The sequence below is a fragment of the Podarcis melisellensis genome (assembly GCF_964234715.1).
Source record: "Podarcis melisellensis genome assembly, chromosome: 17".
In the NCBI taxonomy this organism is placed as follows: Eukaryota; Metazoa; Chordata; class Lepidosauria; order Squamata; family Lacertidae; genus Podarcis; species Podarcis melisellensis.
The window spans coordinates 26,865,031-26,925,409 of NC_138534.1; the positions used below are offsets into that span (position 1 = coordinate 26,865,031).

The window sequence follows — 60,379 nt, forward strand, 5'->3', positions numbered from 1 at the left end:
AAAATGTGGCCATCCTACTAAGGGCCTCTTTCACAAATGATCTTGTCTCCCCCCCCCCTTACCAGTCCCTACCCTTGTTCCGTTAACAGCAGCACAACCTGCAGAAATGAATTGATGGTGATGCTTGCCTGAATGCTACAGAAAACTTCACTGTTTTCTGTAGATCAAACTGCTCCCAAATGCGCAAGAGCAGGCCAGACACACACCCCACCCTTTCTTTCATGGTCAGACCCACAGGAAGGTGTCATCTGAATGAACTGGCACCTACAGTGGCAGGGACTGGTGGGATAAGTAAGAGTGCTGGGAGCCATCCGCCCAAGAGCCCAACAGGGAGGGCACAGAAGATGACTTAGATCCTAGGTCCTGGTGGTGGGACACTGAAGAGCAGTCTGTAGAAGGGACAAGCTGGGAGGTGCTGGAAGCAGAGGCTTGCAGCTATCAGAGGAGGGGTGGGCTAAGGAGGAGAGCCTTCTAGGACAGGGTTAGAGGCTGATAGTCAATGTGTGAGCACAGAATCAGACAGAGAGGAGTAAGAGGTTTTCCCTTCTACACTGCAGCAGGACAGTCCCAGTCCTGCTGGCTCGCCTCCCCCTCTGAAAGTTCTGCACATTGCTGAGCAACAGGCCAGACAGGCCCAGACGAGGAGCTCACCTTCTCAACATAGCCTTCTTCTTCTTGACCTCTCAAGATCAAGACTAGATCAAGTTCTGCACATTGCTGAGCAACAGGCCAGACAGGCCCAGACGAGGAGCTCACCTTCTCAACATAGCCTTCTTCTTCTTGACCTCTCAAGATCAAGACTAGATCAAGTTCTGCACATTGCTGAGCAACAGGCCAGACAGGCCCAGACGAGGAGCTCACCTTCTCAACATAGCCTTCTTCTTCTTGACCTCTCAAGATCAAGATTAGAGGAGGAAGGGCAGAGCTAGTGGTCAGTCTCAGCAATGTCTTAGCTGGATTGAGGTGAACCAGAGTATTGTTTTCTGTTAGTAAAGAGCTAATTTCATCCCATGCCTGCCTTGTGTATGCATGTCCTGTGGTTGACCTGGCTCCTTGACAGCTCCTTGACATACAGATAGGTGGTGTTTATGTGCCACGTCCAGCTGAAGACCAGCTCCAATGGTGCCTCCATGGTTCAGTGGCAGAGCACATGCATAGCATGTAATTAATAATAATAATAATAATAATAATAATAATAATAATACATTCTATTTATACCCCACCCTCCCCAGCCAAAACTGGGCTCAGAGCAGCTAACATCAAATATATAACATATTAACATAAAATCAGGAAATCAACTAAAATACATCCTAAAATCAATTCAGAATCAAAGTGAATTTCAATCAGATGGCAACCCACAGATTAGACCAGGCATAGGCAAACTTGGCCCTCCAGATGTTTTGGGACTACAACTCCCATCATATCTGACCACTGGCCCTGTTAGCTAGGGATGATGTGAGTTGTAGCCCCAAAACATCTGGAGGGCCGAGTTTACCTATGCCTAGATTAGACAGTCCCAGAATCCAGCTATGGAAAAGATCATGTAGCAGGTACATACAGACATTTCAGGTTGCGCGTTTTCAGGTTGCGCACTGCGCCGAACCCGGAAGTACCAGAATGGGTTACTTCCGGGTTTCGGCACTCGTGCATGAGCAGAAACACTAAATCATGCTATAAGCAGAAGCCCCAAATTGTGACCCGCGCATGCACAGATGCAGTGCTGCAGGTTGCAAACGCTGCGGGTTGTGAACGTGCCTCCCGCATGGATCATGTTCACAACCCGAGCATCCACTGTAATGGGGAAGGTCTCTGTCTGAGTTCCTGGAGGGCTGCTTCCAGTCATGGTAGAGCAGACAGCCCTGGGCTAGATGAGAGTGCAGGTAGGCGGCAAGCTATTTCTGCTGATGCCCAGTATTGAATCTGTTTCTTAACCACACCGCTGATCACAATTTGAAGGCAGCTGTTTTCCAAGAAAAAGTACGCTAAGGCTTCATGCAGGACTTACACATAATCATCTCTGGTTCTCTTGTATTTCAGGCATCAGGCATCTGGGTCATTTTGACCCGAGGCTCAATCAGAACATAGTAGAAAGAAGAAGCCCTCTCCCTTTCATCTGGCTGGGCTGGAGATGCTGAATCACTCAGCATTTCTGCCTCCTCCTCCTTGATCTCTGATTTAATTTGTCAAAAGACAGGTGGTGGGAAATCTGTGGCTCTTCAGATGTAGCTGGATGCCATACTCCTCATTCCCAGCCAGCATGGGATGATAGGTCATGGATGATAGGAGATGTTGTCCAATAGCATCTGAAGGGCCACAGGCTCACCAACTCTGCAATAGCTAGCAAGAAGTCAAGAGCTTTCCTACTTTCTGCCATTCAGTTAACTGGGAAGCAGGACTTGAATGACACACCAGTGAAGGTCCATGTTTTTGCAACAGTTGGCTGTAGATCAGTGTAGACAAACTTTGTCCAATTCACTTTCCCTTTTACCGGAACCTTAAAGTCTGCCAACAGAGACAGATGCAAAAGGCATCTCATAGAAGAAGTAAAACAAAACCCAACAAACCGCCTTGGAGCACATCATAAGCCAAAGAGCTTTTTTTTGGTATCAGGCTCACAGCCATTTCCCACCATAGTCAACTCCTGACTTCATTTCTGCAAGCTAATTTAGGTTGTGAAAGTCAATTTTGTTCTTTTGTGATTGAACAACAGGGAGTCGGAGACCCATTGCTGATCTGTTGCAAATTACCCAGAGAAAAGCAGGTAGCTCCTGATCTAATTTTGCCCATCACTACCCTCAACTCCCAGTGTCATTCTGTGTATTTGGTACAATAGTACCATGTTTTGCTTTCACTATAGTGTTGCATTTGAGCTGGTAATTCATAAGGAATCTTGCTCTTTCCCTCCTCTATTTTGATTTTTTTCTGATCGTCATTCACCTTTCTTTATTCTTCCTTCTTTGGCGATCACTCGTAGCCAAGTAAGATTGTCTTCCATGAATATGGTCTTAACAATGTGTCCGTAGGTGACTGTAGAGGTCGATTCTGGATCCACACATCCTTCCACAGTGGGGACATAGGTTTCCAGGGAGGAGCTGATCACGGTGAGGGTTTGCCAAACGTGCCTTCCTCTTATCACGTTTCTCCCTTTCATCCTGAAGTTCGTGCTTCTCCAAAGTCCATGACACTTGTTACGGGTATCAGGGGGTTGCTCGAGAGCAATCAGGCAAATGCCTTCCTGGTCTGTTGTAATGCCTTGTTATTGGTGCAAAAAAAGAGAGAGAAAACCCTTCACCATGCAGAGCGCCTCTATTTCATGTCTTGCTCATTCACTGGCAGAATCTGAGAGTGGGCGGTCCTTAAACCTTCCCCAGCAGAGTAGTTTCTTGATGCCCAGTCTGCGCCTCCCCTCTCTGCACAGACGTCTACTGCGCAAGGAAGGCGTGGGTAATGGGGGATCTCTCTCCTCCCCGCTTTGCTTAGGCAAGGTGTCCTGGCACCGCCTCACCTCCTCCGAGCCCTGAAGCTCCTCTCCACTAGAGGCGTGGCTATTCTCCTCCACTGAGGAGGTGCTGCTTCCCACGATCTTTGGGGGCTTTCTGTAATCCATCTGGCTTTTCCCCTCTCGCCCCTAAGCTGATGGCAGTTCCCTGACAATGCCTTTGGTCAAGGCAATTCTCCAATTGGAGCACTTGCCTTTTTTAGGACACTGCCAACAGAAGCAGCAAGTAAATCCTATTGGGGAAGCATTCCTAGCGCAGGCAGAAATTTGTCTTGCAGCACTCAGCTCTCCTAGGAGACTTTCATAAAGGATCTTCATTAGTCCAGATATTTGAGTTTTACAGGTGTGAGTAACTTCCTACCTCCATGCATACCAAATTACTTCTTTCATGTTCCCAACAGATGTTTGATTCAGTGGTTTTCAGGATAGCATGTGCTGACAAATAGTCACAGGTCTGTCTTTGTCTGTCTGTCTGTCTATGTAGATATCTATCTTGTCTATCTCAGTGTCCCAGTAAAAGCAGTGAGGGGTAACTTTGCCCCATTTCAGAGACAGGGAATTGAATTTCAGAGGGCTTGATCATGCGAGACAATTGAGCCCATTAGCAGTGATCCTGCCATGTCCTTAAACACATACTTAATTAAGTCCCTTTGATGGGATCCCTTTGTTATTAGATTATTTAAATGCAATACATTTATTCTCATTTAAAGTTAATCTAAAAGCAATGTAATCCAGATGCAGCCTATTTTAACCAAGGTTGTCTCGCTTAAATACAGCATCCAATTCGTGAGGTTGGGTTAAGCAGTTTTAGCTGACTGCAGAGTAACCATTAGAATGATTAGGATATATATGAATTGGTAACGTGTGATGTTTGTGTGTGTGTATTTTAATATAATCCGATGGAAACCCACACATTGAGCTTTCAAGTTTCAAGAAAGCCATCTGTTTGACTTGCTTGGTTCATGTTGTTCAGAGAAGTAGGCAAGGGAGACAGAAAGAAGCAAAAGCAACTCTGAAGAGGATTGACGTCTTCTTACTATACAGCCTAAAGCTGGAAAAATGACTATAAATGCTTAGAAGTAACTAGTGTTGAACTCAATGACACGTACTTCTGAGTCAGGTTGGGGCTATATCATGACATTTTGATTATAGTCCTCGTGTTTTGTAGTAACTTGGGACCTGTGTTTGAAATTAGCCAGGTGCTGGGCACATTTTGCACCTGACTTTCAATCATTTGTGACCAAGTGAAGATGCTGGGGCATCAGCATGGTGCCTGACATCTCCACCATTTGAAGATCGTTGGATCTGGATAGTTTCACACAAATGCCACACCCTGTAGAAATGTATCACTTACATCTTATCTGCACAGTCGGAATGAATTTCAGGAACCAAAAAATTGTTTTCTGTGCAGCCTGAGCAGGAGCAGGAGTCATCATTAAGAAAAAGAGGTTGGAATAGGCCAATAGATAGATAGGTAGATGGATAGATAGATGATAGATAGATGATAGATAGATAGATAGATGATAGATAGATAGATATGGACTGTCCCTGGATCAAGTGACTTTTCTTCTTTTAAGTTCTCAAAGCCCTTAACCCAGGCTACCTCAACTTCGGTCCTCCAGATGTTTTTGAGACTACAAGTCCCATCATCCCTTACCACTGGTCCTGCTAGCTAGGGATGATGGGAGTTGTAGGTCAAAAACATCTGGAGGGCCAAGGTTGAGGAATCCTGTCTTAAAGACCTAACCTCAAGGTTGTCATCTGAACTAGCCAGATGCTTAACTAGGAATCGACCACAGTCAGTCTATCATTTGAAAAATAAGTCTTGAGAGCTACCTTACCCAAAGATGGCAACTAGACATTCCGTTTTGGCAACTGCAACCTTTGTTTAAGGAGCTATTTGGGGTGCATCTTATATAGCTGAGTTTCTAACGCTGCTTGGGACTTATTTTCCATAGCTGTTCTTGTGTATATCCTTTGCCCTTGTTAGTTCCCCAGATCATTCCAGCCCATGTATATATGTATAGGTGCATGTCTGAACTTGTATTTGCAAATTTGCTTTACGCTCATCACCAAGGGCCCTTCCAGGTGTACCACTTATATATGGTGCTATAGCTGCTGGGGGGGAGGGTTTTCCATATTTTTCTGCATGCTTCCACATTGCATCATTATCATCCCATCACTGAAGTGCCTTATCAGGGTCTGAACCAAGTGCTGTGGCCAGTGCAATGTCTCAGTGTGGGTGGGCACAGCTAGCCCATCCCCATCTTATGCCTTTGTCTGGTCAACAGATCAGTAGATTCTAACAGATTGTGCTCCCGTTTCAGCTCCCAGATCCTGTTCTAGCTCTGGGTTTGTGTACGGCCACCCATATTCTTGACCTGGTTCCAAATCAAAGTTTGCTCAAGTGAAGGGACTGCTTGTGTACTCAGGCCCCAGAGCAGAGCAAAACGTTAACAAACCTTTCATAAATATGCATTGCAACTTTGAGGAGGAGGCATGTTATGGTTGTAGCAAAAATTGCTTGCTTAGTGACGCTGCTTAGCATTAATTTGTATTTCTGTCCATTGTGTTCCCTTATGGCAGGCAGCAGCAATGGTCACTCTGTGATCAAGGAGTAACTGAGGAGTTGAGCTTCAGCTTCTCCATTATTAGGGACGCGGGTGGCACTGTGGGTTAAACCACAGAGCCTAGGACTTGCTGATCAGAAGGTCGGCGGTTCAAATCCCTGTGACAGGGTGAGCTCCCGTTGCTCGGTCCCTGCTCCTGCCAACCTAGCAGTTCGAATGCACATCAAAGTGCAAGTAGATAAATAGGTACTGCTCTGACGGGAAGGTAAACAGCGTTTCCGTGCGCTGCTTTGATTCGCCAGAAGCAGCTTAGTCATGCTGGTCACATAAAGCAAGATGAGCGCCACAACCCCAGAGTCGTCCGCAACTGGACCTAATGGTCAGGGGTCCCCTTACCTTCTCCATTATTATGCCGTAGGGTAACTAAAACCCTTCTTTATCTGGGATAATATGTGATCTCTTTGGAAGCCACCTTACATTACAGACGTAATGAGTGAGTCACATGGAGCAGGAGCCTTTTTCTCAATCAACCCTGGTGTAAATCCAAAGTAGCAATTGCCGTCTCAAGATAGCTCATTTGTATTGGTACTAGTAAGAGAATACAGCAGCCCTGAGCAGCCAGTAGGTGTGCCAGCACTTGAAAGAAAGAAGGAATAATCAGTATTCTCAGCCGACTCTTCTGTGATCTGAGCAAGAGGACAAATGAAGAGCAATTTTTTTAATGTTTCCTGAGGTTTTGCGAGTGTCTGAAAGGGGGATGGTATTTGGAGTACTTATAGGATTAAGACAGTGTTTCTATTAACTGCCGGCTTCTTGAGTGGAACTCCGTGGTCGCATTTATGTGACAGACCTGAGCTGGGAGTCAAATCCGTAATTCTCCAAATGGTAGAGCAGATGGGCCCAGGGCTCTTTGTGCATGGGTCAACAGGCTACCAGCAGTGGTTCTCGAAGGCGACTCGGAATCATAGCCAGCTAATGAGCGACTGACTTTTGGGTCAGGGAGTGTGACAGACAGATGGGTAAACACGCTGTGTTTATCGATGACTCCCTCCTTCACACAGAGCTGGGAAGAACAAACTCTTCAGTTGCCTGAATAGATGCTGCATGCAGCCTCACCAAGAATGCCAGCCAGCATTTCAGAGATCTGACTAGTAAAAACTAGTGATGTGTTGAAGGGATCTCCCGCATTTTTCTCCACCTGTGAAAGGGGAGAAGACAATTCAGAGACATTATCACGGGTGGGGTACACAGCTGTTGCTGTCTTCAAGGGAGTTAAGAGGTGCTTGCGAATGCCCTTTCTCATTACCACGAATGCTTCCCACCTTGGCACTCTTCTAGTTTTCCCTCCTATTCCCATCTTTCAAACATGCATCAATTTCATTGGCATCATGTATTTATTGTGTGCTGCATTTTCTCTTTGTCCATGGGGCACTGAAACATGCTTTGTGGGGTTGGGGTGGTGGTAAAAGAATATTCAGATATGAATATTCTTAAAGTGAATAATATGGGCAATCATGCTGGGCTCTCCAACACTGTGCCTTTGGGCTCGAAACCATCTTATTTAGGTTTTTGCCTTGGTTTAGGGAGGTATTTTGGGAGGTGTCTGCTGCCTTTTTGACTAGGTATTACAGTGGTACCTCGGGTTACAGATGCTTCAAGTTACAGACGCTTCAGGTTACAGACTCCACCAACCCAGAAATAGTACCTCGGGTTAAGAACTTTGCTTCAGGATGAGAATAGAAATCGTGCTCTGGCAGTGGGAGGCCCCATTAGCTAAAGTGGTACCTCAGGTTAAGAACAGTTTCAGGTTAAGAACTGACCTCCAGAACGAATTAAGTTCTTAACCCGAGGTACCACTGTATTTGGGGAGGGCATTAGGTTGTTTGCCTGGTTGTACTGGGCAAGTCAAGTACATGACATTGAATATAATTATTGCCTACTCCTGCCTTCCCTAACCTGATGTACTCCAGAAGTTTGGACTACAACTCCCATCAGCCCCAGCCATCATCGTCAATGCTCAGGGGATGATGGGAGTTGTAGTCTAAAACATCTGGAGAGAACCAGCTTGCAGAAGGCTGGCTTACACCAACAATAGCTCTGTCTCCTGGTTTTCAGACAGGGCTTCCCCGCCCTCTCTGGAGATGATAGGGACTGAACTTATGACTTCTTAAATGCAAGGCATCTGTTCTGCCACTGTACCAGAATCCTTCCTTTTCTGTGCAATGGAACTGTTTCTAGACACTACCTGTATGTTTCCAACAATATCTCCTGAATTATGAGCGGATTAGATATTTTCCCTTGTTCAAAGGTATATAGTGAAAGTTTGAGCAGCCATGTTGTTTGTCTGGGGTGGGGTATAGAACCTGTCAGTGTCGAATTTACGTATAAGCTAAACAAGCTATAGCTTAGGGCCCCACCCTCTTGGGGGCCCCCAAAATTTTTTAAGGGAAAAACCCTGGATGTACATTTTCAATTGTATTTCAGTTCAACAACTACTTGGATAAAATAGATTGTTATGTGCAAATGGCTTTAGATACTTATCAGGTTAATAAATTAGCATATAGCATATATGCAACACAAAAAAAGCGATAATTTGTTGTTGACAAAGTACAGCTGGACATATAAAGCACTCCATTACCTTCAGTAGCTTAGGGCCTCATCAAACCTAAATCTGGCCCTGGAACCAGTAGATTAGTATACGCAGTGAACCTCCGCAAAATGTATGTGACGTACGTTTTATGCCGAATAAAACTACCCTAAAACATGTTCCGTACAAGCAACTGGCTATTGAACTGCTTGTTTAGGATTCGCGAGCCTAGTGAAATGCAAGCAAACGTTGCCTTGCCATTCATCATCCATCACTCAGTGCATCGCCATTTTGGAGGCTGGCTTTCTTTTTTCCTGTGGCCTCCTTCCTTTGCAGTTAGCAGAGCAGTGAAACAGTTTAACTGGTGCTCAGTGCCAGTGACCCGTTAGAGGAGAGAATACTCTGAACAGCCCAGAGAAGCTTCACCTACCCTGAGGCAGACCTTCTGTTCTGGGGGAAGCACTGCCAAATATTTGGTTTAGATAATGAACCTGCAGATGCCGCTTTTGTGGTTGCCATGCTTGGTGGGGCAGTGCTGGAAGGTGAGGGAGATGAAGAGTAATGTGGATTTTGTATCGTGCTGATAAATCCTTAGCACATAGCCTGGCTCATCAGTTTAACTTTAATAGGAGAGACTAGCTAGGTGCTGCTGAGAGAGGAACCCCTAGGGATAATGCAACAATTTGGTGGCGCTAAAGGAAACTGAAGGTGCTTCCTTTTAGAGGGAAGGAAAAAAGAAAGGAGAGGCTGCTTGCTTTTGTGGCCATCTTGCTCCCTGTGCCACTGTTGTTATATTTAATTGATATTGCACCATCAGTGCACATGATGCTTTACAACACTGATGGGAAACTTGTGGCTGTCCAGGTGCTTTTGAACACCAGCTCCCATCAACCCCGGCCTGCATTGCCTATTGTCACGGATAATGGGAGTTGTAGTCAAGTAACATTATGGAGGGACTCGGGTGGGAGAAAATGTCAGTGTTTCACTTTCTTTGTATCAGGCTGCTGTTAAGAGAGCAATAAACCTGCTGTCAAGAAGGTCTTCCACCTGTATTTTATTTTCGATTCATCCTGCCATTTGTGTCTGTATCTTGAGGGTCTCCCCCCCTTACAAATCAGCCTTTTATTGGGGAGCGCTGCTGTCACTCAGATACTGCAAATTGCCTTTGATGCAAAAATATCCCCGCGGCTAATTAGAAGTAGCCAATTTAGTACTTCCATTCTCCTTTTGTTGGAAAAAAACCTGCAGACATTGCTAATTGAAAGTGCATGGGCAGGAGCCAAGTGCAGTCTCCCCCTTCCATACAATAGGATGTATGAGTATTTTCATTAGACAATAAGTCAAAAATAATTTGTCCTTTTTTTCTTTTTCTCCTTTATACCTGACATATTTTTTGGAAAATATTTCCTTGGTGGATCCCAGCAATTTGGTTTTCAACTACAAAACACTCTTTATTCCCCTTTTTGATAGCCAGTTACAAGTTAATTGTTTCACCCATGTGTTTTTAAAAAAACTATTAAGATACTTTGGAACATTATCATTTTCAACAACACTGCCATGATTGTGCAAGGTAAAATATACCAGATAGAATTCAACAAGATGTGTTGCTAGTGTGTGAAAACAGTCGAGATTCAAGGATCCCAAGGCATGCACCTCCAGATGGTGGAGACATCAGAGGCCATCTTGGTGCCTGGCCATCTTCACTTGGTCGCAAGTGGCCGATAAAAGGTAAAGGTAAAGGGACCCCTGACCATTAGGTCCAGTTGTGGCCGACTCTGGGGTTGAGGTGCTCATCTCACTTTATTGGCCGCACAGCTTCCAGGTCATGTGGCCACCATGACTAAGCCACTTCTGGCGAACCAGAGCAGCACACAGAAACGCCGTTTACTTTCCCGCCGGAGCGGTACCTATTTATCTACTTGCACTTTGTGCTTTCAAACTGCTAGGTTGGCAGGAGCAGAGACCGAGCAACAGGAGCTCACCCCATCGTGGGGATTCAAACCGCCGACCTTCTGATCGGCAGGCCTTAGGCTCTGTGGTTTAACCCACAGCGCCACCTGTGTCTAGCCAGGTGCAAAATGTGCCTGACAAATTTTGCACTGTGCTTACAAGCACTTCGCTTCCTCACAAAGGCTCTCATACTGACATGCAGATAAGGTTACCAGGTTTGTTTCTTTTCCTTTCTTTTTGCAGTACTCCTTAGCACATGACTCTTTCCTCAACAGTTCACTTCCCTTTAGTGGTGGTGGGGACTTCACTTGCTACATTTATTTTTGTCAATCAGCTGCTAAAGGTACAGGAGCCCCACATTCCTCTTGGTCAGCCAGCTATTAAAGGTACAGTGGTACCTCGGGTTACACACGCTTCAGGTTACAGACTCCGCTAACCCAGAAATAGTACCTTGAGTTAAGAATTTTGCATCAAGATGAGAACAGAAATCACACGGTGGCGGCGCGGTGGCAGCTGAAGGCCCCATTAGCTAAAGTGGTATCTCAGGTTAAGAACAGTTTCAGGTTAAGAATGGACCTCCAGAACGAATTAAGTTCTTAACCTGAGGTAAGGGGGGGAGGCATAGCAAACTTAGCTCCTTTCGAAATTCAGCTTGTAGTGCCTTGAACTGTTTTACTCTGGTCTTTCAGAGGTTCCTGAAGTTAAGATCAGATAATATTTGCAGTGGCTCAGTTCTGTTTCCCCCCAGGAACACCAACCACTGAGTTGCTAGGCATAGTCAGCCCTATTCTCAGAATAGTAACATTAGACTGTCTTAGTTTGGTGAGGTGCTCCAGCTCTCTAAATAAGGGAATTCAGGTTGATAATGCAACGGCAGCGAATTCATTAGCATGAGCTAGCTCCCATCTTGCCTAATTTACCCTGCGTATGCCTCCTAAAAGCCCTTGAAGCAGAGAGCAAGGGGTGGAGGTAACCGTCGACACTCTCCTGGGAAAAGAGGCAGAGATGTGGAATTTGTACAACGTTGTGAATGGAAAATTAACTACAAAGGCAGTTAAGGAAGGAGAACCACGAAGCAAACTTCTTGCTCTGAAAAGCTTTTATTTCCTCCGGGAATAAGAGTAGGAGGAGGGATGGTGGTTACAAAGTCAAAGAGCAAAACAACAACAAAAGCATCTTCTAATAAGCAGAGATGTGGTGGAGGTTACTGCCCACATAGAGAATTTATTTGAAGCTGTGGGCCAGAATTAAGCATTAAGACCCACACTCATAATAGTTTAAGGTTGACATGTGCCCTACGTACAAAAGTCAGCCCTTTGTCTGAAGCCATTCCCTGCCCAAGTCCAATCTAGAGCCATAAATGCACCATAGATATAGAGGTAAAGTAAAAAAAGGTAAAGGATCCGTGGGCAGAAGGTCCGTGGTTTGAACCCCCGCGATGGGGTGAGCTCCCGTTGTTCTGTCCCAGCTCCTGCCAACCTAGCAGTTTGAAAGCACGCCAGCGCAAGTAGATAAATAGGTACCACTGTGACAGGAAGGTAAATGGCATTTCCGTGCTCTCTGGTTTCCATCACAGTGTCCCATTGCTCCAGAAGCAGTTTAGGTATGCTGGCCACATGACCCGGAAAGCTGTCTGTGGACAAACACCAGCTCCCTCGGCCTGAAAGCGAGATGAGCACCACAACCACAACCTTTGACTGGACTTAACAGTCCAGGGGTCCTTTACCTTATTCAAAGGCAGATTCATTTGTGCCTATCTGAAACCCTTGGTGCTTCTACATCTGTTTTCTGACCCGCTCATAATGCGCATAAATCTTCTGACAACGATCAGTGACCAGTCTCCAGCCTTTTAAGTGATCCAGGTTTTTCTTTTTCGTCAGCCTTGAACAACTCTGGACGCTCTGGCCTCGAGGGCTGTGAGAAGAAATGGCTTTGGGGAACAACACGCAGCGAAGTTACTCCATCATCCCATGCTTCATCTTCGTCGAGGTGAGTGCAGCTTTGGGGCTTCTGGGTCTAGCGGGATGATAAATGTTAATGTCATCATGCTGGTTAAATCTGGAAAGAAAATGCAGTGCATTTGTTGATGGGACCATGATCCCGAACACATTGACTTGTATGGCTAGCTCAGTTGGTTAGAGCACGGTGCTGATAATGCCAAGGTTGCAGGTTCAATCCCCGTATGGGAACAGCTGCATATTCCTGCATTGCAGGGAGTTGGACTAGATGATCCGCAGGGTCCAACTCCTATGACCTATCTAGGCATAGAGTCAGCTTGCAAGAGTGTATTGATTTGCTTGTTTTGACAGGGCTTAAGATGGCTAGGCCTATGAAAATATGATCATACTGTTTCCATTTTCGTGGCATGTCAAATTTATATTTTGAGTTACAAACCCTCATGCATACGATTTTTTAAAAAATACAATTGGTTCAAACTTGATTTTATCTCTTTGTCTGAAACTACCTAAACAGAGGCGATTACATGGTATAGAAGGTGGAGATTATTATGGAGGGTTAGACAGAGTGCTTTGATTGTCTGCAAGAGGAGATGATGATGATGATGATGATAAATTTTATTTGTATCCCACCCTCCCCGGCCAAGGCCGGTCTCAGAGCGGCTAACATCATAAAAACAGCACAATATGCATAAAAACAGACATTAATTAATTAAAATAAATCTTAAAATTAATTCTTAAAATTAATTCAGAGATGCATCTGATTCCGTGTTTGTGCTGAAGAGCAACGCTAATAATAATAATAATAATAATAATAATAATAATAATAATAATAATATCCTCCACATGGAAAACCAGCATGTCAGGGAGAAGGAACCTTCTTAACTTTGCCTTTTCCCTGACACATTATTTTTGTGTGTGTGGATAACTTCCTTTCATGTAGAAACATTTGACGGTGCCATCCCCCTTGTTCCAAATCCAAAGTGACACAGTCTAGGAATGAATTTGTTTCTTTATCTGCTGTTTGTGTGAACTGTGCCTCAGTCTCCAAGGAAACCCTGAGGGTGTTTTTCCTTCCTTTCACAAATCTAGGCAACAGGCAAGGGAATAAATCAATCTAACATTCCTTCACCCAATCAATATTTTTGTAGGGAGCAAAAGAGATACACCATGTCTCTGAAGTAAGATCTTTTAATTTATAGCCAGCCACAACTATCTCTGAAGACTTCTTTCTCTTTTTTGGCCCTCTAATGTGTGAATGATGAGTCTGTCTGAAAGTGCAGGTGAGAGAGCTATAAATTGGCCTTTCTGTAGTCAAGGCTGACATGAACATAAAAATAAATCAAGGAACAGCATTTGGGGGAAATGTGAGCATGGTTTGCTGTTCCGAATATCCTTCTGCTTGCTACAAATAAAGCCAGCATTCACAGTTGATTTAAGGAGCAAAATGAAAGTGTATGGCTTCTTTAAGCAAGTATGTACACACACACACACGCACATACACATACACATACTAGTAGTCTTGTTTATAGATTCTATTAAAAACACATTTCTACAATTTTGTTAAAATTACATCCATGGTAACGCCAGAAGCCACCTTATACCAGGTCAATGTGCTTCTAAACTGTTACTGCTTTATGAGAGGGATTGTGCAGTTAAATTGTGCTAAATTGCTCTGTGGCTCTAGCACATTAAATCCATTTAAAAAATATATTTGGAGTTTTTGTGGTTTAGAAGTGACGGAGAATGAACTGAAAGGTGTGGGATGAGTGAATGGTTAGCAGGAAGCGGTGTAAAGCACTCTGCAAGTGAATCAGGACGAATGCAGGATGAACGGTTATGGTCATATAGCTATCCTGCAAACAAATCAGCACAAATCCTCAGTAAAAACCAGATATAACCTCACATTCATAGCTTTCTGCAAGCTCAATGAACTGGTTGTCTGGAGGAACCCTTAGAACAGTGATGCAGTACTGTTCACCTACACATGATTGCCAGCAACTCTCGAGGGTTTTGGGGAGGGGTCTTTAACCCTACTTAGAGACACCATGGTTTGAACCTGGGACCTTTTCGCATGCAAAGCCTGCACTTTACAACTGAGCTACAGTCAGTATTTCCCTGTTGCTCTCTGCAAGGTTGTTGTTGTTAATAAGCAGCCGGGGGTTGATCTATGAAAAGAGCAGTCAGCTGCCCACCACATGATAGAAATGTATACTGGAAGTCTGACCATGAAGATGAGCTCTTGTTGAGAGCCAGCCCCAACTTCCCTTCCCTGTTTTCAGCTAATTTTGCCATTTGTGTCAAGGCTTCAGTGAATCCTCTCTCTCTCATTGTGGGATGTGAAGAAGTAGAAAAACCAGAAGAGTTCTTAACAAATACCGTACTTTTCGCTCTATAAGATGCATTTTCTCTCTCTTAAAAAGTAAGGGGTTCTAGCTTCTGGCTTAGCCGCGCAAAGCCTCCGCAGGGCACAGGGAGCCTTCATCCCGCTGCCCTGAGGAGGCTTTGTGCAGCTATCCCTGGCTTTTGCGGGAGGTGGGGGAAGGGACAGAGCATGCGGCTCTGTCCCTTCCCCCACCTCCCGGAAAGCCCACAAGAGCCGTGCTCCCTTTAAAGAGCTGCGCAGAGTATGTGTGCGGCTCCTGGGGGAAAGCCTGCAAGCACCACAGACACGCTCCTCGCAGCTCGTGAAAGGGAGCGCTGAGCAGAGCCTGGGATGCATACAGGCTCTGCTCAGCACTCCCTTTAAAGCTTTTTTTTTCTTGCATTCCCCCTTCAAAAACTAGGTGTGTCTTATGGTCAAGTGTGTCTTATGGAGTGAAAAATACGGTAGCTTATTCAATATTCACAGAGAGAGACGAAGGAATGCGGTCTCTTGTAGATAATGGCATTGCTCCAAGTAAAGTCCCAACCCCTTACCCCCTCCTATTCTATGTCACTCCTGAGCAGGCTGATGTGTGCTTTCTGCCTCTGAGCTTTCTGTTCTACTACCCTCAAGGCACGCCTGGTTCTGGGAGAGGGGGGGTTCAGGAATGCTTTCAAGAGACACTGAGCCTGTCAGCTGTCTCTCCCCTGGTGCTTCTTTTTCCTGCTGCTCCCCCAATATTTCCCAGCTTCTCCCCTCTACAGCCTCCCCTCTCACCTTCTGCAAACCACTGTTCTAAATCTATACTGTCCTCCTCTTCTCGGGAAGGTACAGAAAGGGAGGGCAGTTCCACTATTCCTCCTCAGTCCAGCCCCTGACATGCTGTCATGATCACCTACTGCGTGTTGCCTTTTCCTTATTGCTGTCTAGAGTGATAGGATGTGCAGGGCTTTCTCCCTCTCTCCCACGTAAAAGGCCAAACAAACTTACCTTCTCCTCTGCACCTACCCATGCCCATACCAGTAAGCAGTTCAGGAGGAAGAGGTGGGCAGAATCGCAGAAGTGCTCGTTGACCCCGGGACAGGATTACATAAATTGGTCTCCAATCTGAAAATGAAACAAATATGCAGCCGCATGACAAGACGCCTGATTAAAATATGACAGTATTAGTAAGAGATAATAATAATAATAATAATAATAATAATAATAATAATAATAATAATGCCTTTCTGTCTCAGTAATATGACAAGTTTTACATCCCAAGATCATTTGCATCTAACTTTCAGTTCTCGGGTTACATATTATTACATATTCTGACCTGGAGCTATGTGCTGTAAGAACTTGTGATGTACTACTGGCTTTAACAAATTCCTTTTTACGTCTGGATTGTGAACTTTTCAGTAATAGAGAGGATGCCTGAGACATATAATCTATAACAGCAGAAAGGTTAAATCAATGTTTCGGTCCTTAATTGGAAGAGCTGCTTCCTATTTAAACTGGACAAGAAGGTGAAGCAGAGGCTCATTAAAATAGTTCCCAAGCATTTATCAAACCAGTACCTAAGGAACTCAGAAAATGAAGATTTTTGAAGACGCTGCGATCAAAGAATTCTATTCAGCTGAAAATTGCCTTGTGGGATCGTACCGAAGGTTCATCTAAGCCACAGTCTTCTTTCCAACATTGACCAGACAGAGATCTCTGAAAAGTTCGTGGCATCTGTCAGTCAGAGGAATACTGCCGGTCCTCGCTAATTACCACTGTGAAACTTAATGTCTGTGTCCATACATGATGTTTAAAGCAGTGGTGAAGAATCTATGATCCCCCAGAAGGTGCTGGACTCCAACTCCCATGAGCCTCAGCCAGCACGGCCAGTGGTCAGGGAAGATGGGAGTTGTGGTTCAGCAACATCTGGAGGGCCACAGGTTCCCCATCCCTGAATTAAACCATGCTTTAGCGATACTTGCGCAATGCATGCCTCTTCCCACACAGTTGTGAGAAGAACTTCTGCAGCCTTTAGTTTCACATTCCCATCATTCTTGCTTTCTTTTACATATGAACCAGAGATCGTGGTTTAAAACGAACTTGTCAGTTTCAGAGCAAGCCAGCTTTAAACTAACAGCTTTCTGTATCCCTTGTGGCTACTATTTATAGATGGATAATGGTTACAGTAACACTCGCAGATCAGCCTTTTATTTAAGTGCTAGCCTGGTAACCATACGGTGACCGGGAATGGAATGCAGGCTAGTGATTGGGCTGGTGGAGGAGGAATAGAGTGCTTTGTTCTCCTCTGTCCATAGTATAGAAACCAGCAGAAAAGTACAGCTGTCTGTTGCCTCTCTGCCAGCCCTAGACTAGTAAAGCATTTCATGGGCTAGTAACTCTTATGACCTTATTTAGAAGGCTGCCATAGAAAGGCCCGCCATCATATTTTAAAAGCTATCACTGTACTTTGCAGCAATAACAGCAGTTGTGCATTTTATAAAAAGTACTGCCTTTTATTTCTTGGGAACTTAATTCAATTTTGTCACACAAAATTTTATAAATCTCTTATCATAAATCTCCCCTCCACACCACTTTAGGAATATTTCCCCCATAAACTAACCACCTCCCAATTTCTTAAGCCTTTCTTTGTGGGTACAATGCAAACTTTTGATTAATTTATTTTCCTTTTTTCTGTATTACTATCAACTTTATGATTCTAAATACATCTTTGATTTATAGAACCTCTATAGATAGATATCTCACCCTCAACAATTTTGAAAAGCTAGCTGAAGCCATGCTGATTCTTCCCTCACCGAGACTTGTTCTTCTGTATGCTTCATAAATGGTGTTTTCCTTTTGTTTACCTCGTACAGACATTAGTTTGACAGGTTTGGATTTTTTACATTTGTTTAATGGTGTTATATCAGTTCTCTTCCAGTCTTCATGTAAGAGGTGGACCTGACTGATAAGCATTTATTTGTTTATTTGTGTACTGCTTTTTGGCCCAAAGGCCTCCAAAGCAGCAAATGGCGTATTAAAACAAAATATACAGTAAAGTAATTAAATGCAGTCAGTCAATCGAAACAATATAAAATATGTTTGTTAATTGAAAAATAATGTCACATTTTGGTTCTTTAAGAGCTTTTGTGTGGAATGCTGTCTGGTTTTGATTAACTGTTAATTTTCATGCGTCCCTTTGTCTGGAGACATTATATCTTTGGCATGTGTACTTGACACAGCTCTTTGCTTATACAGTCGTACCTTGGTTGTCAATTGGAATCCATTCCGGAAGTCCGTTCAACGTCCGAAAATGTTGAAAAACCAAGGCGTGGCTTCCGATTGGCTGAAGGAGCTTCCTACACTCAATCAGAAGCCACGTCGGACATTCGGCTTCCAGAAAACCTTCACAAACCGGAACACTCACTTTTGGGTTTGCAGCATTCAGGAGCCAAAATGGACGAGTACCAAGGCGTTCGACAACCAAGGTACGACTGTAGCACAATGGTTCACACCCAATATCATCAACTCCAAAAGCCAATGAAATTTTTTAATGAATCCATTAAATACCCATTTCCAGGTGGAATCCTTTGCAATGGCTTACCAGTTGAGTGCACATAACCTGAAGCAGTTCTGAAATTATTCAGTAATCTTTAATATATTCAATTTTACCATAGGAGTGTTCCAGCATCAGTGTACTAGAAATGAGTCTCTATGACCAGACAAATCGCCAAGGCATGTGATTTGTGATGGTACTAATGGGATGGTACATATATTATCATTCTTTCCTCTGACGATGGAAGAAATTAGAAGGCGTGGGGCAGGGAAGACTGCCAAGGCTTAAAAGTTAAGCCATGCTGCAACTCTGCAGTTCAGAATACCTTACCTCATCAGATTGGCTCCTTTTTGAGATAGAGATATTGCCTGGAGAAGAGTATCGCAAGCTGGAAGGAAACCGTTCTTGACAACTCAATTTATAACACACTCGAGAGAAACTAGGAGATTTTGAAGGATAATTAAAACCGGAGTGACATACTGGGAAATGCATCAAAGTATGATGGTGTTGTCAAGCAAAGTGTCTGAAGCAAGCAGTTGCGCAGAATGTGCTGGATTTGAGTTGGTCCTTCTGGGATGTTTACCATGCTGCTTCATCAGAGGAAACCTGTCTTAAATGGCTTGGGTTTGTTTTTATTTGGACAGATTGGGTCATCATCAATGTCTGCTCCTTAAATGTCTTCTCAATCAACAGAGCTTCCCTTGGGTAAAGGCATTCCCTGGAATGTTCTGCCATAGCATGAATGAACAGCCTCCCCTATACATAAAGCCCATTCAAAAGGAAAACTATATACTGGGGTTAAGCTTATAGTTTAGCTTTCTCACTCACATGCTAGCAGTCAGGTGTATGTAGATCTTTTATTTTGGCCATTGGAGTTTGCGGGGAAAGTTGCTGAAAATTTATTTTCTCCCCTTCCACGGCCATCCTTAATTTACGAATGAGCAAAGAAAATGCATTTGAAAATTGTAAGATGGTTGTACAGTGGTACCTCGGGTTACAGACGCTTCAGGTTACAGACTCTGCTAACCCAGAAATAGTACCTCAGGTTAAGAACTTTGCTTCAGGATGAGAACAGAAATTGTACGGCAGCAGCAGGAGGCCCCGTTAGCTAAAGTGGTACCTCAGGTGTCAGGGAACTGCCAGCGGCTCAAAGGGGAGAGAGCAGAAGGCAGTTGTGTTACAGGGAGCCTCCGAAAACCTTGCGAAGCAGTTCCTCTTCCAGCAAGGAGGAAGGCCCCACTTCCAGCAGAGAAGAGGTGCAAGGACCAGAGGATGCTAGGAAGAGCCTTAACACTGAGCCTGAGCAAGCTGGAGAGGCGGGGAGCACGCCCTTGCCATCGCCCATCCTGTGCAGTAGTCTGAGGTGCAGGGAGGGACGGAAAAGGCTGGGGGTGATGAGACTTTTATGTTGGGGGAGGTACAAAAACAGAGCGCTCCCGGATTCTACTAGCAATTGAGCCAGGCATGAACTTATGACGCTCTTCACTGTAAATAGTTTGCGCCAAAATAAAGCCTGTAAAAGACAGGTCGGAGTCTTGCCTTGTTACTCGCGAGCAACCACAACAGCACCTGACATCAGGTTAAGAACAGTTTCAGGTTAAGAACGGACCTCCAGAATGAATTAAGTTCTTAACCCAAGGTACCACTGTATATGTAAAGCCATGGGCTGATTCACTTGCTTTTGTGTCATTCCACCAGTTTTTAATGGCAATGTTTCACCATAAGCTGTGTGCGGATTGCAGGGCAGAGGGGAGGTTGTGAAGCCAAAGCAAACTAGCCCCATTTGTTTTAATGACAGAGTTTCAAGGAGGCGGCTGCCAGAGAAGAATATTTGGCCACAGGGCTCAAACTGGCATGCACAGCAAAGGAACTCAGGCTTAAGCAGCCTGACCTGATTTCAGAGCCAAATGGAAAGGACAATTGCGAAGTTCATTGAATCACAGCTGTAAAGTAGGGTAGACTGCATCATTAAAGCATGCAAAATGCCTTAGATGGTAAAAAACCTTAAATACTGTTGTCAAGTGGCCTTACTCAACTACAAAGTTGGGTGGGTTGGGACCTTGCCACGCAATTCTTCTTGGGATTTTGGAAGTGCAAGCCTGCAACAGAAAGTTGCAATGTATCTGCAGCTCTGATCTCATCTTGTCCTTTGGTTGTTTTCTAGCTTCATTTAAAGCCATAAAGAAAGCCCTGCTAGATCAGACAGTGGCTCCATCTCCTCCAGCATTTTGCCTCCAATTGCAGCCAGCCAAATGTACCGGGAGGGATGCAGGTGGCGCTGTGGTCTAAACCACAGAGCCTAAGACTTGCTGATCAGAAGGTTGGTGGTTCGAATCCCTGTGACGGGATGAGCTCCCGTTGCTCGGTCCCTGTTCCTGCCAACCTAGCAGTTTGAAAGCACGTCAAAGTGCAAGTAGATAAACAGGTACCGCTCACACAGGAAGGTAAACGGCATTTCCGTGCACTGCTCTGGTTCGCGAGAAGCGGCTTAGTCATGCTGGCCACATGACCCAGAAGCTGTACGCTGGCTCCCTTGGCCAGTAAAGCGAGATGAGTGCTGCAACCCCAGAGTCGGTCACGACTGGACCTAACGGTCAGGGGTCCCTTTACCTTTACCTTTAAATGTACTGGGAAAGCCCACAACGAGTGCATAAATGCAACAACACACTCCTATTGTTTGTCTCCCAGCAGTTGACCATATGCCTGTCTTTAATCACCTTTTTAAACCATCAAAACCATTGACCTTACAGCAGTGATTGATCTTCAACCATTGATCTTACAGCAGTGAATTGCATGAGCTAATCCTGTGTTGAACCATGTTCTTTTGTCCTTCGCCATGGGACTCTTTATGTTCTGATGTTATGAAAGAAAGAGCAAGAAATAGGTTTTCTTCCCTCCAAAAAATCTCTATCCGCGTTCCCCATCTTTTTTGTCAACTGAGAAGCCCTAAACCAGGCATAGGCAAACTTGGCCCTCCAGATGTTTTGGGACTATGACTCCCATCATCCCTGACCATTGGTACTGTTAGCTAGGGATGATGGGAGTTGTAGTCCCAAAACATCTGAAGGGCTGAGTTTGCCTATATAGGCCTGCCCTAGACCTTTCAACTCAGGGTTGCAGAACCTGTTGCCTTCAATATATTAACTCCCATCATTGTTGACCACTGGTCATGCTGGCTGGAGCTGATGAGAACCCAACAACACAAGGGAGGGACAGAGCTTTGTCACCACTCCTGCTTTAACCTTTCCTTGTACCAATTTCTTGATAACCTCCCAGTTTCCAAACCTCTGAGATGGAACAACAAAAATTATACCCAGAATCCCAAATGTCATTATTCCTGCAAAAAATACACCCAACATTATTTTGTGCTGGGTTTTCCACATTTAAGCAATATAACAGAACAGTTTTTGAGGTCAGTGTGTGTGGGGTGGGGGGGTGTTCTCTTTTTCTTTTTCTTCTTTTTGAGGCTCATGAAAGTATGGTTTTAATTTAGAGTTTTAAATAAAAATACCTTGCGGAGACATTGCATGTAGACCTCCTTGCTAAAATATATCGCTTTAATTTTGAGAAGCTAGGCAGAGAAATATTTCTCCTTCCCAGAATGTTGCTGCTGTGAATATGTGATAAATTGATTCTCATTTAAGGGGAAAGCTTTGCAGAGAAATGCTGCAGTTGAGTTTTTTCTATACTTCATATTTTGCCGTCTTAAGGCGTGTCTGAAAGGATTTGCTGCTGAATTCCATGTAAAACAGAACCCAGGCAATAATGTGAGGTTCCATCTACATGGCTGCTTTATATCTGCTGCAAATTCATTTAGGAAGTGCTCCATTCTTTTTAGTGCTGTGACAGTGGTTTGTGCTGTGTTTTCTCAATATCTGGAACAAGCGTGTATGAAACAAAATGAACAAGACAGCACAGGGTTGAAATGAATGTGATAGCAAAGATGAAACCCATGATGCAGTTCAACTGTGAGTGAATGTCCACCCAGAAGATGCACAGTCTATACCAGGGGCAGGCAACCTAAGGCCCAGGGGCTGGATTTTTAATGAGATTGAAAAAAAGTGTGTTCTTTGTAATTTTGCAAAATATACCGTATTTGTTAACCACAGGAAAGGTACTCTCTGATGTTAATTTTTAATTTAACTTGCTAGTCTGAAGTTTCTGAGAGAGACTTTTCTGAGCCCTTGGGGTCAAAAGAAAGTAATTTAAAACAACTATTGTTGAGACATTTCATTCCGAATCTGCTAAACAGAGCCAGACAGTGGATGAAGACAGGTGGATGTTCTGCCCCACCCCCATAACAGAAATCCCGGCTATGCCCATGTTATTCCCTGTTCTGAATAAGGAAACTGTTTCCATTGCTTGCCTCTTCTCCTCAACTTAGTTTGCTTATTGTTTTTCTCAGTTTTGCTTCTGCCTTACTCCCATTGCCCCTGATTTGACAGGAGATAGTCTTAACTATTTACAGTGGTACCTCGGGTTAAGAACTTAATTCATCTGGAGATCCGTTCTTAACCTGAAACTGTTCTTAACCTGAGGTACCACTTTAGCTAATGGGGCCTCCCGCTGCCGCCGCTGCACAATTTCTTTTCTCATCCTGAAGCAAAGTTCTTAACCTGAGGTACTATTTCTGGGTTAGTGGAGTCTGTAACCTGAAGTGTCTGTAACCTGAGGTACCACTGTACAATATCTGAGTGGCTTTGGACTTTACAAAGGATTGGCATCAGAGAAAAGTGCCTGTGATCTATGATTCCTCTTTTCATGTTCCCTATGTAGCATGTAAAAAGGGACACAGGTGGCGCTGTGGGTTAAAGCCTCAGCGCCTAGGACTTGCTGATCAAAAGGTCGGCGGTTCGAATCCCTGCTGCGGGGTGTGCTCCCGCTGCTCGGTCCCAGCGCCTGCCAACCTAGCAGTTCGAAAGCACCTCAGGGTGCAAGTAGATAAATAGGGACCGCTTACCAGCGGGAAGGTAAACGGCGTTTCCGTGTGCAGCTCTGGCTCGCCAGAGCAGCGATGTCACGCTGGCCATGTGACCCGGAAGTGTCTCCGGACAGCGCTGGCCCCTGGCCTCTTGAGTGAGATGGGCGCACAACCCCAGAGTCTGTCAAGACTGGCCCGTACGGGCAGGGGTACCTTTACCTTTACCTATGTAGCATGTAAATTGAGAACCCACACATCCAGCTACATGAAAGGAAAAGCATGCATCAAACACTCTTCCTGGTTTTGCAACGTCTGAAGCCACCTCTGGCTCTCCATGCCATTTGCTGCCATTGCGTTTCATTCTTATTCACATGGAGGAACCTATTCATTTCGCTTTTTGTTCCCACCTCTTTAAATTCATCTCCTTTTGCAATATCTGTTCAAGCATTTCTCCTGCCCGTGCCAATCATGTCTCTGTTGTTGTTGTTGTTGTTGTTGTGTGAACCGAGGCTCGTTCTTCATTTTGTTCCAGTTCATCAAATAAATCATAAAACTGGATTATTTGCTTGACAAATAAACATCTAATCATGCACTGTGTGTGTGTGTTACTGAGCCAGGTAGCTCTAACGTTACCTGACAAAAAAGAAGCTCCTTCATTTTGGAGGATCATAATTGAAGAAGGCATTTGTTACATAACAGGCTGAAGCGAACAGAACTTTGCATCTGAAATCATCAGTGTCTTGTAAGCGATGACTGTGTCTTCCCAAAAGCTAGCACTAAATTAATAGCAGTTTTGTGTAAGAATGCTTGCATACAATCATAGATATGTAGAAGAGATCTGAATATAGACTGCAACTGTTTTTTCTGGAGGGCTGTTTTGAAATTGAGATTGGCCACTGGCCCTTTCTTACCTCTCCAAATGCCAATTAAAAAGTCTATGGCCTGTTAAAGCTGTGGGTGGGGTGAGAGACTGTTATTATGATTATTTTATTATTACGCTGGCTGTTTTGATGTTTTTTATTGTTTTTATTATTGATGCTCCGTAAAATGTGTTCTTAATGTTGAACAGTGCCCTGGGATCTTTTGATAAAGGGTGGCATATAAATCAAATTAATAAGAATTATAATCATCATCTTCATGAGCCGCTGCTATTATGGCATAAGCTTTCATGAACCACACTCTGCCTCATCCCATACCTTGCCCATCCATACCTTAAAATGTTGCTTCTGTACCAATGGTGGATCATTTAGACATGATGCCAGTCTGATTATCTCTGTCTTGGTGGTTTAAATGCTGCAATATGATATTGGCCTTCTCGCAGCACTAAAAGAAAAATCCACAACTCCCAGTCTTTAGATCAATCAACCGAGAACCTGATACACAAATGTGTTCTGTTTGAATAAATGAAATTTTCCTATCATTTAACACTGGGGGAAAATGAATGGAAGGTTCAGGGCCTTCCAGCATAAGACTTGATTAATCACAAAAGAAGTTGCTGATTTTCCTTTATTTGTTTTTGATTTACATTAGCCTTTGCCGATGCTGCATTTTTAATAGAATCATATTAAAGACAGATGTAATTGTATCCTGGAAATGGAATGTAGCATTTGCTAGTCTCTAGCTAATTTATGAATCCAATTACAATGGAGTGGAATAATCTTTCAAATAGATTGGATAAAGGATTACACTTTTATTATCCTAGTGATATAACTCACTTGGACTCTGCACCATTTAACATTAGAAGTGCAAGGAGGTTATACTTTGTGATCTGAACATGAAGAAAAATATAAATCCTCTTAAGATTAACTATGCAGTTTCTGAGACTCACGCAGTATATATGGCCTCGGTCCACTATACCTGAAGGATAGTCTCCACCCCCATTGTTCTGCCCAGACACTGAGGTCCAGCTCCGAGGGCCTTCTGGCAGTTCCCTCGTTGCAAGAAGCCAAGTTACATGGAACCAGGCAGAGGGCCTTCTCGGTGGTGGTACCCAGCCTGTGGAATGCCTTCCCACCAGATGTCAAAGAGAACAACAACTACCAGACTTTTAGAAGACATCTGAAGGCAGCCCTGTTTAGGGAAGCTTTTAATGTTTAATAGACTATTGTATTTTAATATTCTGTTGGAAGCCACCCAGAGTGGGGAAACCCAGCCAGATGGACAGAGTATACATAATAGGTAAAGGTACCCCTGCCCGTCAGAGCCAGTCGTGACCGACTCTAGGGTTGCACGCTCAACTCGCTCAAGAGGCCGGGAGCTGGCGCCGTCCGAAGACACTTCCGGGTCACGTGGCCAGTGTGACGAAGCTGCAACTGGTGAGCCAGCACCAGTGCCGCACACGGAAACGCCGTTTACCTTTCCGCTATAAGCGGTACCTATTTATCTACTTGCACTTAGGGGTGCTTTCGAACTGCTAGGTGGGCAGGAGCTGGGACCGAACGACAGGAGCTCACCCCGCCACTGGGATTTGAACTGCCGACCTTACGATCAGCAAGTCCTAGGCACTGAGGTTTTACCCACAGCGCCACCCGCGTCCCTATACATAATTCCCTTTATCCCAGAATTTGGTCCAAAGTAATTTAAGAGTATATAATAATAATAATAACAATTTATTATGTATAATAACAATTTATACATAATAAATTGTTATTATTATTATAATATACTCTTAAAGTTACTTTGGACCAAATTCTGGGATAAAGGGAATTAACATTTCCCCCATACCATTGTTTCATCGATTCATAGAATCATAGAATCATAGAGTTGGAAGAGACCACAAGGGCCATCAAGTCCAACCCCCTGCCAAGCAGGAAACACCATCAGAGCACTTCTGACATATGGTTGTCAAGCCTCTGCTTAAAGACCTCCAAAGAAGGAGACTCCACGACACCACTTGGCAGCAAATTCCACTGTCGAACAGCTCTTACTGTCAGGAAGTTCTTCCTAATATGATTCATATTAAAGTCAGCTGCTGCAGGGAGATGTATGCCAGTATCTCAGTGGCAATTATTCTGATACAGGGGCACCCATAGAATCATAGAACTGTAGAGTTGGGTGGGGCCCTGAGAGTTATCTAGTCCAACTCCCTGCAATGCAGGAATCTCACAATTGCCACCACTCAAGAAGCACAAGGCCTCTCCCCCCCAGTCCATTAATATTGCCAGCATCACCAATATCCTTCTCTACTCCGCCCCTCCATAGAGATTCCCCCACTCCCATGTCAGCATTGCCCTTGAGCCAGTGTCACCAACTGGACTCATCCACTTCAGCCCCGACTGGGCTAGGCAAGCTGGGTAGCACTTCCAGAGACCACCTTCTGCACAGGAACAGGTCAAAGTGCTGTGGACTCATAGCTCAGAGTTGTGAGCACCGGATTCACTCCCACAAGAAGACAGTCGTCGCACAGCAGAGTATAGCAGAGCATAAACGACTCGGAGAGCAGCTCTGTAGAATATCTTCTTTATTCTATCTACAACTATAATACAACTATATACAGAGCTTAATGAGGTCTAAGCATAAATGAATGCTGCACTACACTGAGTGTCTGCAGCTGCTCTTAGCAGCAACCTTATCTCTACACACGATCTGTAACACTCAGTCTCTCTCTCTCTGACACACTGACTGACTGACTGACTCTTTGATGTGGTGCTGGAGTGGAATAAGTAGAGAGCAGAATACTGCTCCTCCTCTCTGGAGAAACAGCAGACTCATCAGGAGATTCTTGGATATGGGAGGGGTGAAATCTCCTCATCCCAACCCCACCCCAATATCAACCCAGATAACACTAATTCATGGGTAGGCAAACTAAGGCCTGGGGACCGGATCCAGCCCAATCACCTTCTAAATCCGGCCCACGGATGGTCCGGGAATCAGTGTGTTTTTACATGAGTGCTTTTATTTAAAATGCATCTCTGGGTTATTTGTGGGGCATAGGAATTTGTTCTTTTTTTTCTCTTCAAAATATAGTCCGGCCCCCCACAAGTCTGAGGGACAGTGGACTGGCCCCCTGCTGAAAAAGTTTGCTGACCCCTGCACTAATTCATCCTCTCCACTCCCTGCTCCCCAATCACTCCAACAACCCACACTCTTAGCCCCACTCTCGAAGGTCTCTACCCATAGCACAAAAAGAACCACACAAACAAAAAATAGACACACACACCCCGCCAACCTCTCCATCTCCTCCCTTCACAACACAAAAGCAGCATACAAAACCAGCAGGTAAAAGGAAAGGAAAACAAAGAAAGAAACCCATACCAACTAAATCCATACCCCCAAGCTCAATAAAACAATAGACAAGCACACCCCTGGCATGTGATCTCAAGACATTTGGGGATGCAGCTGTTAGTCTGAAATTCCCCACCCCCTCCAAAAGATGCGGGAGAAAGAGGATATTGCCTGCAACATTGAAAGTTTGTTTGCAACATTTTTTGAAAGGGTTTGCAAGTGAAATCATAACTAAGCTGCAGTGAAAAATAGTGATTAAGGCAGTCTTACCCTCGGTAGATAATGAAGTAGGAAAACGGAACCATTGGTCATTTAAAAAGGCAGATTAAATATTCTCACAGATATAGAGGAGTTCTTCCCGCTCCCTAAGTTATCCAGCTAATTTCTTTTCACAGCAGGAAACAAAGAGGGGAGGGGAAAATGAGAGCTACTGTTGTGAAAATATAGAAGAACTCAGCAGTTGTGGGGGAATACGAAAGCACCTTTTGTGGCAATTGATAATATCATTAAAGTCTTTTACGAGAGGAGGAGAAGCAAAGCAATCATATAGCGAAAAGGATTTCAAGGAGCAGATTTTCTTTCTCACCCTACTGAAGAGAACTGTGCTTATAACTTATAACAGTGCTTATAACTGGGTGGAAAATTACATTTCTCTTCATTTCTAGGAGGCTGCTTAGTCCTGACAACACAACACTAAAGTCATAGAAAAGTAGGGTGGCCACATGTCCTATATTACAGAGGACAGTCCTCTTATTTGCAGGGCAGTCTGGTCCAAGGTCCAATGTTTTCAATCCCAGAGCAGGAACAAAGCAATGAAACTAAACAGAGAAAAACGATATGCGAAAATTATGAATTCATATAAACATCCAATAAACAGCAAACTCAACCATTCTATTATGAGGTAAACAAGCAAAACTACAATGGCAGAAATTATCATTTCCAATTTAGCCAAATACCTAGGGGAAAACAAGCACAAGACATTTAAGCAGATTGAAACAGATTAAGCAGCCACTGGTCTTAACCACGGTTCCCATCCTGTTATTCACTCTCACACAACCCTCCATATAGACAAGAGAGAGGCATCATCAGAGCCCATAGACACAGTCCAGGCAAAAGCACTTGGGGCCTGAAGCAGAGCCACTGCAGACGTGGCCAGTGGGAAGTTTCAAGTATTAGAGGTCCACATACACTTGGACTGCACAGATACTGGTTGGTTAGGTAGGACCTCTTTAAAACTGTTTAGAAGAGGAGGAGTTTGGATTTGATATCCCGCTTTATCAGTACCCGAAGGAGTCTCAAAGCAGCTAACATTCTCCTTTCCCTTCCTCCCCCACAACAAACACTCTGTGAGGTGAGTGGGGCTGAGAGACTTCAGAGAAGTGTGACTGGCCCAAGGTCACCCAGCAGCTGCATGTGGAGGAGCAGAGACCTGAACCCGGTTCACCAGATTACGAGTCCACTGCTCTTAACCACTACACTACACCAAACTAGTAGAGTTTATCTTCTTTCTCTCGCGGAAGTGATGAACAATGACAAACTTGTTGTTTTAAAGATGACTCACAAACTCTGTGAAGCCTCGGTCCAGAGATTTTATTCCCGGACTGGGTACCAACATTATGGTAGCAAAGATATTTTTGACTGTTAAAATAAACAGCAATTAATGGTACACTTTCAAACAAAAGTCTTTCTTCTTCTTTCTCTTTCTTTCTCTCTTTTTTTTAATTATAATTTTTTATTTCAAACATACAAAAAAATACATAGATTACAAATACATACTTTGGTACCTTCTATATAAATCAAATAATGTCAGACTTAAAAACCTTACTTCTCAACGTATATAAAAAGAAAAGGAAAAAGGAAACAAAAAACAAAGACAGTGACAAAAACAAAAACAAATTCAATATGTATCTTTTGTTAGATACTATTTAATATGATTCAGTCCTATAATAGCTTTTCTTGTATATGATACCTTTCCTTATGGATTGAATCTCTTGTAACGGTTCATTTTACTTTACTACATCCACCCCACCCCACCCCGTGTTTAATGTTTTCTCCTCATCTTGGTATGAGGAAGCGATGTATCTCTGTTTACGGAATTATTCCAAACACAACCAAATTTTAGATGTGGGGGCTTGTTTCATTAAATAATTACTGAAATCTTTCTTATCTGCCACATGTCGTAAATTGCAGAAAACAGTCCTTCAGCAGATTTTACAAGCAACACGCTTCGGACAGACGTTTGCTATCAGGCATCTGCAAAATACGAAGCTGGGTGATCTTCTTCTTATTGCCACTTCCAGCTGATGCTAAGTAAGCTTAGAGTGCCACTCCCATATATAATGGAAAAATCTCTGGAATCTTCTAGAAACTTCCTACTTGTTTCTGGCAGAATGATTCCCTAACATCAAGGGCCGTGTTGGGAAGACTGGGGGGCCACACTGATCCCCTGAGCATGAGGTTACCTACCCCTGATGTACCATTTGGTGCCTACCAGTAGTTTATATATCTGAATTTCTATCACAGGCTGCTGGTATACTGTGAATGGGAGAAGGGGGTAGCTAAAATTTCCTGTTCTTTCTCAAGCACCAAAATGTCTTCAGCCAACCTTGGCCACAGCAGGACTGGCTTGCCATATTTTGAAGCAAAGTGGTCTAAATGGTGGGTTGCGAGTGCAGGAGGGCCCATACACACATTATGAAGTGAAATACCACACATTATTAAGCTTTTTAAAGTCCAGAGCCTAAAATTGATCAGACCATTGAATGAAGTGGTCTCCAAAATGGGGCGGGTGGGAAGCAACAGCAGCAAATTTTGGCAACTTGTCTTGCTTCAGATGTTTCGAAATACTACTGAGAAATCTCAAGAAGATATATTACCTCACTAAACCAGATGCTTGTGTCAGTTGGCATCGTGTGAGGAATGGTTTCCTCCCCCCACAATTCCAAGAAAAGTGAAAATGGCCATTAAGTTAAAATGCCTTTCAGAGCAGAAGACAGATTTAATAGTTTTTTTATGGGCCATTTGTACAGTGAAATGTCACCAGTCAGCACACCATGGCTCTCGGGGACACTGTCAGGACATTTTGCAAAAAAATGTTTGGGGAAAGGGCAGCACTTTAACTTTTGTGCTGCGGTGTCAAAGCTGATAATGCCAATTCTGCTATGCAAAACAAAATTTAAAAGACCACAGACAATTAAATGGAAACTCATTATGCTTTGCTGAGCACAACGCAAAATTATTGCACGCTGCCAAATTATGAAACCCTGAATTAAATTATGAAATGTGCAAAGTGTTGCCAGAAGAATTTAGAAAATAAAACATATAGTTTCGCCAGGATGTAGCAGGCCAGCACGTAATCAGAGTAGCCCCAGCTCTGCAATGAAAATCGCCGACCTTTCAGGACCAGTGGGCACATTCAGAATTTTTAAAAAGTGTATGGTGCCAGTCACGAAATGGCTGCCACAGGGTGGGTAGGGGCATAATACAAAATGGCTCCTGTGGGGGCACGTAACAGAGGCTGAGCAAGTACAAACAGGAACCAAGCTGGAAGAACAGGCAGTCAGTAGGGTTAGGTGGTACCTGGTTTTCAGCATAACAATATATCACCAGCTAAATATCACGATGTACTGATATATCATAATGTCTGAAATAAGGACGGAGCTATATAGAGGCATTGGCTGGCCTCTCGTTTTCCCCCATGTTGTGATTTTTGTTTAGCACACACACGCACATATCATGATTCACAATATACTGCCAGGTCAAAAATTATGAAACCAATATTCCAATACGGTGGTACCTCGGGTTAAGAACTTAATTCGTTCCGGACGTCCGTTCTTAACTTGAAACTGTTCTTAACCTGAGGTACCACTTTAGCTAATGGGGCCTCCTGCTGCCGCAATGCCGCCGGAGCACAATTTCTGTTCTCATCCTGAAGCAAAGTTCAGGGGTTAGCGGAGTCTGTACCCTGAAGCGTATGTAACCTGAAGCATCTGTAACCCGAGGTACCACTGTATGAACTTCAAACCAGTTTTGGACGATATATCAACCAGACAGAGGGCCTTCTCAGTAGTGGCGCCCGCCCTGTGGAATGCCCTCCCATCAGATGTCAAGGAAATGAACAACTATCTGACTTTTAGAAGACATCTAAAGGCAGCCCTGTTTAGGGAAGTTTTTAATGTTTGATGTTTTATTGTCTTTTTAATATTCTGTTGGGAGTTGCCCAGATAGGAGGGGTATAAATTATTATTATTATTGTTATTGTTATCATCATCATCGCCCAGCCCTATCAGCCAGTCTCTCAGGTGCTGGGAATTTTGAGGGGCTATTTTCTGAGACTTCCTCACAGGCACTGTGGAAGCTTTTGGCAAGAGCATTGGCGCCTGTGAATGCCACATTGGTGTGCCCTGAATATTGTGACAGAGACACCGAACTGAAAGTAGACATGTGCAGATGTTGAATTGGAGGAAAGAAGAAACCTGCTCCCTTTCCTCCTCCTGCCCCTCACCAAGTTCTCCCCTTCCTTCCAACAGTCTTATTGACTGAGTATATATATCTTGGAGGAATTTTCTTCCCGTATAAGTGAATGGCCGCCACTCGTGGCTAAAAGGTAAAAAAGTAATCACTGTAATTGAGGGCAGTGCTGCCCCAGACTATGGTTTTCTGTCAATAAAAATCTTGGAAGTGAGCCAGGATGGAATGGCCTCTGGAGGGTAATCTCTGTGGCTTTCTCTGTGACACCACAGGAGTCGCTTTGGGCTGCTTGCCCTTTGAGGCTTTCCCTTCCCCCCTCCAGATTTACAGTTTTATGATCCCATGAAACGGCAAACCCTGTGAGATGAGGCACTACGTTGGGGATTTTATTCTCAGGCTAAGTGCAGTATTCAATTCAGAGAGTTATTAGGAAGGGCAGTGTTCCTCCCCCCCCCCCCCCATTTTATGAAGGATCAGAGTTTTTAACTGAATGAAAATGTGCTGAGGGCAACAGTGTGTGCAAGTAAGAATCAGTGTTCGAATATGACGGAAATGGCTTTTATGTGCACTCCGCCTTAGTTTGTCCAATATTTTGGCACTCGTGAGCTGATTGGCCATTATAAAAAACATCTGAACACAGTATGGTGCACTGGCTAAGGTGTTGGGAGTAGGACCTGCCTCACAGGGTTGTTGTCAGATTGGTAGGGAGACAACCATACATCATTTCTTGAAGGAAAGGCTGAATTTCAATGTACTGATAAAATAAATTTAAAAATACATAGCAGATGCATTTAAATAGTAGCTTTTGACACCCCATGTGTGATAGCCTGGTCGTCTTTGGCCCTCCTGTGGAATGGAAAAACATTACAGATTGTTGGAGAGGTATATTGAGTGGGGGGGGGGAGTGTGCATAAAAATGATATACAAGAATGTATTATATCAAGAATACTGCTTGCAAAAATATGAGCATTAGGCAGACTTGCATACAAAAAAATGTGTACCATATTTTTCGCCCTATAGAACGCACTTTTCCCCCTCCAAAAATGAAGGGGAAAGGTGTGTGTGTCCTATGGGGCGAATGCAGGCTTTTGCTGAAGACTGGAAAGCGAGAGGGGTCAGTGCGCACCGACCCCTCTTGCTCTCCAGGCTTCAGGAAGCTATCCGCAAGGCTGGGGAGCCCGAGGGAGTTCCCTCCGGGCTCCCTAGGCTTGCGGATAGCAGCCTGTTCTGGGGGCTAGGTGCGTGAAAAATATGGTATATTCTGAGAAATGATTGCTGAAATGCTAGTGAATTTGCACAAGACCATTATTATTATTATTATTATTATTATTATTATTATTATTATTATTATTATGTTTTTTATAAAATGCAAACTGGTGTGGAAAGGTGGTAAGCCTGATCTTACGACTGGAAAAAGGAGAAACAAAAAACTGACAGATTTGTCTGTTTCTGTGTAGAATCGGTGGGTTTCCAAGCATGAAGTAAGGTAGAAGTACTCACATTTCAAATTTAATGCAGGGATGGATATAGTTGCTCCAGTCATTTTGGATTCACTGTAGGCACTCGGGAGCCCTAATTTGGTAAGATAAAGAGAGTTGTTACCTGAAGGTTTTAGCAGTATGGTAGGGCTTATTAGCAGGAATATATATGTTTTCAAGGAGGCTTCAAAACTGTCTCGGGGGGAGTTTATGCAATTGCAGGGGAGCAAGCCTCAAATTTAAAACAAGTGGCAAATTGTGATAAGCTATTAAAGTTAATTGTGAGTGGAAATGAAACTGTAAAATATTACAAGGCACAAGAGATTGTAGTGGCACTGGAAGATTTGAAAAACTAATGAGAGAAGGATTCAGACACATTATTGCATGCATCAGCTAATGAGCTGATAGAAATAATGCAGAAGGCCTCTGGCATCCATGGCAGATGACCATCCAACCTCTTCTTACAAAACCTCTAAGGAAGGGAGACCATTCTACTGTTGAACAGCTCTTGCTGTCAGAAAGTTTTTCCTGATGTTCAGTTGGAATCTCCTTTCTTGTAACTTGAAGCCATCGATCCGAGTCCTACCCTCCAGAGCAGGAGAAAAGCTTGTTCCCTCTTCCACATGGCGGCCCTTGAAGTATTTGAAGATGACCATCATATCTCCTCAATCTCCTCTTTCCCAGGCTAAACACACCCAGCTCCTACAACCTCATGAGGCTTGGTTTCCAGACCCTTGATCATCTTGGTTGCCCTCCTCTGCACATGTTCTAAACAAATGTCCCCAGTGTCCCAGCCCTGTCACTATCCCCTGGGACAGGAGTGGAGAACTTCCAGATGTTGAACTCCACTTCTCATCAGACCCAGCCAGCAGGGTCAATAGTTTGGGATTATGGGAGATGCAGCCCCAGCAACTTATGGAGGACCACAGGTTGCTCACCCCTGCTATAAAGACTGACACAATCGTGCCAGCCAGTTGCATCTGTTTCTACTCTGGATGTGCTTTCAGACATGCCAAGAGTGACACAAGCGCAAGATGTGAGCCCATCAATCAGAGTTAGGGAACCTGTGGCCCTCCAGATGTGATGGATCTCCAACTCCTATCATCCCATTTGCCATATTAGCTGGTGGTGACAAAATGTGGAGTCTAGCAACATCCAGACAGCCACAGGTTCCCCATGTCTACTCTATTCTGTGCATTCAAATGTAAATGGAGTAAAGCTGGAGCCCTTTCATGGGAGGTCCATTGAACTCCATGGAAGTAGCCAACTTGATATACCCATCGATGCAAAGATTCCTGGTTGCACAATCTGCTCCAGGAGATTGCGGAGACCCCAGAACAAATTTAAGAAGAAGAAGAAGAGAAGAGGAGTTTGGAATTGATATCCTGCCTTTCACTCCCCTTAAGGAGTCTCAAAGGGGGTAACATTTTCCTTTCCCTTCCTCCCCCACAACAAACACTCTGTGAGGTGAGCGGGGCTGAGAGACTTCAGAGAAGTGTGACTAGCCCAAGGTCACCCAGCAGCTGCATGTGGAGGAGCGGGGACACGAACCCGGTTCACCAGATTATGAGTCCACTGCTCTTAACCACTACACCACACTGGCTCTCACTGTGGGATTCACTAAGGGGTTCATGGGGGAATGAGCAGTGTTAGAAACTCAGATATATAAGGTAGGCACCAAATGGCTCCTTAAACCAGTCACCAAAACGGAATGTTTAGTTGCCATTTTGGGGTCAGACAGCTTGAAAGTCATATTTTCCAATATAGTAGTACCTTGGCTGTTGAACGGCTTGGCTCCCAAACGAATCGGCTCTCGATCGCCGCAAACACAGAAATGAGTTTTCTGGTTTGCAAACGTTTTTCGGAAGCCAAACTTCTGACGAGGCTCCTGCAGCTTCCAATTGAGTGCAGAAAGCTCCTGCAGCCAATCGGAAGCCATGCTTTGGTTTTTGAATGGTTCTGGGAGTCAAACAGACTCCCGGAACAGATTAAGTTTGACAGCCAAGGTAGCACTGTACAACTTTTTGGTTCCTGAAATTCATTCTGATTGTGCAGATAAAATATAATGGATAGAATTCTACAGCACATGTTCAATTCATTTCAAAATCCTTTATTAGGCATAACACACCACACATTAACTAACAAGCATCATATACAGACTGTATAAAATACGGGCTCAGCAAACACAGTTTATCCCAGTCTTATTCTTAACTCCAAGAAATAAATCGATGAACATAGATAATATAATACAACATAGCAACATCACCTACCAATAAAAACCACTAAGTCTCTTTATCATGGCCCATTCTTTCTTCATGGACAGCACTTAAAAATTCAGCTGCTATTAAAGTAATTTGGTCATCGCTGTCCTCCAGCAGGTCCTGAACAGTTGGTTGTGTAAAAATCTGTCTATTAAATTTTAGGGCCTCAAATAATTGTCCTCTGGCACAACTGCCAAAATCACAGGAAAAGAATATATGCTCCAGAGTATCGGGTTCCTGCTTTCTGCATTTGCAGAGACGCTCTGATTCTGGGATAGCTAAGTATCTTCCTCTCACTACCACCGAGGGAAACATGTTAAATCTGGCCAACATAAACAGCCTACACGAGACAGCACATGTTGCTAGTGTGTGAAAATAGTCAAGAGCGGGCGTCTCCACTTGGTTGCAAGTGGCCGACAGCCAGGTGCAAAAGGCACCAGGTGAATTTTGATCACTGGGGGGGGGGGGAGCCCTGTTCTCAACTGTAAATCCTGACACTGATGGGATGCATTACTTAATGCTATTTTGCATACAACCCACTGGGAGCAACTTCCTATATAGGATTGCACGGTTGTTAATCATTCCCTTTATTCAAAGATGGGGTGGGGAGAGAGACATCTAAAATAAAATTATGACCAACAGGGCATATTTGTTCTCAAGCAGCCTTAACATCATAACGAGGAGGAGAAGAAATAATAAACCCCATGCTGGTGTAGTTTTAACCTAAAGCAACTGAAATGCATCCCCAGTTCTGATTTTCATTTTAATGCAATTCAACTGTGACATATTCATGTAGATTTTATGAGGGTGCGGGAAAATATTGTGCTGTTCCTGCTGCTTGTTTAACATTGCAGGCCATTTCTGTGTCAATGTTGGCTGTGGCTTGGATAGAACAGGAATGCCCCCTGCTGACAAACTATATAAATAAGGCAGAATTACTCTGATAATAGGTTGCCCCAAAAACAAGAAATCACTTAACTTGTTCCTCTGCAAGGCTTTACAAAAGCACTCACCATTGTGGCATTCTCATCAGATCATTTTTTTTCTACAGGCAGAACTTTACAGACCCTCCAAGTGTCTCTATTTTCCAAGGACAGTCCCAGATTTACAGAAACTGCCCCAGTTTCTGATCTGATCACAGAATGTCCCACTTTTCCTTAAGACGTCCCTATTTCCATCAGAGAAAAGTTGGAGAGTATGGCAGGATGTCCTAATTTAATCTGAGGGTATGGAGTTATGAGACCCCCAAACCAAGGATATAAGTACAGTGGTACCGCAGGTTAAGTACTTAATTCGTTCCAGAGGTCCGTTCTTAACCTGAAACTGTTCTTAACCGGAAGCACAACTTTAGCTAATGGGGCCTCCTGCTGCCACTGCGCCGCTGGAGAACGATTTCTGTTCTCATCCTGAAGCAAAGTTCTTAACCTGAGGTACTATTTCTGGGTTAGGGGAGTCTGTAACCTGAAGCGTATGTAACCTGAAGCATATGTAACCTGAGGTACCACTGTAACTACATAACCTTTAGAAGACATCTGAAGGCAGCCCTGTATAGTCCCTGTATAGTGTTGTTGTCATGTTATGTTATGTTATGTTATGATGTTATGTTGTTATGTTGTTATATTATTATATTTTATATATATATATATATATATATATATATATATATATATATATATATATATATTTGCTTTCGTAGATTTTCACGGGTACAGGAATGCAGGTTTTGGTGTCCTCGGGTGTCTTCCCGTGTAAAAGTTGGGGTGTCTAGGCGACGTTTCGACGAGGTCTCACTCGTCATCTTCAGGCTGGTGCTTTCGGCTTCTTGTTACTGGAACAGAGCAGGATCTCAGTGTTTGAGTTCCTATAAATACTGTTGAGGGGGTGTGGTGTATAGCCTCCAATGTTCTGGGCAGAGAGGAAGTTCCCAGGCTAGTGTGCCTTTTCTTCTTTTGTTCCTTAATTACTTGAGGGATATCTTGAGTGATTTCTTGAGTGATATCCTGAGTACCACTTAGGTGGGTCATTAGGTGTGGATTAGTTGCTAAAGTCTTTGTGTCTTGACCTCTTGAACTTTGTGAAGAGTTTTTCTGAGAAGATGGCTGTACTGCACTTAGTTGTGCTCTGGCTTGGCTTCGTGTATAGGGGCGAGCTGTGGTTTTGTGGCCTGTGTCAGCCAGATCTGTGTAGGGATTGCAGGGGGGTGCAGCATCCGGAGGTGCCACCATGGTTTGGCTACTGGATGGTGTCTGTAATTTATCTGTGGAGAGGGTCTGGGTTTGGGTCTGGTGTGGTTGATTGGTGATGGCGTTCTGTGTGCCTCTGGATCTGGTGTCAGTTTTTGTGGGGAGGGCTAATTTCCAGATGTCTGGCAAGCGGGATGTGTCGTCACGCTTGTTCATGTTGTGAGGGTGTTTCTCTATCTCGATGGCTTCCATGATTATTCTCTTGTGGTGATGTTCCATGTTAAAGAGCAATTTGGAATCTGCAAAATTAATTTCGTGTCCTGTTTCTTTCATGTGTTGGAAAAGAGAGGAAGTTTTTTCTTCTTTTTTGACGGCATTCTTGTGTTCTGCGATACGTGCATTTATTCGTCTGTTTGTTTGTCCAATGTACGTGGCTGGGCAGACTTTGCAGGGTATTTCATAGACCCCTTGGTTTTCCAACTGGATTTTATCCTTGGGGTTTCTGAGGATATTGGCTATTTTTTGGTTGGTGCAAAAGGCTGTTTTGATATTGTGTTTATGGAGGATTTTGCTAATTTTATCTGTAGTGCCCTTGATATAAGGAAGGAGGGCCATGCCATTGTTTTCTTCTGTGTCTTGGTTTTTGGGGGGTGTTTCTTTTTGGATTAGCTTCGTAACCCTGTTTTGCTGGTATCCATTGGCAATTAACACATTTGCGAGATTCTGTAACTCAGTTGTCAAGTGGTCTTTGTCAGCCAGGCGTTTGGTTCTGGAGATGAGAGTCTTGGCTACGGAGTTTATTTGTGCAGGGTGGTGGTGTGAACAAGCGTGACGACACATCCCGCTTGCCAGACATCTGGAAATTAGCCCTCCCCACAAAAACTGACACCAGATCCAGAGGCACACAGAACGCCATCACCAATCAACCACACCAGACCCAAACCCAGACCCTCTCCACAGATAAATTACAGACACCATCCAGTAGCCAAACCATGGTGGCACCTCCGGATGCTGCACCCCCCTGCAATCCCTACACAGATCTGGCTGACACAGGCCACAAAACCACAGCTCGCCCCTATACACGAAGCCAAGCCAGAGCACAACTAAGTGCAGTACAGCCATCTTCTCAGAAAAACTCTTCACAAAGTTCAAGAGGTCAAGACACAAAGACTTTAGCAACTAATCCACACCTAATGACCCACCTAAGTGGTACTCAGGATATCACTCAAGAAATCACTCAAGATATCCCTCAAGTAATTAAGGAACAAAAGAAGAAAAGGCACACTAGCCTGGGAACTTCCTCTCTGCCCAGAACATTGGAGGCTATACACCACACCCCCTCAACAGTATTTATAGGAACTCAAACACTGAGATCCTGCTCTGTTCCAGTAACAAGAAGCCGAAAGCACCAGCCTGAAGATGACGAGTGAGACCTCGTCGAAACGTCGCCTAGACACCCCAACTTTTACACGGGAAGACACCCGAGGACACCAAAACCTGCATATATATATATATATATATATATATATATATATATATATATATATATATATATGAATGAAGCCATCCTGAGTGGTTGGGCAACACAATCATATGGGTGGAATATTATTATTATTATTAAACAGGACACCCCTATTTTCATCAAGGAAATGTTGGAGGGTATGCTTTTAGCTGTGCAATGGAATATTCCTCACGGTCTCTTCTGCCCTAAATATGTCCCCGGGGGTTCCCCCAACCCAATTTTGGGGCATGCCAGGGGCACATAGGGGCAGAAGGGAGTGGGGAACTTCCACTTCACAGAAACCTTGCACTAGCAGAACTGTTTAGCAGGATATGGCCCTAATTTACTTCTGAGTAGACACACGGTTGCCACCACCTTTCACCTTCCCAGCTGAGGGAATACTTTCGGTTGCTATGCAGAATAATAAAGCCAGCCGTGGGGAGAAGATTAAATGAAATCCTAGCCCTTCTTGGGGAAATTGGCGGAGGGTGGGGGGAGTACACAGCAAACAGAATGGCATTTTTCGAACAGTATTGTTTGTCTGGTGATGGGGGTGGGATGCAACAAAGCCTTAATGCCCCCTGCTGCTTAAGCCTCATCAGATCTGCTTTAGGTTTAAGTAGAAACATGGATAACTGGAGCTCGAGGGTTAGATTGATGCTCTGCACTTAAACTCTGCTTTCACGTTTGAAAAGCAGGGGAGGGAATATAAACTCCGCAATGTGGCTGTAGCATAACAGCACTGAGGATACATTTTAGAGCAGCAGTGGGGAACTGGACTCAGCCAACAGGCCTGATTCTTCTCTCTCCCATCCCAGGGTTGGGGCTGCCCATCTGTCAATCACCTGAGGGAGGCGGGTGGTGCTGTAGTCTAAACCACTGAGACTCTTGGGCTTGGTGGTCAGAAGGTTGGCGGTTCGAATCCCTGTGACAAGGTGAGCTCCTGTTGCTCTGTCCCAGCTCCTGCCAACCTAGCAGTTTGAAAGGAAGTAGATAAATAGGTACCGCTGTGGCGGGAAGGTAAACGGCATTTACATGCGCTCTGGTTTCTGTCATGGTGTTCCGTTGTGCCAGAAGCGGTTTAGTCATGCTGGCCACATGACCTGGAAATCTGTCTGTGGACTAACGCCCGCTCCCTCAGCCTGCAAGCGAGATGAGCGCTGCAACCCTACAGTCACCTTTGACTGGACTTAATCGCCCAGGGGTCCTTTACCTTTACCTTACTGTTAAGTTGTGGGTGAACATATCAGACAACACAGCGATTCTTCAGACAGTTCTTGTTTATTCACAGTCCAGAACTGAACTGAACTGAAGGGTTCAACCAACCTGCTTATATAGAGCTCAACTACAAAGCAACAGTAACAACTTTCTGTAACTATCCAATCACTGAACGTCACTTTCAATTCCTTATTTGCATATGCAGACCTGAGTGAAAACTAACTACAGTATCCGCCTGTTGGCCCAGGGTGAGAACTTCAGTACACAACACTTACAATCATCTGACATCACAATGACATCAGGTGCTTTTTTTCTTTTGGCCATGCAGGTGACACTATGAGCACTGAGCTACGCAAACACTGGCGATCAGCTGTGCTTAATTCGAAGGGCCTTTCCCCCAAAAAACTTCCCTTTTCATGAGGGAGTGACATTTGTGGTTCTGGGATGAACATGAAGGTGGTCGAAGGGATCCCCCAAAACAGCTGGGTGGGAAAGCCTACCCCTTCCCACCTCAGCACAGATCCATTCACCTCAAAGGTTCTTGGCAGAAAGAGTCCACCTCGTCTTTCTCCCTCCCCCTAAATCAGCACTTGCACAAATCATTAAAGCATCTTAATGAAGAATTTGTTCACTGTGTCAACTTGCAGAGGGAGAGAGAGAAGGTGCGTCTCCAGAAGTAGATGTAGATTTTGTGATAAATGTTCTCTTAAGAATTTTGGACATTTTTTTGAGTAGTGTTGATTTTCCTGGAAATGACCATCATAACTTGATGTTAAAAGGCATTGCCATAATATTTCTTTGTTGGGGGGAAAAATGAGTGTTTAAAATATGTATGTTTTAAAGTGCCTTGAAACATGTCCTACGTCTCCTCCTGGTTCAGGCTGTTCTCAAAGTCCCTCTATGCAAAACTCCACAGATCCCTGCACATGCTTGAAGTCATTTATTTTGTTCTATTTTAGATTCCTTCAAAATAAAGTAAAAGCAAAACATGATGTTAAGCAATAGCAGTCTAATGTACAGAAATGTGCTTCTGTGAGCTTCCAGGAAAGAAGGTATCTATTGCTTCTAAAAATGGAGAGACAATTCCAACAAGCATTTTTGCCATGTCCAATTGTAACAAAATTTGAAATACTTAACTTTTAACTTAGGTCCATTTTAAAGGCTGCTACCTTTTAGCTTTATCTAGTTTTATTAAACTTTACTGCAATTGATTACAATAGCTTGTAATAGCTGGGGGTGTCTGTGGCTGCAACATCTGAGTGTTCAAATTTTCTTCCGCAAGAGGGCAGTGCAGTTCCTTCCTACATTTTTTGTTTTACTAGATTTTTAAGCACTTCTGTTTTATTCCGTTTTAACAGAGCAGGATCCTCACTGCAGGCGGGGGCAGGGGAACGTCTCGCTCCCATTCATGTGGGGAGCTGTTTGTGCAAAAAGAACCTACACTTGAGGAAACAAAAATGTATAGTTTCTGTTTGTAGATCCGATACAAACAGATGAGTTTGGAAACGTGGTGGCAAAAATATTAGCTAACAGAGAGAGTGAAACAAAAGAAAGCCTTGAATCAGTTTCTGCTCCTGAGCTGATGAGCATATTATCTGAAATGGATGCGCAGCTGGCCACGGAATCTCCCTTTCTCAGCCTGAAGGCCTTTGCCCCTCTTTGGTGAACTTTGTGGGATCCTGAAGCTGCTCAGAGGCACTGAGATTCCCTAGAAAGTTGTATTATTTGGCTGTTTGATACATAGTCCGCCCTATCTCAAAGGTTCAAGATAGGCAGTTCTGCTGCCGATTGATGAGAAAAGCAGCAACAGCTTGACATGGCATCCTCCTGCACCTTTTAACAGCACCTTGATCTGCATGGAGGCATTTGATCTGCAGGGCAGAGCAGGGCAGGTGTTGGTGATGGGGTGAGAAGATAGAATCCAGCCTCCTTAGCCAGGGATGGAGGTTCTCAGGCATGGGGGACAGTTGCAGTCCTCCAAGCCTCTCTGCCTGGTCTTTGGGAGCCTCCCTAGACTTCCCTAGTCACCAGCCCTGCTTTGCCCTGTCCTGAAGTAGTTTTGTCAGACTGGAATGTGTCCTTGATCTCTTATAATGCCTCTTTCTTGCCTGGATGGTTGACAGAAAGAGAGTGGTGTGTGTGTGTGTGTGTTTGTGTGTGTGTGTTTGTTTGTGTGTGTGTGTGTGTAAAAGCTAGCGTACTGTACAAAGGTTACATCCACATTCCTTCCTCTTTTCCCTCCGGCCCTGCCTACCACTTGCATGTGGCCCCTTGGAAGTTGCCTAGAAAGGAATGTAGACCCTGGGCTGATAAATGCCTCCCCTCCTCTGCTCTTGTTAGCCCTACACACAGAGGACATGAATGAATCTGGCTGTTATATGGCATTGAAGATGGAAATATAGTGAGAGCAAATGAAAGCTGGGGAGAGAGAGGAGGTGGGGAGAGGATAGCAAAGGATGCTTCGGTGTGACACACAGCCCCAGTCCTCCTCTGTTTGAAACTGCCTCCTTGGCTGCATCAGGAAATCTTGTCTGGCTTTCTTTTGCATCAGGGTGAGAAGCAGAGTGGGAGCTGCATCTGTGCATCTCTTTTGCAGGGGACTAAAGAGAAGCTCCAGCCTGGCTTCTTTTAGCTGGCACAAAGTCTGCCCTGTTCCATTTGCTTTGATCCATCAGTGCCGGCGACCACCACCACGTTCCTTTTTAAAAAAATTATTCTGGGGACAAAAGTGGGCACCAAAGCTCCTGCCCTCTTGTGAGGCACACACTGTGTGCCCCCCTGCTTTGAATAGAGACTTTCAACCAGGATTGGGGGGAGTTACGCAGAGATTTATGTAACAGATGTTTCCCGGAGTGGAAGACACCCTTTCGAAGCACCCGCTCTCTGATGTTGGAATTTGCCGTCGGGATTTGTGGCAATGATGGAGGTTGGCTGTTTGAGCGCAGCTCGGAGGCACGACCACTGAGCAGCCGCTAAATGTCTCTGTGTAACTACCATGCTGTATTTTCAGCTCGTCATTATGGCCGGGACTGTCCTGCTCGCCTACTACTTTGAGTGCACAGACACTTTCCAAGTACACGTCCAAGGCTTCTTTTGCCAAGATGGAGATCTGATGAAACCTTACCCGGGAACGGAGGATGAAAGCTTCATACCCCCTCTCGTCCTCTACTGTGTGCTGGCCGCGACCCCAACAGCAATTGTAAGTAGATCCTATAAAATTGGAAACCATCACTTTTTCGTTCTGGTTTGTGGCAGGGAAAGAAAAAAGGCTGGGAGGGCTTGTTCTCTACTCTGACCAAAGTCTAATTCTAATTGGAACCAAGTCAGTTCTAATTGATGGGGATTTGGCTGGGAAGAGGCTAAAGCTGGGCCAATTAATACGATCCACAATGGTCATTAATTACCCCCATTTATCACCTCCACTCAGTTACATGTTTAAGACAAAGCTCGGTACCCTGTGATGCCTAAACAAGGGCAACAGCCGTGTGTATCTCATTTGACAGATGATTGCAAATGTTTGGTTGGAGCAAAGCACCAGGGTGTAAATTATTGACACTGAAGTCACTCGTAGAACACTGGATTTGAATGAAACAGAGTAAGAGAGAAGGCGGAGTGCATGAGAGTCTAAATGGACTGCTAGATGCAAAGCAGGTTGCTTTAATAAGAATTTCCAGCTGCTGAATGAGTTTGGAGAAAGGCTCTGCTCTTTTCACACATCAGATTTCAGTTTTAGCTATTCTTCTCTCACAAAACATTTAAAACCCGCCGCAAACCCAGGAAAGCCGTTCTCAAGGAGCGAGAACACTGGAAGTGCTCTTATTACACTCTTTTCACTGCAAAGACTGGCTCTTTTGTGCTTTAAAATCAAACAGAACCAGCCGCTAGCTTAATTAAAAACCAGGTCAAAATGAGTTGCCACAGGCAGACTTGTCTCATTTTCTCTCCTCACCCACCCCCACAACTGACTTCCCCCCTACTTCTTCACATAAGGGAAGCTGGACTTTTTTCTTCTGTTTCACTCTCGCTCTAATCCTCCTGCCATGCACTTTAGTCACTCTCAGCATTTTGCCCAGCAAAGTTCATAATCTTTCTATATGGCTGGATAAGAGGTTTGTTTACACCGGTGCCTTTATCAAACATTCCCTTCCTTTCCTATTAGCTCATTGCAAATGTGACCCCATAGCAGAACTTGCAGAGGAGGCCTTTTCACAAAAAGGCTTTTGCACCAAACCTGGACAGGGTATATTAAAAGCACCCAATTAGTCCCCACATACATCCACTTAGGGGAGGGGTAGCCAACATCGTGCCCTCCATATCTTATTAAATCCCCACCTCCCATCATTCCTGACTATTGGCCATGCTGTCTGGAGCCAGTGGGAACTGGGGTCCAATAACATTGGGAGAGCATCATGTTGGCTCCATCTGGTTTAGGGTAAACGGGCATATAGAATCATAGAATTGTAGGGTTGGTGCTGCAGAAACACACTCACCACATTGCATGTGTATATATTAGGTATGTATACAATGTATGCAGGTATGTAGCTGGGTTGTCATGATGATGGCCACAGCATGCAAGGGGTCCCCTGCTCCCCCTGCCCCCAGTACAGAACTATATACATTTCTGCACAGGGAACTACTCCCTTCATCTAAATCAGGGTTTCCCAAACTTTGGGTCTCCAGCTACAACTCCTCACATCCCTAGCTAGCAGGACCAGTGGTCAGGGATGATGGAAATTGTAGTCCAAAAACAGCTGGAGACCCAAGTTTGGGAAATCCTGGTCTAAATGAAAGGGGGAAGCATGTGCAGGAAGGAGCCTTGTGCGTACTTCAGAGGACGTGTCTTAAGTTCTGGAACAATTGCCTGCAAATCCCAAGGCCACAAACGGCAGGGTCCAAATTCAAGTGAAGCCATGGGAGCAGAGAGGGGAATCCGTGCAGGCGTTTTGTCTGCTTTTAAAAAAACGAAAATAAAATTATCCATCCCACATGCCTTTTATCAATGCAGGAGAGGAAACAGCCAGAGGCAAGCAGAGTTTTGTCTGTAAAATGGCATGCATGGAAAGCCTTGTGCACTTCCTGCCCCTGCCCCTCTCTTCCTGCTCCTCCAATAAAATTTGTAGCCTTCCCTTCTACAAGGGTCTGGAATCCTTTTTTTAAAGTTTTAGGGCTGGATTCCTTTCTGGACAACCATCTGTGAGTCACATGCCACTGGTGGGTGGGCGGAGCCAGAAGCAAAAGTGGGCGGAGCATGTAATGTAAATTTAACCTTTGCACAGTAGGCTCCTTTTCTACATCTCTCTATTCACTACCCAGGCAAGCAAGAGGAAGCATCAGAGTTGGAGGACAAGTTCCAGCCAGACAAAAGCACTTTAGGATACAAAGCAGGGCCAGGGAGGGCTATGTGGCTTGAGGTGCCCTAGCCCTGCCCCACTGAATGACTGCATCAAATTAAAAACATAAACTAGGAAGTACTTGACTCCCATGCCTCATCCTTTTTAGCCTTAATTCTTTTGTGCGCATAAGGAGATCTACAAGGTCTTGCTAGACAAGGGTTCATTGGATTAGCATACGCTCCAGCATACCACTGATCACATTTGGGATGCTCATTTTTGGTCCAGAGCTCTGGGACAAGCCAGTTGACTCGCATCAGAGCACTGGATCAAAAAACCCCAGGCCATTCCATTATGTCCCCACTCAAATCAGGATGGTTGAGGGGTATGCAGAAGGAACACTCACACAGACTCTCCACAAACGTTAAGGGACCACACCGTCCCACTGCATTCCACAGGTTATGTGCAGCACAAACCTATACACATTCAGAAGTATGTTCCACTGAGTTCAGTGGGGCTTACTCCTAAGTAAGTGGCCTAGAATTGCAGCCTCCAAGAAGAAATCTTCATTCATGCGCTTCATTAGCTCCTTGGAGGAAGGCTTGGGGTATAAAAATGATAAACCAACACCCTTCTAACTGCTGGCCACTCACTTATCTTTAGGAGGCGGAGAACTGCCATTCTGGTGTTTGGCAGCATGCTACCGAATAAGGGCAGATTGAATTCACCACAACAAATCCTCTTAGGCAAGCAGAGCCATTAGTCTTTGATTTGGATACACAAAACCAGAAGCAGTCTTGCTGGGAAAAGCCCAAAGAAGTGTGTTGATCATGGTTTGTGGGTTAATCTGAAGGGATTGAGTGTCTGCTGACCCCCTTCCTCTTAAGCGGGGGGGGGGGGGATCAGCCTCAGAATTACAAGGCTGGGACTGAGGGATAGAGAAAGGAGCCAACCTTCTCCTCAGAACAGCAAAAAACACTCTGCTTTCCCTGAGCAAAGTTGCTCCTCCATAGACCTGCTTTTAATGCGCTTCCCATACTCCTGCCAAGTTGACAGTGGTCAGTCGTGATATTGAAAGCCCAATGAGAAAAGCTTAATGTTAACAGTTATCACGCAGAATCTCCAACAGTTCCCTATGCTCTGGAGAATGAAGAAAAGAACAAAGAACTCTAGGATTGGGAGTCAGCAACCAGCGGTCTCCCAAGTCAAACCCAACCCTTTCAATGGTGCTAGATATCCCCACACCAGGTACCAGCCCTGTTGGGATCAGGTAGCGAAATTTCACAGAAAACACAGGACCACGGTCAAAACAATTTTGGTTAAGGATCTGGCCATGAAAAAATTAGGTCTTGGGGAATTAAGGTGGATGGTGCCCATTGGTTTGTTTGTTTTACATGTCAAGTGGAAGCTGAGTTCTGATCTTTACATCCAAAGAAAATGCAGCTTTGGCAATAGGTTTGGGTAACATGTCATTTCATCCTTGAACTCCAATAATAAACAGCCTTGGCTTCCATGACTGCAATATTTCCCTTCTGTGGTTTTCACCTGTCCCTACCCACCTCCTGTTCACAGATTTTTATTGGAGAGATATCCATGTACTTCATCAAGTCAACCAGAGAAAGCCTGATTGTCCAGGAGAAAACCATTTTGACAGGAGAATGCTGTTACCTGAATCCGTTACTTCGGAGAATTATTCGATTTATAGGTAAGCCATGATCAGTGCCTTGCGAATTAAAATACTGTAGTGACAGGCAGGGTGTTGAAACCATATCCCAAGAGATCTTAGTTGCATAGCTTCTGAGATTTTAGCAGATGTTGGCCACCACCCTTTTGAGTATATATTTCCAACCATGAGGCTAGAAGTTGCTTTTCTCCATCTCAAAGCAAAAGCTGAAGTTCTAAAAGCCGTTTAATTCTGCAGCCAGCATCACATTCCACTGCTTTTCTGCTCTGCATAATACAACCCCCTGTGTGTATCCCAATCGGCTGCTCATAATGCTTCCTGGGAAACAATGCTAATATCTATCAAATTTTCCCCTAAATAGTATTGCTGATACTTTATTAATTTTCATCTCAGGCATTTTTCTTCCTTTCCAAGTTTAATTTAATATTGATACCACAACTTTGCAACACTTAGCTCCAAGTAACACAGGGAATTCTGATGTGAATAAAGATCCTCTGTTATTTGCTCACCAGAGACTCTATAAAATTAATTGCTTAGAAACTGGTTTTAAAAAGAGAAATCCAGCTTCTGTTGCCGTTGAAGAGTATTTTGGTCTGTCACTTTCAATCAACATACTGTATTGTCCCGCATCTTTAAAAAAACTGGCTTGATATCTTGGTTTGTAGGTTGCCCTTAACCATGGTTTCCCAGTTCAGGAAACTGTGGCTGAACAACCCATACTAAAGCTGGGTGCAAAAGGTGGGCAGGGGCAAGGAGGGAGCATATCAATTCCAATTTGATAAACTGTGATTAGTTGGACTGAGTTATTACCGTACACCTTAACTGGGCCAAAGTGTATTTGCAACAATGTAAGTATAAGCATTAGATCAAAGTTCATCCCAGTTTAGTGAGCATGTAAAGTGGTCATTGGTAGAGCAGACATAGGTGAATGGCAAATGTGCTAATTCAGCGTTTCCCAAACATTTCTCCCCACAGACCACTTGAAATAGGGGTGTGTAAAAGCGTAGTAAAATTTGCATGTGTTGCTCCGCCTACTTTTCCTCTGGCTCTGCCCACCTTGGCAGGTTGCCCAAAAAGGAATGTGACCTAAGTTGAAAAGGGTTCCCTATCCCTGCTATGTAAGAATTGTATAAGAACTGGGTTTGCAAGCCCAATAACAACATTTAGCATGTATATTAAGACATATAAGCCACTGTTCCCAATTAGGGGTCCGGGGACCCCTGGGGGTCTGCAGAATGCACCCAGTGGGTCTGCAGCCCCATCCTTTGCCTCCCCCACAACTAATTTTTTTGCCATTTTTTGCATGGTAATATCTGATTTTTTAGTATACATTAAATCCTTTGCTTATTAGGGGCTACCCCACATTTTGTTCAGAAAATTGCTTTGCAGAGGTAGCTACCATAGAGTTATAATTTTCAAAAGTAGGGGGTCCTTGGCTTGGCTTTTGAAAAATAGGGGGTCCTCAGTAATCAGCTAATTGGGAACCGCTGATCTAAGCCATTCTGAGTAATTCACACCCATTATATCAGTCAACCTTATAAGAGCTCTGTAGGATAGGCCAGCTTGATCATCCCCATACTGCAGATGGAGACCGATACTGCAGGAATGGCAGCTTATGTAAGGCCCTCTTGCAAGTGTATGGTTCAGATGAGATTTGAACTCAGGCCATCTTGCCTCCCAGCTCACACTCATGATTGCTACTGCTTAAATCATTTCTTAGTCCCCTATTGGAATTTAAGGCACAGTCTGGGAGACTGCTGGGGGTAGGGCTGGGGGATGGAGTCCAGGTATCTTTAGGTTTTATTTTTAAAAAAAAAAATACCCTTGAACTTTAGAAAGCCTCTGGGTTGCATTGATGGAGTAATAATGTGCCATTAACAGAGACCAAGAGAACAGCCCTCAGCACCATTCTGCTGCTCCAGCACATTCTGCAATAAACCAATCAAATATTATCGCCTGTAGGACCAGTGGTAAAAGCGCTTAGGCTGAAATGCTTGTTTTGGCTATCATTTAGGTGCTTCTCAGCAGCCTTTGTTTTTAATTAGCGTTTGTCCCTAAGCGTTTCCTCTCCACCCCCACCCCCCATGGAACACTGGGTTGGTTAGAGTTTCTGAATCCTAGATTGACTTCCGTTGTAACATTTTTGCAGTTTGCATACATGTGTGCCGGCTTCTGCAGTGATTCCGTCATTGCTAGTTGCATACATCCAAAACCATTTCCTGTGTATGGGTCCTCGATGCCACCTGCCCAGAGATATGTGGGCAGACATGAATTGGAGTTCTTGGGAATGTTGAACAGTGAGAAAGAGCTGTTTCCCTGTTAATGTCAGTGAGCAGACTCAGAACTCAGATCGTTCGCAAAGCAGAAAAAGAGAGTGAAACACTTGGCTAACTTACATTTACAGTGGCACCTCGGGTTACATACGCTTCAGGTTACAGACTCCGCTAACCCAGAAATAGTGCTTCAGGTTAAGAACTTTGCTTCAGGATGAGAACAGAAATTGTGCTCCAGCGGTGCGGTGGTAGAAGGAGGCCCCATTAGCTAAAGTGGTGCTTCAGGTTAAGAACAGTTTCAGGTTAAGAACGGACCTCCATAACAAATTAAGTACTTAACCCGAGGTACCACTGTAATGAACTACTGGCTTGCATGAGTGTTACATCTCCCACTGAGCCATCTAGTCACTACAGTGGTACCTCGGGTTACGTACTTAATTCGTTCACAAGGTCTGTTCTTAACCTGAAACTGTTCTTAATCTGAAGCACCACTTTAGCTAATGGGACCTCCTCCTGCTGCTGCTGCTGCTGTGCCACCACTGCATGATTTCTGTTCTCATCCTGAAGCAAAGTTCTTAACCCGAGGTAATATTTCTGGGTTAGCGGCGTCTGTAACTTGAAGTGTATGTAACCTGAAGCGTATGTAACCCGAGGTACCACTGTACATAGGTAAGACTCTCTCCACACACAGAGTCAGGCAGGCAGTGAGGAGCGGAAGAGTAGATGAGCAGTTTCCACCCCCTCCTTTCTCAAAACATCAGATCAGGAGATTCTGCCAATGGGAGGGGTGAAATTATCAACCCCCACCACCAGGAGCCAGGAGCCGGGAGCCAAATCCTCTCCCCCTGTGTTCTCCAGGGGGGGGGGGCTCTTGGTCAGGCAGCTTCCACCCCTCCTTCTCATCTAGCCATGTGGTAGTGGCTGCTTACCTTTCGTCCCACTCTGGTAACATGGAAAGTCAGAAACACAGGTTGCCAAAAGCTTTGCCATGGTTATTCCTACGTCAGCCAGTCACTCCCACTTGCTTTTCATATCCCTGTATTACTAGAGCATCCAGGGATTGAGGAGCAGGACAGGATAAGGGAAGACTTGGCTTGGGGAAAAACCTTGGGGCAGATTTCTCTCCAGGCAATGAGTCCCACTAAGCACAACAGGTAATTCCGATCTTATTTGCTTTCGTTTTTCTCTTCCCACAGGAGTGTTTGCGTTTGGCCTTTTCGCCACCGACATATTTGTAAATGCTGGCCAGGTGGTGACAGGGAACTTGGCCCCCTATTTCCTGACTGTGTGTAAACCCAACTACACTGGGAGTGACTGCCGGGCTCACCTCCAGTTTGTGAACAATGGGAATGTCTGCACCGGTGACCAAGATGCGATTGAGAAGGCAAGGAGGTCCTTTCCATCGAAACATGCTGCTTTAAGCATTTATTCAGCCTTATATGCTACAGTAAGTACATATGAAGTTTCTGTGTTTTATGTCTTATGTTCTATCGCTTGCATTCTCTCACTTAGGAATGCTTTAAAGGTCCTGTTTCTAGGGCTGGGAAATATGTCAATATATCATCCAAAACTAGTCTGAAGTCCATTTCGTGATATCTGTTTCATAATTTTTGACCTGGCAATATATTGCAAATCATGCACGCGCTATGCAAAAATCATGATGTAGGGAAAACCGTGAATCTAGCCAGTGCATCTACATAGTTCCATTCTTATTTTAGACATCATGATAGATTGGTAGATTGCAATGTTTAGCTGGTGATATATCACAATATTGAAAACCAGAATTTGCCTGGCCCTACCTGTTACTTACTTAAAAGGGACGCGGGCGTTTCCGTGCACTGCTCTGGTTCACCAGAAGCAGCTTAGTCATGCTGGCCACATGACCCGGAAGCTCCCTCGGCCAATAAAGTGAGATGAGCGCCACAACCCCAGAGTCAGTCACGACGGGACCTAATGGTCAGTGGTCCCTTTACCTGTTACTTAAGACTCAAATGTACAGCCAAAGGATCACGCCATGCTTTTGCTGGACTGTACTTGAAGGTTATGCGACCACATTCTTTCTTCTGATTGGCTGGCTTTTTTGTAAACCGGGAGTTTTCCCTGTTTCGCAATGCACATTCTGCAGCCTGAAGTGGTCCAGTCTAGCAAGGAAGAGCTCCACTGCATGATTCTGCTTATTATACAAGCATATGAAGCCACCCTACTGAATCAGGGTAAGGTTCCACCTAGTCCACGTTCTGCTCCCTACCTGACCTGCTAGATGTTGCTAGAAAATCTTCAAGGCGAAAGCCCATCCACCTTACATGGCTGATCCACAGCACCTGGAATCTGGCGGCATACATCCTTGGGAAATGGATGTTCTGTTTGACCCTCATTGCTAATAGCCTATCTTACATGAGTTTACCCGATACTATTAAAAAGTCATCTAAGTTATTGTCTCTATCATTACATCCTAGTGTGCTGCAGTCCATAAACTGTGTGGCTTGGCTATCATTATGCTATGCTCACTATTGAAGATATACTGTCATTGGACCCTCTTAGTGATGACTCTCATCCCTTCCAGAGAAGAATCCCTCCCTTTCGCCATTCTTCATAGTAATAGACAGATTGTCCTTGGTTCACCTTATTCCCAAGAAGAAAAGATAGACCCCTTGATGCGGAAAGAGCACTTATCACACCAGGAATGGCAGGAATTGCGTGTGAGAAACTGATAATTTTCACTGAGCCATTAGAAAATAAAACTGCTGCCGCAGAGTTGGAATGTAGAATCTTTCTTTTTTAAATCTAGACAGATTTTCAAGGGGAGGTGGTTTTATTTTGATTATGCATTTTGTGGTTTTATATTTTGATTTTATTCTGTGAACCGCCCTGAGACCTGCGGGTATAGGGCAGTATATAAATTTGATGATGATGATGATGATTATACGCTAGTATAAATACAGATACACCTCTGTCATCTCTATCAAACTCCTTATGATAGACACACTGACCCATTGCGCCACATTTGTGCCAGCATAAGTCAAGTGGGATGCCATAGCTGAATATTACCCTATGACTAGAATTATGTAAAATATGCATATTTGTTCCATTCACACACAATTTACAGTACAGTCGTACCTTGGTTGTCAAACTTAATCCATTCTGGAAGTCCATTCGACTCCCGAAACCATTTGAAAACCAAGGCATGGCTTCCGATTGGCTGCAGGAGTTTCCTGCACTCAAGTGGAAGCCGCGTCGGATGTTTGGCTTCCGAAAAACGTTTGAAAACCAGAACACTTAATTCTGGGTTTTCGGCTTTTGGGAGCCAAAACATACAAGCACCAAGGTGTTCAAGAACCAAGGTATGACTGTACTGTTAATTATTTCTTAGTGCAAACGTCTGCCCAGCTTTGGATAGCTGTGTAATACCGACTTTTCGTTCTGATGAAGAATTCAGCAAACTAAAAAACAACTTTCAGATTCCTGCTTAGCAACAGGAGATGCTCTGCATCTCTCCTCTTTTGCCTCTCGCAATCTGTGTCCCCAGGGAAAGACTTGGGCCTAACCCTGCCCTCTGCATGTGTCTCATTATGTTACACATATGACACTTTGGAGGCATCTGTTGCTAATGACCTGCTGCTATTCTGGGAGGTGGAGTCTTCAAGAAGCCAAGCTGTGTTTTGGAAAGCATAAATCACTGGAGAGGTTTCCATTGTGTTCGCTCATTTTGCCCGTCACTTTTATTTTAGCACTGCTGTATCGTCCTACTTCTGTCACCCTTGTAATTACCCTCTCACAAATTAGTGTTTGTCTCCTAATTGCTTTTTTCCTTTATTTATTTTCTTTGCCGCCAGTGCTGTTGGAAATGATCTGCTGTGGCTTTATAAGTTTTGTTGGAGGGATGGCTCTGAGCACAAAGAAACATCTCACCCAGTAATTAAGCTTCCATTGTCTCCCGAGTTTGTTCGAAAGAGAGACAGAGAGAGAGAAAGCACTCTTGCAGGCACTCAGATTTTCTGTTATTTACTAAATTACATAAAATTAAAATGGTGGCTCTTACATGATGATAGTAGGATCAGTGACGAGTATGTACCTAGCTGTAGGGAAGACTGGTGATGTTAGAATCAGAATTGTAGAATCGGAAGGAACCCTGAGGGTCAACTTGTGGGATGTGATACATCGGTAGCAGTCAAATAGAACATTCTTTGTTTTCCTAGAGTGGACATGCAAGGGAATGTTTGGTCCAGCCAGTCAGAACTTCCTGTTTGCTCTTGGGCTGGGATGGGACATACTTCCTATTGCATGTGACTAGAGGTGGACATGACCTTACCAGTGCAGGTAACAAAAGCACAAGGCACGCAGCCCTCCTCCCTCTTTTCCATCTTCCTTTTGTCGTGTGAACTGCAGTGACTGCCAGTCTTCAGTCACTGGGATTATTCCCTCCATATGGGGTAGATCCAAATGTACATATTTGTAACTAAGTCTGCCTTCAGGGATCCAACTGTTAACTGAATGTGTGAGTAAACTTCTTTTATATACTTTACACAAGATTGTGGTGTGTATATTCTTTTAAGGGAACTTACCAGGAAGCTAATAGTGAGAGGCTTACACAAGCCTGCAACCAGTTATCCGCTGTGTGTTTAAAAGGAGAATGTAAAACTCTGCAAAGTTATATAACTTGCTAGTGCAAGTTAGGAAAGATATTAATAAACAATATATCCTCTCCTGCATCCCTGAAAATTCCCATACATCTAGCCCAACTCCCTGCAATGCAGCTGTCCCATATGGGGATCAAACCAGCAACCCTGCCATAATCAGCACCATGCTCTAACCAGCTGAGCTCTCTGTTGCTCACCTTTCCCAATCTTAAATTCAGTTCTCCATATTTCTGCATCCATTCGTGATTTTTATTTCAAGCATTTTTAATAAGCTTTTTACACCCTTTTTCATTTGGGATTTAATTCTGTAAGGCCAAAGAAAAGGGTGTACTTCCTAATGGCACTTAAATCTTTCATTTGAAACAACCAGGACTTGTAAGAAGTCCCACAATACTTTTCGTCAGAGGGGGTGTTAGGAAAAGTGATAGATTTGTTTGAGAAGTCCCACCTTCAGGCCTTGAGGGCCTTGGTGGCTCTTACAGAGGGAAGGCAGGCAGGCAGGCAGGCAAGATCTGCTCAGGAGAGCTAAAGAGGTCAGCTTCCTCTTGCAAGGTGCAAAGATGGAGGGAATCCAAATGAGCCCTTGAAAGTTCAGCTGTTGTGAAACAGCCCTGAGCAGGAGAGCAAAAACACAGTCGAGGGACAAAACACTCTCAGACAGTGTGACTACCTTTGATTTTGTTAGCTGCGCAGGCCATCAGTTCTCCTTGCACTGTTCAGAGAAACAGGACACTTTTGCTATGAAAATTGTGGTGTGTTTTTTTTAAAGTCCTGAGCAAGTTGGCTAGCATTTTAGCGCCTGTTTCACTAATCCACACATTTTTGCAAGCAGTTTTTCCTCCCGTCATGCGCAACAATTCCCTGTCTTTGTATGTATTTTGGCATCCTTGGGTTTTGAAGGGCAGAGGCCTTTCATATCAGGAAGTGAAAACCAGGTAGGTTCTCATCAAAATGCAAACAAGATCCAGTTGCTCCCCTATCCCTATCTGATACAAGTTGTCTCGGGTCTCTTAAGGCCGATCTGATTTGACTATGTTTCAGATGTACATCACGAGCACAATTAAGACGAAAAGCAGTCGACTCGCCAAGCCCGTCTTGTGCCTGGGGACTCTATGTGCTGCCTTCCTTACTGGGCTCAACCGAGTTTCTGAGTATCGAAACCACTGTTCGGACGTCATTGCAGGCTTCATCTTGGGAAGTGCGGTCGCTCTTTTCCTGGTAGGTGAATGGTTCTGGTTTATTTATTTTGCTATCCATTCCACATTGGAAAAGCCCCACTGTCATGGTGCCCCTATATTACGTTGCAAGGGACACAAGTGGCGCTGTGGTCTAAACGACCAAACCTCTTGGGCTTACCGATCGGAAGGTCGGCGGTTTGAATCCCCGCAACAGAGTGAGCTCCCATTGCTCTGTCCCAGCTCCTGCCAACCTAGCAGTTCGAAAGCAGCCAGTGCAAGTAGATAAATAGGTACCACTGTGGCAGGAAGGTAAATGGTGTTTCTGTGTGCTCTGGCTTCCGTCACTGTGTTCCATGGTGCCAGAAGCAGTTTAGCCATGCTGGCCACATGACCCGGAAAGCTGTCTGTGGACAAACGCCGGCTCCCTTGGCCTGAAAGCGAGATGAGCGCCACAACCCCATAGTCGCCTTTGACTGGACTTAACCGTCCAGGGGTCCTTTACCTTTAACCTTAGGCTGTGATTCATAATTCTTACCTTTCACAAGAGCTTGGAAGCAGCAAAAGAGCATTAAAGATGCAGACAAACACACCTGTCCCACAGAGGCAGGCCACAGGAATGCCATAGTTCCTGGTAGTAGCCAACTTGGGAAAAGGCTCTCATAGTGGCCCTACTAGAAACCAGCCTGGATGAGGAAGAGTAGTGTCACTTCAAAACAAGACGTTTAGCAACTGTGTCCTGCTAACTGAGGGTCTTCCATGATTGCTGTACTGATCTGGGTTCTCTTCTTCTCCCCCATCCCACAGGGAATATGCGTGGTTCATAATTTCAAAGGAACACATGGAGCTCCTTCTAAATCAAAGCCCGAAGAGCAACGAGGAATGCCCCTGATGGCATTTCCCAGAGTGGAAAGTCCTTTGGAGACATTGAGTGCACAGGTGCCGTCTATTCTGCCCTCTTGAACCTTTTATTCATTCGGGGTAATCTGGTTTGGTTAGCCGAGCCAGACTCCTGTTGCTTCCAAAACAGAATGCCATATAATGTTAAGGGAAATCGGTTCTTCTTTTCACTTGCTCCTTTGTAGCATTTGAGCCCCTACATCTCCCATCCCCCCCAAACAAATCACCATTACCACCTTCTCTTTGTTCCAGAGTGGTTGGGTGGTTGGGTGGTTTTCTGCTGTGTTTTTAACATCTTTGGTGTTAAAAATATTGCTAAAATGTTGAAAGGTAAAAAATAGTTTGGGCAATACCTTCATTTTAATTGGAGAAATCTTTCCAAAATTCTTCTCTGTGTTGTGAAATCCTGGAGAATGGGGCCGACTCCCTTCTGCCAATACCTGTTACGTTCCTCCAGAGAGGGAACAGACACATACCAGCTTGGAACTCTTCCTTCCTTCCTTCCTTCCTTCCTTCCTTCCTTCCTTCCTTCCTTCCTTCCTTCCTTCCTTTCTTTCTTTCTTTCTTCCCTCCCTCCCTCCCTCCCTCCCTCCCTCCCTCCCTTTCTCTCTCTCTCTCTCTCTCTCTCTCTCTCTCTCTCTCTCTCTCTCTCTCTCTCTCTCTCTCTCTTTCTTTCCTACTCCTTGGGCAGAACAATAAAAAAAAACCCTTTCCGCTGGCTGAGTGTTTGTGTGGATTAAGCAGTGGCTTCCCTCCTTCCGGCCTTGCCAGCCCCCACCTACAGATTAACGTTAGCCAGTGTGGTGTAGTGGTTAAGAGCGGTGGACTCGTAATCTGGTGAACCGGGTTCATGTCTCCGCTCCTCCACATGCAGCTGCTGGGTGACCTTGGGCTAGTCACACTTCTTTGAAGTCTCTCAGCCCCACTCACCTCACAGAGTGTTTGTTGTGGGGGAGGAAGGGAAAGGAGAATGTTAGCCGCTTTGAGACTCCTTAGGGCAGTGATAAAGCGGGATATCAAATCCAAACTCCTCCTCCTAGCATCAATCTGTAAATGCAAACCCTGTTTCCAACTCCTGAATGGGTGCTGGAATCGGTCCAGGATCTATTGGACCACCAAGCTTGGGCTTGACTGCTGGGCTTGGGCTCGACTGCTGGCACCAGATTTCCACCAAAATCTATGTCTCCTTCCCACTTTCCACTCCAAGCACTGTGCATCTATGGCCCCACTGCCTCTTTCAGTCCCACCAGGGCAGAAGCCAGAGTTAGGATTGCCCTTTAACCTAGGAAGCTGCCTCAGACCACATCAAGCCATTGGTCCATCCCATCCAGTCCTGTCTAAGCCAGGGGTCGCTTAGTACATTTGTACATGGGTACATTTTGGCCTGAGAGCTAGATCAGCCCTTTGGAAGTTACTTACCAGAGTTAGGGTGATCCATTTCCACAGTCACACAATCAATCAGTCAATAGCTGAACTGGGTTCCTCACAGTCACAAAAACAAATTAACTGAAAAAGCCTCAAAAACAAAAACGCAAAATAAACAGCAGAAACAAACGTGCCAAACTTAATCCGTTCCGGAGGTCAGTTTAACTTCCAAAATGTTTGAAAACCAAGGCGCAGCTTCTGATTGGTGCTGGCACCTCGGAAACAATAGCTGACAGCCACATTGGACATTTGGCTTCCGAAAAATGTTCGAAAACCAGAACACTTACTTCCGGGTTTTCGGTGTTTGGAAACCAAGGTGTTTGAGTACCAAGGCATTTGAGAACCAAAGTACCATTGTATCATGCATAATCTTTTGGATTGGTTTCGATTTATTTTGACTACCTAACTTGAGTCTTGACAATCCAGACCGCATTGTATTATACTAAAAAGTATTCTGTGCTTTGTGTCCCTTCTCTTTTTTCCCATAGAATCATTCTGCCTCTATGACTGAAGTAACCTGATCTGAAAGATGGCAAAAGAAGCTATTTTTTATCGCCCTCCGGTACACAATACTCCCACAACGACACACAGTTATACTAATTGTCAAAACTGTGATGACCAGTATTATGTTATGTCTAGTTAGAAGCCAATGTTTTGTACATTTTTGTATGAGGAAGTGATGTAGCTCACCCTGGAATCCCCCCCCTCCTTCCACTTTTTTGGTCAGCTTTAATATATTTATGCCAGAATTTAAGACAAAAGGGAGGAGGGGGGAACAAAAATTAAAACAAAAAAAAGCGAGAGACCTTTTCTTGTTTTAAAATGTGTTCTGAGGCACTACATCTTTGGGAATTGTTGATGTTTTGTGATATTTGTACACAGACCTTTTTCGGTTTTGTTTTATATACAATAAATTAAATGAGAATTATAATACTAATTCACTTTTAACATTTTGTTACCAGGGAAAATGCTTCCAGTAAATGAAAGGGGATAGTTTTGTTTATTGCTGGTGCAACTCTGTGGTACTTGAATGAAGTTACCCCAGAGTTTCCACAGCATGACCGGGATCTAAACCTTTAGGCTATTGATAATGAGAAATATGTATTTTCTGAGTCCTGATTCAGCATGGTAAGAACATGAGGACTAGCCTGCTGCAAAGTTTTACTCTTCCTGAATAAGTCCCATGGATGTGCATGGGAGTTGAGCACAAGAACGCTGAAGTGCATTTCAGGATTCCCATACATCTCCATGGAACTTCCTCAGGAAATTGACGCAGCAGATGCATGATTGTGAGATCTTCAGGTAGCTTCCTCCAAACTGCTTTCCTTGGGCCCGGGGTCCTCTTTATGTGCAATCCACACACTCCCTTGTGGCTTTTTTCTGTAGTCTTCCCAGCGCTTGCTCCCAACAAGGGCTCGCTCACAGGAGCCCACAAATGACTCTTAAAATAAAAAATAAATTAAAAAATAACGCAGCCTTTAGGAGCCGTTACCGTGGAAATTATAGAGAAAGCCCAGATGCACACGTGCTTCTCTTGTGCATTGTCTTTAAGATTACTGCCATGGATTGCACGAATAAGTGACAGCAGTTTATGGCCAATGGCTAAATGTTAAGACCCCCAGCATGCAGGACTGAATGTTGCAGGACTGAGAGCTTAGTGAATTTGTTTGAGAGGGCCATTGTGCTGGCTACATTCAAATAGCCAGCACAATATTGTTCAAGTTTTTATACAGATTTTTTTTGATAGAGCCACAAGTTGGGAATGAAACCCTAAAGTGTTATTGCAGTCGCAGGCCAAAGAACAATGGTCTACACAATATGCTTAAGTCCAGCTCGGAGCATATTTTTTTTAGATATATAAAGACATGCTTCTTAAGACTTGTCTCCTAAGGAGCATAAAAACTTCATGTAGGAAACTTCACAGACATGTTCATCCAACCACAGAGTTCTACCAAATGTCCATCTTCGCTGTGAAATAGACAATGTGTGTAATCCTTCCTTTGTGGCATTTGCATGTATTTTAAAGACATGGATAACTTTGGGAGTGGCACTGACCCTTGGACCGAAATATCTCTGACCCTTCGGCACACATGGAATTCTGACCACTGCAAGGTGCATCGCAAAGGGCCCCCTCCCCCTGAAAAAAAATTTGGTCTGGAAGGTTTGAAGCCATCACTGTGGTTCCACCTAGTGTTTTGTAATAGGAGGAGTGTAAATGTTTCATTGCTGCATTAGCAC

At 44.3% G+C, this 60,379-nt stretch overlaps 1 protein-coding gene across 2 annotated transcripts; it reads left to right on the forward strand.

Annotated features, from left to right (window-relative positions):
* The first annotated feature begins 12,481 nt into the window (after positions 1-12,481).
* Positions 12,482-59,072, forward strand: PLPPR1 (phospholipid phosphatase related 1). Of its 2 annotated transcripts, none has more exons than XM_081894675.1 (7): positions 12,482-12,595; positions 43,728-43,916; positions 47,620-47,752; positions 51,201-51,451; positions 55,683-55,859; positions 56,624-56,755; positions 58,630-59,072. In XM_081894675.1, exons 1-7 carry the CDS (start codon positions 12,533-12,535, stop codon positions 58,660-58,662), a joined length of 978 nt encoding a protein of 325 aa, XP_081750801.1. In that variant the 5' UTR covers positions 12,482-12,532; the 3' UTR covers positions 58,663-59,072. The 2 variants fall into 2 exon arrangements, with proteins under 2 accessions (XP_081750801.1, XP_081750802.1); XM_081894676.1 differs by lacking the exon at positions 12,482-12,595 and adding an exon at positions 32,191-32,212.
* Positions 59,073-60,379: the final 1,307 nt, after the last annotated feature.

What these genes read in the sequence shown, in the direction of transcription:
- PLPPR1 (XM_081894675.1), top strand. Translation starts at nt 12,533, where the DNA reads ATGGCTTTGGGGAACAACACGCAGCGAAGTTACTCCATCATCCCATGC. An exon ending in CATGCTTCATCTTCGTCGAG is followed by an intron (nt 12,596 to 43,727) that starts GTGAGTGCAGCT and finishes CTGTATTTTCAG; the next exon opens with CTCGTCATTATGGCCGGGAC. An exon ending in GAGAATTATTCGATTTATAG is followed by an intron (nt 47,753 to 51,200) that starts GTAAGCCATGAT and finishes CTCTTCCCACAG; the next exon opens with GAGTGTTTGCGTTTGGCCTT.